We start from the raw sequence: 72,089 nt of genomic DNA on the forward strand, positions 1-72,089 counted from the left end.
GAGAGGGACGGAAGCTATACTGTTACACACACCATTGCATATCATTGCACATCATTGCACTACAAGCCACTGATGCACTGTCTACATTTGAAAAAGTTGAATAAATCCTTGTAATATAGCCTACACCATCACAATAAATCCATTATTTATTTTAAGTCTAAAGACTAGAAAAAAATAAAGACAGTCGCACGCTCTATATATAAACTCATTTATTGGTGTAACGTGTCCGCTGGGATTCAGGAAGCAAGTATCGGATGTGAATAATTGTATAAATAAACTAACATGGAATAAAACAAGAAACACGGGTAGCGAACAGATTGAAACATTTTTTTTTTTAATTCTTTTTATTTCACCTTTATTTAACCAGGTAGGCTAGTTGAGAACACCTTTATTTAACCAGGTAGGCTAGTTGAGAACAAGTTCTCATTTGCAACTGCGACCTGGCCAAGATAAAGCATAGCAGTGTGAACAGACAACACAGAGTTACACATGGAGTAAACAATAAAAAAAGTCAATAGCACAGTAGAAAAAAAGAGTCTATATACATTGTGTGCAAAAGGCATGAGGAGGTAGGCAAATAATTACAATATTGCAGATTAGCACTGGAGTGATAAATGATCAGATGGTCATGTACAGGTAGAGATATTGATGTGCAAAAGAGCAGAAAAGTAAATAAATAAAAACAGTATGAGGTAGGTAAAATTGGGTGGACTATTTACCGATAAGACTATGTACAGCTGCAGCGATCGGTTAGCTGCTCAGATAAGCAGATGTTTGAAGTTGGTGAGGGAGATAAAAGTCTCCAACTTCAGCGATTTCTGCAATTCGTTCCAGTCACAGGCAGCAGAAAACTGGAACGAAAGGCGGCCAAATGAGGTGTTGGCTTTAGGGATGATCAGTGAGATACACCTGCTGGAGCGCGTGCTACGGGTGGGTGTTGCCATCGTGACCAGTGAACTGAGATAAGGCGGAGCTTTACCTAGCATGGACTTGTAGATGACCTGGAACCAGTGGGTCTGGCGACGAATATGTAGCGAGGGCCAGCCGACTAGAGCATACAAGTCGCAGTGGTGGGTGGTATAATAAGGTGCTTTAGTGACAAAACGGATGGCACTGTGATAAACTGCATATAAACATATAGACAGAAACAATAACGCCTGGGGAAGGTAATCAGGTAGGAAGAACCAAAGGGAGTGACCGGGCAGGAAGAACCAAAGGGAGTGACTAGTGATAGGGAAGGTAATCAGACAGGTGATTGAGTCCAGGTGAGTCTGATGAGGAGCTGTAACGATGGTGACAGGTGTGCATAATAATGAGCAGCCTGACGACCTTGAGCACCGTGTCAGTACCCCCTCCCTGATGCGCAGCTCCAACCGCAGGACGCTGACCAGAGGGACGGTCCCGAGGACCAGGAATGGGCTGGTCGCTTCAGCTGAGGTGCGGGACCCTGACGAGCCGGTCGAGGGGCGGGAGCCTGACGACCCGGCCGAGGCGCGGGAGCCTCACGAGTAGTCTATTTCAGAAGAACAGATGCTCTAAGTTGTCCTTATTTTATGCCCTAATCTGGCTATGCCATATGGCTGTGAGCAACACTAGTTCATTTAGCAGACAAGATTTGCTTACAATTCCGTGGCATTCTTTTATAGTATGAAGAATACAATTGAACAAAGCTGAATAAAATATAAAACGATTTGAGTGAGTGTGCACGTGGCTGTTCTGTGTTGGTTAACAAAGAAACAGGTCCTCCTATGTGCTTCATTTAGAGTTATTAATGTAACTTTAGTTGTGATACAAATGTTGGGCTTATATTTAGATGTTTTATACATTCTAAGGCTGCATGATGTGACTCTAATGATGATTTGAAAAAAGACGCTCTGTTTTGTTTTTTTTGCGCTGGCTGCACACACTTCATCAGTCTCTCATTCATAATTTGACAAGCACTTGATAATGCCTCAAATTTCCTAGCAACTTCCCCCTAAAACAATCCATGTCACACACACACAGACTGGGACACACACACACGCTAGCACACATATTCTACAGAAACGTACATTGTATTGCTGTATGGTGGTATTGTACATATTCTATGTTATATGATATTCTCTTTGATTTTCTGTGATGTAAATAACTTAATGTGTTTTTGTTCTTGCTGGGCCCCAGGAAGAGTAGCCGCTTCCTTGGCAGGAACTAATGGGGATCCATAATAAACCCCAGGAAGAGTAGCTGCTGCCTTGGCAGGAACTAATGGGGATCCATAATAAACCCCAGGAAGAGTAGCTGCTGCCTTGGCAGGAACTAATGGGGATCCATAATAAACCCCAGGAAGAGTAGCTGCTGCCTTGGCAGGAACTATTGGGGATCCATAATAAACCCCAGGAAGAGTAGCTGCTGCCTTGGCAGGAACTAATGGGGATCCATAATACACCCAGGAAGAGAGCTGCTGCCTTCAGGAACTAATGGGGATCCATAATAAACCCCAGGAAGAGCCTTGACAGCTAATGGGGATCCATGCCTTGGCAGGAACTAATGGGGACTAATAAACCCCAGGAAGAGTAGCTGCTGCCTTGACAGGGATCCATAATAAACCCCAGGAAGAGTAGCTGCTGCCTTGGCAGGAACTAATGGGGATCCATAATAAACCCCAGGAAGAGTAGCTGCTGCCTTGGCAGGAACTAATGGGGATCCATAATAAACCCCAGGAAGAGTAGCTGCTGCCTTGACAGGAACTAATGGGGATCCATAATAAACCCCAGGAAGAGTAGCTGCTGCCTTGACAGGAACTAATGGGGATCCATAATAAACCCCAGGAAGAGTAGCTGCTGCCTTGGCAGGAACTAATGGGGATCCATAATAAACCCCAGGAAGAGTAGCTGCTGCCTTGGCAGGAACTAATGGGGATCCATAATAAACCCCAGGAAGAGTAGCTGCTGCCTTGGCAGGAACTAATGGGGATCCATAATAAACCCCCCCAGGAAGAGTGGGGATCCATAATAAACCCAGGAAGCTGCCTTGGCAGGAACTAATGGGGATCCATAATAAACCCCAGGAAGAGTAGCTGCTGCCTTGGCAGGAACTATTGGGGATCCATAATAAACCCCAGGAAGAGTAGCTGCTGCCTTGGCAGGAACTAATGGGGATCCATAATAAATACAGATACAAATTCTGGCCAAGTCAGACTATGTGTGCAGCGAATGATCAAAGATTATCGATGTTCTGTATTGTCTGAAACAGGAACCCGACTCTGGGAGCGAAGGCTGAGTTTTCTACGGGGAAGAAAGTGATGTTTCTGGATGATAAGACCAAGCTGGAGCTGTTCCTACTGCTCAATGGGACCAGAAAAGACGGAGTGTGAGTGTACTTTTAATTCATGTATTTGTCAATTAAGCAATTCAAATAATTTTCATTTAAAAAACGAATCTGAAATATTAGTGACTGTATTCCCTTCCCGGATGTTAGTAACAGCCTGTTGTATTCCTCTGTTGCCAGGGTGATAAAACATGGCTTCCAACGGTATCTCCGAGCCCCTACTGACTCTGAGGCCAAACCCATAGAACAGCTGTCTACAGGTAAAGCTGCATTTAAACATCTCAATACACTTTACACAAATATACAATAAAATACATTAAAAAACAAGACATTAGTTTAACACTTATCTGTATATCTGACTTTCATGATGGTTATGTTGTAATGTTGTTCGTTGTCAATCATCTTGTCTTTATTGTGTAAATTGCTTGTTGTCAGTAGTGTTATGGCGTAGGGCATGAATCAATCCGAAGTTCTGCGCTATAGTGCAATTGAAATTTAAAGGCAATGTTCCCGCGTTTGTGGAGACTGCATTCACGGTAAACGCTCAATTGGAAATGACCTTTCAATTTAAAATCGCGCTATAGAATCGAGCCGTGTTTGTTGTCAATCATGTTATTTTGAAGCCAAAAGGCACCTTTTCCACATTGTGTGGACTAAAGTTTTTCTTATTCTACTCGTTGTCTTATAGACGTGTTTATGAACATTAAAAACACAATGGTATTATATTCCATTCTATTCCTCCAGAGGAAGTATCCATCACTTTGGCATTGGAGCGTTTACATAACGACTCAGAGGGGGTCCAGGAGTGGTGGATCGTGAACCAGACTAGTCCGGGAAAGATCAACGTTCGTAGTCCCAAGAATCTGTACAACGCTGGGCTGGAGCTCTATGTCTTCAGCGATCAGGTCAGCCCTCCTAGTCTGGGCTTTCTGGCTGGATACGGGTGAGTAGAACACACATAGCATAGCATCACATGAAATCACACACAACACATGTGTGAAATCTCGCCATTGTTTTCTCATCAGCCCAACATTTTTGTTTTAACACTTTTGAAAAAGAAAGTGTCCTCCCTATCGACTAGCTGTCAGTGTCAGTGTCCTCCCTATCGGCTAGCTGTCAGTGTCAGTGTCCTCCCTATCGGCTAGCTGTCAGTGTCAGTGTCCTCCCTATCGGCTAGCTGTCAGTGTCCTCCCTATCAGCTAGCTGTCAGTGTCAGTGTCCTCCCTATCGGCTAGCTGTCAGTGTCAGTGTCCTCCCTATCGGCTAGCTGTCAGTGTCCTCCCTATCAGCTAGCTGTCAGTGTCAGTGTCCTCCCTATCGGCTAGCTGTCAGTGTCAGTGTCCTCCCTATCGGCTAGCTGTCAGTGTCAGTGTCGGCTAGCCTCCCATCGGCCTGTCAGTGTCATCGGCTAGCTGTCAGTGTCAGTGTCCTCCCTAGCTGTCAGTGTCAGTGTCCTCCCTATCAGCTAGCTGTCAGTGCAGTGTCAGCTGTCAGTGTCAGTGTCCTCCCTATCAGCTAGCTGTCCTCCCTATCGGCAGCTGTCAGTGTCCTCCTATCAGCTAGTGTCAGTGTCCTCCCTAGCTATGCTGTCAGTGTCAGTGTCCTCCCTATCAGCTAGCTGTCAGCTAGATGTCAGCTGTCAGTGTCCTCCCTATCAGCTAGCTGTCAGTGTCAGTGTCCTCCCTATCAGCTAGCTGTCAGTGTCAGTGTCCTCCCTATCAGCTAGCTGTCAGTGTCAGTGTCCTCCCTATCAGCTAGCTGTCAGTGTCCTCCCTATCGGCTAGCTGTCAGTGTCAGTGTCCTCCCTATCGGCTAGCTGTCAGCTAGCTGTCAGTGTCAGTGTCCTCCCCTAGCTGTCAGTGTAGCTGTCAGTGTCCTCCCTATCAGCTAGCTATCAGTGTCAGCTGTCAGTGTGTCCTCCTATCGAGCTAGCTGTCAGTGTCAGCTAGCTGTCAGTGTCAGTGTCCTCCCTATCGGCTAGCTGTCAGTGTAGCTGTCAGTGTCAGTGTCCTCCCTGTCATCAGTATCCTCCCTATCAGCTAGCTGTCAGTGTCTCAGCAGTGTCCTCCCTATCAGCTAGCTGTCAGTGTCAGTGTCCTCCCTATCAGTGTCCTCCCTATCAGTAGCTGTCAGTGTCCTCCCTATCAGCTAGCTGTCAGTGTCAGTGTCAGTGTCCTCCCTATCAGCTATCTAGCTGTCAGCTCAGCTAGCTGTCAGTGTCAGTGTCAGCTAGCTGTCAGTGTCAGTGTCCTCCTATTAGCTAGCTGATGTCAGTGTGTCAGTGTCCTCCCTATCAGCTGGCTGTCAGTGTCAGTGTCCTCCCCTCCCAAGGGTTAGAAGACTTGTTTCCATGGTGATCCTCTATTGGTTGCGGGGCAAAAACAAGTGACATAGTGACACTTTAAGTTCAATTATATACACTTCATATACAAAAGCATGTGGACACCCCTTCAAATTAGTTGATTGGACAATTTCAGTCACACTCATTGCTAACATGCAATCTCCATAGACAAACATTGGCAGTAGAATGACCTTACTGAAGAGCTCAGCGACTTGAAACGTGGCACCATCATAGGATGCCACCTTTCCAACAAGTCAATTCGTCAAATATCTGTCCTGCTAGAGCTGTCCCCCGGTCAACTGTAAGTGCTGTTATTGTGAAGTGGAAACGTCTAGGAGCAACAACGGCTCAGCCTGTGAAGTGGTAGACCACACAAGCTCACAGAACGGGACTGCAGAGTGCTGAAACGGGTAAAAATAGTCTATCCTCGGTTTCAACACTCACTGCAGAGTTATGAAATGCCTCTGGAAGCAACGTCAGCACAATAACTGTTCGTCGGGAGCTTCATGAAATGGGTTTCAATGGCCAAGCAGCCAGACACAAGCCTAAGATCGCCATGCGCAATGCCAATCATCGGCTGGAGTGGTGTAAAGCTCGCCGCCATTGGACTCTGGAGCAGTTGGAAACGCGTTCTCTGGAGTGATGAATCACGCTTCACCCTCTGGCAGTCCGATGGACAAATCTGGGTTTGGCGGATGCTAGGAGAACTCCACCTGCACAAATGCAAAGTACATACTGTAAAGTTTGGTGGAAGAGGAATAATGATCTTGGGCTGTTTTTCATGGTTCAGGCTAGGGCCCTTTGTTCCAGTGAAGGGAAATCTTAAAGCTATATAAAGACTTCACTAATGATCTTGGGCTGTTTTTCATGGTTCAGGCTAGGGCCCTTCGTTCCAGTGAAGGGAAATCTTAAAGCTATATAAAGCCCGACTTCACTAATGCTCTTGTGGCTGATGTTCCCGCAGCAAAGTTTCAACATCTATAGCAAAGCCTTCCTAGAAGAGTGGAGGTTGTTATAGCAACAAAGGAGGGACCAACTTCATATTAATGCTCATGATTTTGGAATTAGACGTTTGATGAGCAGGTGTCCACATACTTTTGGCCATGTAGTGTGTATATATACGGTGCCTTCAAACATCAAAGTGGAAATATGTTTTTCTATATTTTTTTTAGAAATTAATAAAAAATGAAAAGCTGAAATGTCTTGAATCCATATTCAACCCCTTTTCCTAAATAATTTCAGGAGTAAAAATGTGTTTAACAAGTCACATAATAAGTCGATTTTTTTAATGATTACCTCATCTCTGTAACCCACACATACAATATCTGTAAGGTCCCTCAGTGATCAGTGAATTTCAAACAGATTCATCCACAAAGGTTTTCCACAAAGAAGGGCACCTATTGGTAGATGGGTGGGGGGAAAAGCAGACATTGAATATCCCTTTGAGCATGGTGAAGTTATTAATATCACTTTGGATGGCGTAGCAATACACCCAGTCACTTCAAAGATACAGGCCTCCTTCCTAACTCAGTTGCCGGAGAGGAAGGAAACCGCTCAGGGATTTCACCATGAGGCCAATGGTGACTTTAAAACAGTTACTGAGTTGAATGGCTGTGATTGGATAAAACAACATGGATCAACAACACTGTAGTTACTCCACAATACTAATCTAAATGACAGTGAAAAGAAGGAAGTCTGCACAGAATAAAACTATTCCAAAACATGCTTCCTGTTTGCAACAAGGCACTAAAATAAAACTAACTTTAAGTCATGAATACAAAGCATTATGTTTGTGTCAAATCCAACACAACACATCATTGAGTACTACTTCATATTTTCAAACATGGTGGTGGCTGCATCATGTTATGTGTATGCTTGTCCTCGGCAAGGACTAGGGAGTTGTTTTTTAGGATAAAAAGAAACGGAATAGAGCTAAGCAAAGTCCTAGAGGGAAACCTGGTTCAGTCTGTTTTCCACCAGACACTGGGAGACAAATGCACCTTTCAGCAGGACAATAACCTAAAACACCAAGGCCAAATCTACACTGGTGTTGCTTACCAAGATGCCATTGACTTTTCCTTAGTGGCCTAGTTCCAGTTTGGACTTAAATTGGCTTGAAAATCTACTGCAATACTTGAAAATGGCTCACTAGCAATCAACAACCGACTTGACAGAGCTTGAATAATTTTTTCAGTAATAATGTGCAAATATTGTACAATCCAGGTCTTCAAATCACTTAGAGACATACCCAGAAAGACTCACAACTTTTGTAAATTAGATATTTGTGTATTTAATTTTCAAAACATAAAAAAAAAAAATCTAAAACAAGTTTTCACTTTGCCATTATTGGGTATTTCTTGTAGTTGGGTGAGGGAAAAAATGAATTTAATGTTAAATTTAGACTGTAAACAACCAAATGTGGAATAAGTCAAGGAGTATGCATACTTTCTGAAGGCACAATTACAGTATCTCCTTATCTCTTCCTCTCCTCCAGGATCATGGGTCTGTACGCCTCCGTGGTGCTCGTCATCGGTAAGTTCGTCCGTGAGTTCTTCAGCGGTATCTCCCACACCATCATGTTCGAGGAGCTGCCCAACGTAGACCGCATCCTGAAGCTCTGCACCGACATCTTCCTGGTCCGAGAGACGGGAGAGCTGGACCTGGAGGAAGACATGTACGCTAAACTCATCTTCCTCTATCGCTCGCCTGAGACTATGATCAAATGGACCAGGGAAAAGACTCAGTGAGCTTGGCTGTAAAAGGCTAGAAGTTTCAATCCCCTTTCAATGTGGATAGAAGTTTAAAAGTATTAACCTCCCACTGGTCTCTGGGATGTTGAAGTTATGGATGGACTCGATCAGTCCAGACAGACCGTTTTTGCTGACACTTTAGTCAGTTCTTAACTGTTAGTCATTTTTATGGAAGTAGACCTCTGAGGAGGAAGGAAGGGCCAAAGCTTGCCGGTCCCTGTTGCAACAAAAAAATAAACACTGGGTTCTTCGATTTCATTTCAGCAAGCCATGACACCGACCATCTCAGATTTTTCTGAAATAGTCTGTAGTTTGATAAAGATGATATAAACATCCCTGCAACATTATTTTGTTGAAAGACAATTTGAAATCTGAGAAATTAAGCTAATTGATTGCACACAAATCATCAATTTCAATTTAAATACCAAGCATCCAATTTGGACCAAACCACTTATTTGGATTTGTTGGGGGGGGGGGGGGTTACAGGCACAACATGCATGTCAATTTACACATCTGGTTTATACCACATGTACCCACAGCCAAACATCACCCCAACTCCCCATCCCATTCCCCCCCAGCCAAACATCACCCCCAACTCCCCATCCCATTCCCCCCCAGCCCAACATCACCCACAACTCCCCATCCCATTCCCCCCAGCCAAACATCACTTCCCCCCATTCCCCCCAGCCCAACATCACCCACAACTTCCCAACCCATTCCCCCCAGCCCAACATTTCCCCAACTCCCCATCCCATTCCCCCCAGTCCAACATCACCCACAACTTCCCATCCCATTCCCCCCAGCCCATCATCACCCCAACTCCCCATCCCATTCCCCCCAGCCCAACATCACCCACAACTCCCCATCCCATTCCCCCCCAGCCCAACATCACCCACAACTCCCCATCCCATTCCCCCCCAGCCCAACATCACCCACAACTCCCCATCCCATTCCCCCCCAGCCCAACATCACCCACAACTCCCCATCCCATTCCCCCCCAGCCCAACATCACCCACAACTCCCGATCCCATTCCCCCCCAGCCCAACATCAAGGGTACAGATTCCACATGTGGACCGTTGGGGTGATGTAAAATACCACCGTCCAGATCGCAAGGCATTATTGTGAAATATTGGACTATGGGTATTCCATTTTGATTCCCAGTTACATTGTTTTTCAATTTTGCGCCAAATATAGACTGTGTTCGCAATAATAGGATCACTGCTATAGTTTACATTGTTTGAGGGATATATCAATGACGACCACCTCTTCCAGGGCAATAGGATACACCATATTTCTCTCTATACTCAACCAGATGGCAGAAGAATCATGTCTAAACCAATTTAGGGTGGGACGAAAAGCTAGTGTGTGGAAATACCATTCAAAGTTTGGTACAGATGGTCCACTTCCTGTTATTACTGAGGGATCGGAATGTAGTATTTTAATCACATTAAATGAAATTGGAGCCAAGTCCCATATGTTACAAAACCAACCAAAGATACGACCATTCTAGTCTATCAAAAGATATGACCATTCTAGTCTATCAAAAGATACGACCATTCTAGTCTATCAAAAGATATGACCATTCTAGTCTATCAAAAGATATAACCATTCTAGTCTATCAAAAGATATGACCATTCTAGTCTATCAAAAGATATGACCATTCTAGTCTATCAAAAGATTTGACCATTCTAGTCTATCAAAAGATATGACCATTCTAGTCTATCAAAAGATATGACTATTTTAGTCTATCAAAAGATATGACCATTCTGGTCTATCAAAAGATATGATAATTCAAGTCTATCAAAAGATATGACCATTCTTGTCTGTCAAAATATATGACCATTCTAGTCTATCAAAAGATATGACCATTCTTGTCTGTCAAAATATATGACCATTCTAGTCTATCAAAAGATATGACTATTCTAGTCTATCAAAGATATGGCCATTCTAGACTATCAAAAGCGTTTTCTGTGTTGACGGCTAGAACTGCCCAAGGAGCTTTGGTTTCTGATGAAGCATGCTAGATATGTAATAGATGGTGTTTTTTTTAACAAACCCGCTTTGGTCCGTATGTACACCAATTTGGGTAAGTTTCGAGACAGGATGACAGAATAAATATATATATATATATATAATCTGTGTTTATCAAAGATAGGGGGGCGACTGGGTGGTTTCCTTAACTTAAAAAATAAATAAAATTAAAATTAAATTAGTGGTGTATTTGCATCCCTTCTAAATAAACATTTGTGAACGGTTTTGTTCATCATTTCAATTAACAGTGGACCTAATTGGTTCCAACATGTTAAATAGACCTCAGGAAGAATATCATCCGAACCAGATGATGTGTCTTTATCCATGGCATCCATGGTATCCAATGCCCTTTTGAGTTCATGGAGAGAGATTTGGGCTTCCAGCGAGGGGGAGGAGTTTGTATACCTTTTAAAAACACCTTGATCTAGATCGGTGTGGGTTTACAATCAGAAGTGTCCAATTCTTTATAGAAACGGGAAGTAGCTTTGGTTGATTCATTTGAGTTCTGATAGTAATTCAGATTCAGTGGTTTGCATTGTCCGATAATTGATCATTGTTGTGTAGTTTATTAGCCAGTAGACAACTGGGTCCGTTACCATGGAAGTAATGGTGGAGTCTAACTCCATGGATGGAACATTCTGCGGTCTGTCTTATCAATACATTTAGTTCTGTTTGGACTTTGAAGAGAATAATCGCTACATGGTCTGAAAAAAAAGGTGTTTGTTTAGAACAGCCTGCCTGTCCTTGACAACCTGTTTTTACATTTCTGATATCTTCTTTTAATTGTGATTTATTCAGCCCAGATGCAAATGCAGTTGCATTGTTGTTAAATAAAACCTTTGATGGCGTCCCATAAAATCAGAGGATCATCGACTGAATTTTTTTTTTTTTTTTTTTTTTTTCTTAATCATTGCAGAGAAGAAGTTTGGTCCAAATTGGATGTTGGGAACTATATTTATAGAATTTCGTAAGACTCCTATACACTTCAATTGCCAATTTGGGATGCATTCAATTAGCTTAATTCCTCAGAGTTCAAAAAGTATTTCAACGAATATAATGTTTCAGGAATGCTAAACTTCTCTTTTTCTAACTACAGAAACGATTTCTGAAAAATCTGAGATGTTGGGTGTGGAAATCTTCTTTCTTGTGCTTTTTCTTTGTTTGTTTTTTGAGGTGGAAGAATTAAACTGCCTTAGGACACAAAAACACCATTGGACAATAAAGTGACTGAGGCGTCAAGAAACAAGGAGAGTTGGGACAACGAAACAGGGTCTTCTCTGATCACACACGGGAGGGTGATGATTTAGAGCTAAAGAGCTCTGACCTCTGCTCTAACCCTACTGGAAGACCAATGTCCTGTGAGACTACAGCGACTTCATCCCTGTCCCTGTCTCGTTCCTAGTTGTCTTTGCTGACAGCAGTGTGGATTATACAGGTCAGTGTTTTAATGAAAAAAGGGCTTTCCACCAATGGATGATGACCATGAGGAGGAACTTACATAGGATTGGTCTGTTCAGATTTCCAACTTCTTCCCCCATTGGAGCTCCTGGATTGTGGGGTTGTGCAATGCAATATTATAGAGCTCTTCTTCAAGGCCTACTTTTAGACTGACATTTTGAACTACGTTGTCATGGTTACGTACGAGGCAGCTTCTCACCAAGACTATAGTCGATTGCGCCATCTGAGGCTATAAGGCAGACAGCTACTTAAATGCATTATTCGACAATCTATTACATGCCTTATTTTGTTTGTTTGTATGAGCAACTAAACCTGTGTAGGATTAGAAAATTGCAGTAACTTTCCCACAAATTCCACAGGTTTTTCAGAAATTCCAGTTGGAGAATTCCCAGAATCAGGAAGGAATAAGCAGAAATTCCAGTTGGAGAATTCCCAGAATCAGGAAGGAATAAGCAGAAATTCCAGTTGGAGAATCTTCCAACCAGGATTTCAGGAAAACCTGGGAATTTTGGGGAAAGTTAACCAGAATTTTGGAATCCTAAACCTGTGTTAATTATTGGATATGATCTCTCTCAGGAAAAGAGTTGTTGTTTCATCATGAAGGGGTTCACGCTTATTCATTCTGATGTCTAGAACAGAAACATTCATTTGATGTAATGGGTCGAATGAATGAATTTTTAAGATCATAAACATAATTAAATATAATTTTAAAAAGCATGAAATGAGACTAGAGGTCACGGGAGACGGGTGATGATTTCATTGTTGTTATTAACTTGAAATGGATCTATTTCCTGGTACGCTTATTGACCAAGAGACAACAACTCTAGACTGTACATAACTGAGAAGATTAACCTTGTGGCCTCCTGTCTGTGTATACAGAGGCAGATATCGCAATGGCTTTAAATAAATGGAGGTCAGAGGTTGACATTTTTGGGACAATTTTGGGATACAGGCTATGTTTAGGATAGAGGTTATGTTTAGGATAGAGGTTATGTTTAGGATACAGGTTATGTTTAGGATAGAGGTTATGTTTAGGATATGTTTAGGATACAGGTTATGTTTAGGTTATGTTTAGGATACAGGTTATGTTTAGGATAGAGGTTATGTCCACAATGATTATAACATGTTATTATGCTGGTCTATTCGACTCGAAGGACCAATTTATCTGCGAGGAAACTTAGTCAATATTTTCCAGTTGGAGCAGAGCCAAGGGGAGGGGGGCAGGTTTTTGACGTTTTGAGTCAGGGTATCATCGAGCTACTGGACTAGCGCATTCTCATGGACACTGGTGATGCACAATAATAATGTCATTATTATTTTTCAACTTCTTCCACGGTTTGTAGAACTCCCACCTCATAAACAGAATGACTTCCGTATGACTTCATTATGACTTCCACTCAACCAAGTATCACTTCAGTTTCATCAACACAAGAGGACGAGCGGCACTGTAAAAGAAGGGAGTCGGAGAAAATAGCCCATCCATAGAAAACATAAACATTGTTTGTTTGTTTGGACCTTTGGTCTGAGCGATGCATTAGAGGACATTGTAGCATGAAAGAAAAAGAGAAGAGAAAAAAATGTCTATTATTGTCATGAGGAATTTTCATTACCTAGTAGTTTTAGAGGAGGTCGGGAGGGGGTGAACAGTGAACTGTCCTCTTGGCTGTATGTTTTAAAAGAGTTTTAAAGGAGTTGTATGTTTTTAAGGTTTAAAGTGGTATAGTTTTAATGATCCATTATGGAAACATGATATTAGTTGATTGGTTAATCGGTTATGGTCCTGTGGTCCACAAATAAAACACAAGAAGAAAGGTTAACTTTGAGCTTTCAAAAAGCTTCCGTTTCTGTTTTTTTGCCCATTTTATTTGGAGAAGATCCGACCCAATATTATGTCGTCTAACTTCAGATAGAGAAATCATGAATGATTATCAATTGTTAGTTTATACTTTATGGTTATGACTATGTAATAAGCCATTATAGATCCTTTATAAATTAATATAGATGCTTTGTAATGCTTGTAAATGTTTATAAATGCTTGAGTTAGCAGCAACAACAACAACAACAACAACAAAAAACGTTTTCACCACCAGTATATCGAGATGGGGACATTTTCCATTCATCACGACTCAGTCACGAGGTGAGAGATTAATCCCTTTTAATGTTCCATTCAACACGACTCAGTCACAAGGTGAGAGATTAATCCCTTTTAATGTTCCATTCAACACGACTCAGTCACAAGGTGAGAGATTAATCCCTTTTAATGTTCCATTCAACACGACTCAGTCACAAGGTGAGAGATTAATCCCTTTTAATGTTCCATTCAACATGACTCTGTCACAAGGTGAGAGATTAATCCCTTTTAATGTTCCATTCAACACGACTCAGTCACAAGGTGAGAGATTAATCCCTTTTAATGTTCCATTCAACATGACTCTGTCACAAGGTGAGAGATTAATCCCTTTTAATGTTCCATTCAACACGACTCAGTCACGAGGTGAGAGATTAATCCCTTTTAATGTTCCATTCAACACGACTCAGTCACAAGGTGAGAGATCAACACGACTCAGTCACGAGGTGAGAGATTAATCCCTTTTAATGTTCCATTCAACACGACTCAGTCACGAGGTGAGAGATTAATCCCTTTTAATGTTCCATTCAACACGACTCAGTCACGAGGTGAGAGATTAATCCCTTTTAATGTTCCATTCAACACGACTCAGTCACAAGGTGAGAGATCAACACGACTCAGTCACGAGGTGAGAGATTAATCCCCATTTTTGCACCAGTCCAGTCCAGTTTTGATGTGGCTAATGGAACAGATACAGAGAACTCTTATTGGGAGAACTATCAGAGAAGCAGCCTTGGTTGTGCATTAAAACCAGAGAGATTAAGACCGGTGAGAGAGGCTAAAGTACATCCCATAACAGAAGAAGAGGACGATCTAACGCGCTCATTAAATATACAGAAAGCATTTAAGGAGCTTCCTCGTCCATTATAAGACCCTTCCTTTCCAAGTAACATTTCTGGATGTTAGAATTGTTTCAATTCCTCTCAGGTTCCACCCCTAATTGCACCCTATTCCCCTAAATAGTGCACTACTCTTGAACAGGGTAGAAGTAGTCAAAAGTAGTACACTTATATAGGGAACAGGTTCCCATAGGTCTCTGGTCAAAAGTAGTGGACTATACAGGGAATAGGGTCCCATAGGATTCATGTCTAAAGTAGTGCACTATATAGGGAATAGGGTCCCATGGGATTCTGGTCTAAAGTAGTGCACTATGAAGGGAACAAGGACACATCCTGTCTCGTTAAAACATGGTCTCTCAATCATTTAGTATCTTTAGGTCCAAATAACCACAGTGTTATATGTACAGAGACACTAACAACAACATGACACTGACTGTAAACACAGACTGTAACCACAGACTATGATTATGGTTTATTACTGCGTGAGCGATAAAGTAAATGGGTAGTCATTTATCCTAAAGGAATCTGCATGAACTACATACAACCACAACAAATACACAACAGCCTGCAGCCTCTCTTATAACATCCAGGATCTCTGCCTAGCTGTCTATTGTAGCTCTTATAACATCCAGGATCTCTGCCTAGCTGTCTATTGTAGCTCTTATAACATCCAGGATCTCTGCCAAGCTGTCTATTGTAGCTCTTATAACATCCAGGATCTCTGCCTATCTTTCTATTGTAGCTCTTATAACATCCAGGATCTCTGTCAAGCTTTCTATTGTAGCTCTTATAACATCCAGGATTTCTGCCAAGCTGTCTATTGTAGCTCTTATAACATCCAGGATCTCTGCCTAGCTTTCTATTGTAGCTCTTATAACATCCAGGATCTCTGCCTAGCTGTCTATTGTAACTCTTATAACATCCAGGATCTCTGCCTAGCTGACTATTGTAGTTCTTATAACATCCAGGATCTCTGCCTAGCTGACTATTGTAGCTCTTATAACATCCAGGATCTCTGCCTAGCTATCTATTGTAGTTCTTATAACATCCAGGATCTCTGCCTAGCTGACTATTGTAGCTCTTATAACATCCAGGATCTCTGCCGAGCTGTCTATTGTAGTTCTTATAACATCCAGGATCTCTGCCTAGCTGTCTATTGTAGCTCTTATAACATCCAGGATCTCTGCCAAGCTTTCTATTGTAGCTCTTATAACATCCAGGATCTCTGCCAAGCTTTCTATTGTAGCTCTTATAACATCCAGGATCTCTGCCTAGCTGACTATTGTAGCTCTTATAACATCCAGGATCTCTGCCTAGGTGTCTATTGTAGCTCTTATAACATCCAGGATTTAATTTATTAATTTATTTTACCTTTATTTTACTAGGCAAGTCAGTTAAGAACAAATTCTTATTTACAATGACGGCCTAGGAACAGTGGGTTAACTGCCTGTTCAGGGGCAGAACGACAGATTTGTACCTTGTCAGCTCAGGGGTTTGAACTTGCAACCTTACGGTTTCTAGTCCAACACTAACAACTAGGTTACCCTGCCGCCCCATCTCTGCCGAGCTGACTATTGTAGTTCTTATAACATCCAGGATCTCTGCCTAGCTGTCTATTGTAGCTCTTATAAAATCCAGGATCTCTGCCTAGCTGTCTATTGTAGCTCCTATAACATCCAGGATCTCTGCCTAGCTGTCTATTGTAGCTCTTATAACATCCAGGATCTCTGCCAAGCTGTCTATTGTAGCTCTTATAACATCCAGGATCTCTGCCAAGCTGTCTATTGTAGCTCTTATAACATCCAGGATCTCTGCCTAGCTGTCTATTGTAGCTCTTATAACATCCAGGATCTCTGCCTAGGTGTCTATTGTAGCTCTTATAACATCCAGGATTTAATTTATTAATTTATTTTACCTTTATTTTACTAGGCAAGTCAGTTAAGAACAAATTCTTATTTACAATGACGGCCCAGGAACAGTGGGTTAACTGCCTGTTCAGGGGCAGAACGATATATTTGTACCTTGTCAGCTCAGGGGTTTGAACTTGCAATCTTACGGTTTCTAGTCCAACACTAACAACTAGGCTACCCTGCCGCCCCATCTCTGCCGAGCTGACTATTGTAGCTCTTATAACATCCAGGATCTCTGCCTAGCTGTCTATTGTAGCTCTTATAGCATCCAGGATCTCTGCCTAGCTGACTATTGTAGCTCCTATAACATCCAGGATATCTGCCTAGCTGTCTATTGTAGCTCTTATAACATCCAGGATCTCTGCCTAGCTGTCTATTGTAGCCCTTATAACATCCAGGATCTCTGCCTAGCTGACTATTGTAGCTCTTATAACATCCATGATCTCTGCCTAGCTGTCTATTGTAGCTCTTATAACATCCAGTATCTCTGCCTAGCTGTCTATTGTAGCTCTTATAACATCCAGGATCTCTGCCTAGCTGTCTATTGTAGCTCTTATAACATCCAGGATCTCTGCCTAGCTGTCTATTGTAGCTCTTATAACATCCAGGATCTCTGCCTAGCTGTCTATTGTAGCTCTTATAACATCCAGGATCTCTGACTAGCTGACTATTGTAGCTCTTATAACATCCAGGATCTCTGCCTAGCTGACTATTGTAGCTCTTATAACATCCAGGATCTCTGCCTAGGTGTCTATTGTAGCTCTTATAACATCCAGGATTTAATTTATTAATTTATTTTACCTTTATTTTACTAGGCAAGTCAGTTAAGAACAAATTCTTATTTACAATGACGGCCCAGGAACAGTGGGTTAACTGCCTGTTCAGGGGCAGAACGATATATTTGTACCTTGTCAGCTCAGGGGTTTGAACTTGCAATCTTACGGTTTCTAGTCCAACACTAACAACTAGGCTACCCTGCCGCCCCATCTCTGCCGAGCTGACTATTGTAGCTCTTATAACATCCAGGATCTCTGCCTAGCTGTCTATTGTAGCTCTTATAGCATCCAGGATCTCTGCCTAGCTGACTATTGTAGCTCCTATAACATCCAGGATATCTGCCTAGCTGTCTATTGTAGCTCTTATAACATCCAGGATCTCTGCCTAGCTGTCTATTGTAGCCCTTATAACATCCAGGATCTCTGCCTAGCTGACTATTGTAGCTCTTATAACATCCATGATCTCTGCCTAGCTGTCTATTGTAGCTCTTATAACATCCAGTATCTCTGCCTAGCTGTCTATTGTAGCTCTTATAACATCCAGGATCTCTGCCTAGCTGTCTATTGTAGCTCTTATAACATCCAGGATCTCTGCCTAGCTGTCTATTGTAGCTCTTATAACATCCAGGATCTCTGCCTAGCTGTCTATTTTGTTTGTTAAATAAATGCAGTTGCAGCTTGTTTTCTAGACTCTTACCTCTAGCTAGATAATAACACCATCCATTTAGAGAACATTGTAATGGAATCAAACAATGGAATCAGAATCACACAATGGAATCAGAATCACACAATGGAATCACACAATGGAATCAGAATCACACAATGGAATCACACAATGGAATCTGAATCACACAATGGTATCAGACAATGGCATCACACAATGGAAACAGAATTGCACACTGGAATCAGAGTCACACAATGGAATCAGAATCACACACTGGAATCAGAATCACACAATGGAATCAGAATCACACACCAAAATAATCACTTGAAATGACAATATTTTCACGGTCTATTTGAATGTTTATTGTTGCTGACCCACTTAAAGAGCGTTGTGAATACAACAAGGAATGACTGTGATCCAGTAACATCCCCTCTGTTTGTACAGTAAAGATATGGGTCGAGTTCTTGCCCCGACGACATCGCAGACTCATGCCAGATCTTACGTCAGTATTTAACTTATCGGCTAACCACATATGGTATAGCAATCTGAGGGCCAACTGCACAATCAAATCGTATCTGTCACATGCCTGGTAAACAACAGGTGTAGACTAACAGTGAAATGCTGACTGAAGGGTCCTTGGTAAACAACAGGTGTGGACTAACAGTGAACTGCTTGGTAAACAACAGGTGTAGACTAACAGTGAAATGCTTGGTAAACAACAGGTGTAGACTAACAGTGAAATGCTTGGTAAACAACAGGTGTGGACTAACAGTGAAATGCTTGGTAAACAACAGGTGTAGACTAACAGTGAAATGCTTGGTAAACAACAGGTGTGGACTAACAGTGAAATGCTTGGTAAACAACAGGTGTAGACTAACAGTGAAATGCTTGGTAAACAACAGGTGTAGACTAACAGTGAAATGCTTGGTAAACAACAGGTGTAGACTAACAGTGAAATGCTGACTGAAGGGTCCTTGGTAAACAACAGGTGTGGACTAACAGTGAAATGCTTGGTAAACAACAGGTGTGGACTAACAGTGAAATGCTTGCTAAACAACAGGTGTGGACTAACAGTGAAATGCTTGGTAAACAACAGGTGTAGACTAACAGTGAAATGCTTGGTAAACAACAGGTGTAGACTAACAGTGAAATGCTTGGTAAACAACAGGTGTGGACTAACAGTGAAATGCTTGGTAAACAACAGGTGTAGACTAACAGTGAAATGCTTGGTAAACAACAGGTGTAGACTAACAGTGAAATGCTGACTGAAGGGTCCTTGGTAAACAACAGGTGTGGACTAACAGTGAAATGCTTGGTAAACAACAGGTGTAGACTAACAGTGTAATGCTGACTGAAGGGTCCTTGGTAAACAACAGGTGTGGACTAACAGTGTAATGCTGACTGAAGGGTCCTTGGTAAACAACAGGTGTGGACTAACAGTGAAATGCTTGGTAAACAACAGGTGTAGACTAACAGTGTAATGCTTGGTAAACAACAGGTGTGGACTAACAGTGAAATGCTTGGTAAACAACAGGTGTAGACTAACAGTGTAATGCTGACTGAAGGGTCCTTGGTAAACAACAGGTGTGGACTAACAGTGAAATGCTTGGTAAACACCAGGTGTAGACTAACAGTGAAATGCTTGGTAAACAACAGGTGTAGACTAACAGTGAAATGCTGACTGAAGGGTCCTTGGTAAACAACAGGTGTAGACTAACAGTGAAATGCTTGGTAAACAACAGGTGTGGACTAACAGTGAAATGCTTGGTAAACAACAGGTGTAGACTAACAGTGAACTGCTTGGTAAACAACAGGTGTGGACTAACAGTGAAATGCTTGGTAAACAACAGGTGTAGACTAACAGTGAAATGCTGACTGAAGGGTCCTTGGTAAACAACAGGTGTGGACTAACAGTGAAATGCTTGGTAAACAACAGGTGTGGACTAACAGTGAAATGCTTGGTAAACAACAGGTGTAGACTAACAGTGAAATGCTTGGTAAACAACAGGTGTAGACTAACAGTGAAATGCTTGGGAAACAACAGGTGTGGACTAACAGTGAAATGCTTGGTAAACAACAGGTGTAGACTAACAGTGAAATGCTTGGTAAACAACAGGTGTAGACTAACAGTGAAATGCTTGGTAAACAACAGGTGTGGACTAACAGTGTAATGCTTGGTAAACAACAGGTGTGGACTAACAGTGTAATGCTGACTGAAGGGTCCTTGGTAAACAACAGGTGTAGACTAACAGTGAAATGCTTGGTAAACAACAGGTGTGGACTAACAGTGTAATGCTGACTGAAGGGTCCTTGGTAAACAACAGGTGTAGACTAACAGTGAAATGCTTGGTAAACAACAGGTGTGGACTAACAGTGTAATGCTGACTGAAGGGTCCTTGGTAAACAACAGGTGTGGACTAACAGTGAAATGCTTGGTAAACAACAGGTGTAGACTAACAGTGAAATGCTTGGTAAACAACAGGTGTGGACTAACAGTGAAATGCTTGGTAAACAACAGGTGTAGACTAACAGTGTAATGCTGACTGAAGGGTCCTTGGTAAACAACAGGTGTAGACTAACAGTGAAATGCTTGGTAAACAACAGGTGTGGACTAACAGTGAAATGCTTGGTAAACAACAGGTGTGGACTAACAGTGAAATGCTTGGTAAACAACAGGTGTAGACTAACAGTGTAATGCTGACTGAACGGTCCTTGGTAAACAACAGGTGTGGACTAACAGTGAAATGCCTGGTAAACAACAGGTGTAGACTAACAGTGAAATGCTTGGTAAACAACAGGTGTGGACTAACAGTGAAATGCTGACTGAAGGGTCCTTGGTAAACAACAGGTGTAGACTAACAGTGTAATGCTTGGTAAACAACCGGTGTAGACTAACAGTGAAATGATTGGTAAACAACAGGTGTGGACTAACAGTGTAATGCTTGGTAAACAACAGGTGTAGACTAACAGTGAAATGCTGACTGAAGGGTCCTTGGTAAACAACAGGTGTAGACTAACTTGGTTATATACACAGGGTACCAGTACCGAGTCAATGTGCAGGGGTACGAGGTAATAACTTGGTTATATACACAGGGTACCAGTACCGAGTCAATGTGCAGGGGTAGGTAATAACTTGGTTATATACACAGGGTACCAGTACCAAGTCAATGTGCAGGGGTATGAGGTAATAACTTGGTTATATACACAGGGTACCAGTACTGAGTCAATGTGCAGGGGTACGAGTTAATAACTTGGTTATATACACAGGGTACCAGTACTGAGTCAATGTGCAGGGGTACGAGGTAATAACTTGGTTATATACACAGGGTACCAGTACCGAGTCAATGTGCAGTGGTGAGCTAATAACTTGGTTATATACACAGGGTACCAGTACCAAGTCAATGTGCAGGGGTACGAGGTAATAACTTGGTTATATACACAGGGTACAAGGTAATAACTTGTTATATACACAGGGGTCCTAGGTAATAACCTGGCTATATAGACAGGGGTACGAGGTAATAACTTGGTTATATACACAGGGGTACGAGGTAATAACGTGGTTATATACACAGGGGTCCTAGGTAATAACCTGGCTATATAGACAGGGGTACGAGTTAATAACTTGGTTATACACACAGGGGTGCGAGGTAATAACTTGGTTATATACACAGGGCTACTAGGTAATAACCTGGCTATATAGACAGGGGTACGAGGTAAAAACTTGGTTATACACACAGGGGTACGAGGTAATAACTTGGTTATATACACAGGGTACAAGTACTGAGTCAATGTGCAGGGGTATGAGGTAATACCTTGGTTATATACGCAGGGGTATGAGGTAATAATTTGGTTATATACACAGGGGTACGAGGTAATAACTTGGTTTTATACACAGGGTACAAGTACTGAGTCAATGTGCAGGGGTACGAGGTAATACCTTGGTTATATACACAGGGGTACGAGGTAATAACTTGGTTATATACACCGGGTACAAGTACTGAGTCAATGTGCAGGGGTACGATGTAATACCTTGGTTATATACGCAGGGGTACGAGGTAATAACTTGGATATATACACAGGGGTACGAGGTAATAACTTGGTTATACACACAGGGGTACGAGGTAATAACTTGGTTATATACACAGGGGTACGAGGTAATACCTTGGTTATATACGCAGGGGTATGAGGTAATACCTTGGTTATATACACAGGGGTACGAGGTAATACCTTGGTTATATACACAGGGGTACGAGGTAATAACTTGGTTATATACACAGGGGTACGAGGTATTTGAGGTAGATATGTACATACAGGGCCTTTGGAAAGTATTCAGACCCTTTTACTTTTCCACATTTTGTTACATTAGAGCCTTATTCTAAAATTGATTAAATATTATATTTTTTTCAGCAATCTACACACAATACCCCATAATGACAAAGTGAAAACAGTTTTTTTTAAATGTTTTGCATATTTATAAAAAAAATAAAAAATAAACCTTATTTACATAGGTATACAGACCCTTTTCTATGATACTTGAAATTGAGCTCAGGTGCATCCTGTTTCCATTGACCATCCTTGAGATGTTTCTACAACTTGATTGGAGTCTAACTGTGGTAAATTAAAACGATCGGACATGATTTGGAAAGGCACAAACCTGTCTAGTTAAGGTCCCACAGTTGACAGTGCATTTCAGAGCAAATACCAATCCATGAGGTCAAAGGAATTGTCTGTAGAGTTTGCCAAAAGGCACCTAAAGACTCTCGGATCATGAGATACAAGATTCTCTGGTCTGATGAAACCAAGATTGAACTATTTGCCTGAATGCCAAGTGTCACGTCTGGGGAAACCTGGCACCATCCCTACGGTGACGACATGGTGGTGGCAGCATCATGCTGTGGGGATGTTTTTCAGCTATCCGGGTAGGGACTGGGAGACTAGTCAGGATTAAGGGAAAGATGAACGGAGCAAAGTACAGAGAGATCCTTGATGAAAACCTGCTCCAGAGCGCTCAGGACCTCAGACTAGGGCGAAGGTTCACCTTCCAACAAGACAACAACCCTAAGCACACAGCCAACACAACGCAGTCAAGACAACGCAGGAGTGGCTTGGGACAAGTCTCTGAATGTCCTTGAGTGGCCCAGCCAGAGCCCGGACTTGAACCCAACCCGAACATCTCTGGAGAGACCTGAAAATAGCTGTGCAGCAACGCTCCCCATCCAACCTGACAGAGCTTGAGAGGATCTGCAGAGAAGAATGGGAGAAACTCCCCAAATACAAGTGTGCCAATCTTTTAGCTTCATACCCAAGAAGACTCGATGTTGTAATTGCTGCCAAATAGTGCTTCAACAAAGTACTGAGTAAAGGGTCTGAATGCTTATGTAAATGTTTTTTTATATATAATATTTTTTTATACAAATTAGCAAACATAAAATCCTGTATGTATGTATGTATACAAAGAAATAACAGTTTAATCTATTTTAGAATTAGGCTGCAATGTAACAAAATTCAAGCTCATTAGAGTTACCAGCCTCAGATTGCAGCCCAAATAAACGCTCCACAGAGTTATGTAACAGACACATCTCAACATCAACTGTTCAGAGGAAACTGCGTGAATCAGGCCTTCGTTACTAAAGGACACCAATAATAAGAAGAGACTTGCTCGGGCCAAGAAACACGAGCAATGGACATTAGACTGGTGGAAATCTGTCCTTTGATCTGATGAGTCCAAATTTGAGATTTTTGGTTCCAACCGCCGTGTCTTTGTAAGATGCAGAGTTGGTGAATGGATGATCTCTGCATGTGTGGTTCCCACCGTGAAGCATGGAGGAGGAGGTGTGATGGTGTCGGGGTGCTTTGCTGGTGACACTGTCTGTGATTTATTTAGAATTCAAGGCACACTTAACCAGCATATATATATATATATATATATATATATATATATATATATATATATATATATATATATATATATATAGCTTTGGTTTATGGTAAGTGCTTATGGTGAGCAGGAAAAGCCAGACCCCAGTGAGTACTCTCACCATTTTGGACCAATATAATGAATTACATTGTAGAAATGCACTAGATAATGAATATAGTTGCTTGAAACCACATATTAAATTATATTATAGCACTGCATGCAATGGTAGTTTTATTCCCATTTCAAGGTGTATGTTCCTGTTGTAGATATACTGCCTAGTAGCCTCGATAGCTTGTAGAATGTGTAACTCAATACATTCAATCTTGACCTTTCGTTTTCAAGTATATCTCCACAAACAACAATGGGTAGACAGACACCAGTGGATAGTTGAAGTACCCCAAAAGGCCACTAGATGTCATACTGACATAAAAAAACAACATTTTTTTTATTTTATTTTATTTTATTTCACCTTTATTTATTTAACCAGGTAGGCAAGTTGAGAACAAGTTCTCATTTACAACAGCGACCTGGCCAAGATTAAGCAAAGCAGTGTGACACAAACAACAGACACAGAGTTCCACATGAAGTAAACAGCGTGCAAACAGTCAATAACACCATGAAGAAAGCAAAAAAGTCTATATACAGTGTGTGCAAATGGCGTGAGGAGGTAAGGCAATAAATAGGCCATAGCAGTGAAGTAATTACAATCTGTCAGTTTAAGCTAGAGATTTAGAGGTGACAGGGAGGTGTTTTTTTGCATCCGCCTATGTAGGCCTTAACAGCATCTGAGGTCAAAGGTAACAGAACTAGGGTGGTGTTTGTCGGACCAGGAGACATCCCATCTGAGGTCAAAGGTGACAGAACTAGAGGTGTTTGTCAGACCAGGAGACATCCCATCTGAGGTCAAAGGTGACAGAGCTATAGAAGAATGGAGTTTGTAACCCATACTGAGGTGAAAACGAATGGAAGTATGGAGGTAACCGACATACAAACGAATGGAAAAATGGAGGTAACCCATACAAACGAATGGAAGAATGGAGGTGACCCATACAAACAAATGGAAGAATGGAGGTAGTTTTGAGGCAACAAAAATAGCACCCACCAAAATCATAATGTGAAACACCCTAGGAAACACCGTAGGAGAGCTTTTAAACCCAGTCTCTACTTTCAGAGGTGCACACTTTAATCTTTACAATATCCTGTGGCAGCAGCAAGAAGATTTTGCTACTGAAGTTGCAAATGCAAAGAAAATTAAATAAAGATATGGCTTAGTTTCATAACCAAGGTCAAATGAGCGAGATTTACTCCATTGAAATGAGGACTGTGATTGGTGTTTTACTCCGAGCAAAAAACAACTTGGAAATTGACTTTATGGTCACTTTACCCACCAGTCAACTTTCAGTAGAGGTGGTAACATATCATTGCCATCTAGTGGCGAAAAAAGGGTACAACACAGGGACATTCTATTACATACACTACAATTCGATATCATTTTTTTTTTTTGGGGGGGGGGGGTCACTTTACTTTTACAGGTATTTCAAGCATGATCCACTAGGTTTGCTGCAGGTAGAAAATCTTAGGAAATCTTTTTTAATGAATGAATCAATGTCTGTTTAGGTGGTGGGGGTGGGGGTCGCCTAAACCAATCTCACAAAGCCTATTATTTGGCTGGAAATCCTATTGGTAGACCAATGATTCTACACCCCCCCTCACTTTTCTCAAGCTGATCCTCTCCAGTGGACTCGGAAATTGTAGCTAAACATGGATAAATGAGGAGCAGTTAGAGAGGGTAGCCTCGACTGGGACTCGAACCCGGACTGCCAACACCCTAACTGTATGATAAACGTTTGGAACACACATTGGCATGCTAATTTCTAGATTCTGCATTTTAGCATTTTTATCTTTCTGTCTCACACAGTATGTTTTCTTTGTGTTCACAACCTTGGTGCACACCCCTAAACCCCGTGGAGATTATTAGGGGGCGTGTACTTTCACGCTGTGGTAACAGTAATGCACATGCTTCTTATTATGGACGCTTGCAATTTTCCGAATCCTATGGAATGCGACGGAAGCGGAAATGTTTGCTGGCGCTTGTGGTGACGGTGCGGAACAATGCTATCCGGGATCCATGGGACGTCAGCGTTTTCCAAACTCAGTCTTCGGGACCCTAAAGGGGATGCACCTTTTGGTTTTTGCCCTACCACTACACAGCTGATTGAAATAATCAACTAATCATCAAGCTTTGATCATCTGAATCAGATGTATAATGATAGGGCTAAAAACAAAACTAATACCGAGTTTGTGGAAACGTTGCCGTAACCTATTTTGGCTAACCTATCTTGGGCTCCCGAGTGACGCTTCATCTCAGTGCTAGAGGCGTCACTACAGACCATGGTTCGATTCCAGGCTGTATCACAACCGGCTGTGATTGGGAGTCCCACAGTGCGGCGCACAATTGGCCCAGCGTCGTCCGGGTTTGACCGGTGTAGGCCGTCATTGTAAACAAAAATATGTTCTTAACTGACTTGCCTCGTTAAATAAAGGTTCAATTTAAAGAAAAAATCAATGTGGGGTAAGGACATCCCAAGGATCCCAGATAGCTAAGACCCTGCGGTGACGTAATGAAAAAGCTACCAGAGGTGCGTTCAGTTTGCTTGAACGTTTGCTACGTTGCAGAACGGTTTGTACTGAACGACACGTTTCCCCAAAACGGTATTGTACGTTCTTGAACAGACTTAAGCCAACTAACTAAGGAAGGGTTACGTTTGATACCGTTTGGTGGTGTGGCGACTGGCCATACTGACAGGGTTCCCCTACCCATAACCCTTCCCCGTTAATCAACCGGTCCGTCGGTCGGTCAGTACATCGGCATTTCAGTTCAATTAAAAGTTTCAGAACGTAAAAACGTACTGAACGCAGCCCTTGATTCTCTTGACAAGCAGCTAAACAATTTGGAAACTTTCCCGAACTAACTCAAAGACAAAAGGAAAAATTACTAAAAGTAGGGCCTACATCGTTATTTTCTCTTTTATAAACGTATCTAGGTGTTCAAATGTGGAATTATTGATGGATTCACGGTATGAAATCCAACGGAGGGCCGGTGGTGGATCAGCGAATGCTTCCCCGGCTCTGGGGGCACAGTCTCGCCGCAGGAAGATGCCGCCCAGACCCGCCGATTATAAACTTCAGATCATTATCATTGGCTCCCGTGGAGTAGGCAAAACCAGTCTAATGGAGAGGTTTACCGACGACACCTTCTGTGAAGCATGTAAATCAACCGTTGGTAAGGAATGGCCAGATATCGTTAGCCTCCTTTGCTAGCCAAAACCCTCGGCTAGTTAGCAAGCAATGTTTACACTAACTACATGACTTGACAAAACCGACCTAGCTCATCGTTTACCTGTATAAACATTTATCTGTCGGCCTGTAGTCACCAGCATAGATTATTATTTTTTACGACAAGTTTTTGTAAAGAAGTTGGTAACTACAAGGGGACAACACTGCCATGTTTTTAAAACCTTGAGGTTGTTGTTGACATGCATGTGTCAACCCGACAGACAGCACTGAGACCTAGTAGTGTTACTGAAGCCCTGTCCATCAGCGACACTAGACGTTACTGAGGGCCCTAGTAACGGTACCCGATGCCTTGTCAGAAGTGTTGTTGTTGCTAAGCTACCTTGTACCAGAGGAACACAAAGGTGGCTTTCAGTATTCTGTCATAAATAAATATAAACTGTCTACTACATTTAACTTACTTTAGAACCAACACATCCAGCGTAATTATCAATTGACGTTTCAAATATCCTGGGACTTAGTGTGAGGCGAAGACAATGTATCCGTTCTAGACAGATCCGTTCTAGACAGACAATGTATCTGTAGTTCTAGATCTATATTGTCTGTCTTTGTGACACTTTCAGGGTCTGTTTCTGAACCTCTCGTTCTGTGGCCCAACACTGGTCCCTGGGATGTTCCAGACTGGTCCCTCATGTTTTTAACTGACACTGATTTAGTCACTACTCTTAGCCTAGTTTCTGGAGGCCTAAACGGTCCTAGTTTCTGGAGGCCTAAACGGTCCTAGTTTCTGGAGGCCTACACGGTCCTAGTTTCTGGAGGCCTACACGGTCCTAGTTTCTGGAGGCCTAAACGGAGTTTCTGGAGGCCTACACGGTCCTAGTTTCTGCCTAAACGGTCCTAGTTTCTGGAGGCCTAAACGGTCCTAGTTTCTGGATGCCTACACGGTCTTCGAAAGATTGGAGATCATATATTGCGGTCACTTGTCGGTCCTCACGGTTTGTGCTCAAGCCTGATCCAGTTAAATCCTCCACACAGGGAGGATTTAGAACGGATACATTGTCTGTCTAGAACGGATACATTGTCTGTCTAGAACGGATACATTGTCTATCTAGAACGGATACATTGTCTGTCTAGAACGGATACATTGTCTGTCTAGAACGGATACATTGTCTGTCTAGAACGGATACATTGTCTGTCTAGAACGGATACATTGTCTGTCTAGAACGGATACATTGTCTGTCTAGAACGGATACATTGTCTGTCTAGAACGGATACATTGTCTGTCTAGAACGGATACATTGTCTGTCTAGAACGGATACATTGTCTGTCTAGAACGGATACATTGTCTGTCTAGAACGGATACATTGTCTGGATACATTGTCTGTCTAGACATTGTCTGTCTAGATACATTGTCTGTCTAGAACGGATACATTGTCTGTCTAGAACGGATACATTGTCTGTCTAGAACGGATACATTGTCTGTCTAGAACGGATACATTGTCTGTCTAGAAGAGTGACTTCCACTCTTACAAAGTCATTGTAGTATGACCATACCATCTGTGTGCCAAGTCACCAATTATTTAATTCTCCTCACGCAAAGCACCGAAGGAATCTGGCTTGCCTTGCTGACAGGCAAGAGGAACTCATTTAACTGTTGATAAACAGTCTCCTGGAGGTAGATCAAGCAGACCACTACAGGAACTTGGATACACATGCAGATTGATGTTTATTATCATGAGTCATGTCCTGGATGCAAAACTGAACAGTTTTCCCCATAGATAGACCAGCTACAAAGTCAAAATTGTAAAAATTCATAAAAACAAAAAATTGCTTAGGCATTAGGGTTAGCAGTGTGGTTAAGGTAAGGCATTACAGTGTGTTAGCAGTGTGGTTAAGCGTTAGGGTTAGCAGTGTGGCTAGGCATTAGCAGTGTGGTTAGCAGTGTGGTTAAGGTTCGGGTTAGCTGTCTGGTAAGGTTAGATTTATAATAAGATGTAATGACTTTGTGGCTGTGCTAGCTAGTGACAGAAGGGTTAGGGTCTTTGTGGCTGTGCTAGCTAGTGACAGAGGGTTAGGGTCTTTGTGGCTGTGCTAGCTAGTGACAGAAGGGTTAGGGTCTTTGTGGCTGTGCTAGCTAGTGACAGAAGGGTTATGGTCTTTGTGGCTGTGCTAGCTCGTGACAGAAGGGTTAGGGTCTTTGTGGCTGTGCTAGCTAGTGACAGAAGGGTTATGGTCTTTGTGGCTGTGCTAGCTAGTGACAGAAGGGTTATGGTCTTTGTGGCTGTGCTAGCTAGTGACAGAAGGGTTAGGGTCTTTGTGGCTGTGCTAGCTAGTGACAGAAGGGCTAGGGTCTTTGTGGCTGTGCTAGCTAGTGACAGAAGGGTTAGGTCTTTGTGGCTGTGCTAGCTAGTGACAGAAGACACCAACAGTTATGATGATTATTCTATTTTCATGACTGTCTACACCCATAACTGTGACACACACACACAGCCATGGAACTTACCCAGGACAGAAGGGCTGCCACTGTCCCCATAGTTCCCAAAATAGTCCCTTTCACACTCTGACACTCTCCTCTCTGGCAGCTGCCACTTCTGGCCTCCATCTTGTTGTGCGTTGTCATCCTGGGTACACAGCTCTGTCTCTGTCTCTCTCTCTCTCTGTCTCTCTCTCTCTCTGTGTGTCTCTCTCTCTCTGTCTCTCTCTCTCTGTCTCTCTCTCTCTGTCTCTCTCTCTCTCTGTCTCTCTCTCTCTGTCTCTCTCTCTCTGTCTCTCTCCTCTGTCCCTCATAGTTCTCTCTCTGTCTAGTCTCTCTGTCTCTCTCTCTCTGTCTCTCTCTCTCTGTCTGGCAGCTGTCTCTCACTCTCTCTCTCTCTCTCTCTCATCTCTGTCTCTCTCTCTCTGTCTCTCTCTGTCTCTCTCTCTCTGTCTCTCTCTCTCTGTGTCTCTCTCGGTCTCTGTCTCTCTCTCTGTGTGTCTCTCTCGGTCTCTGTCTCTCTCTCTCTGTGTCTCTCTCGGTCTCTGTCTCTCTCTCTGTGTCTCTCTCGGTCTCTCTCTCTCTGTCTCTCTCTCTCTGTCTTTCTCTGTCTTTCTCTGTGTCTCTCTCTGTGTCTCTGTGTCTCTCTCTGTCTCTCTCTCTCTCTCTCTGTCTCTCTCTCTCTCTGTCTCTCTCGGTCTCTGTCTCTCTCTCTCTGTCTCTCTCTCTCGGTCTCTCTCTCTCTGTCTCTCTCTCTCTCTCTCTGTCTTTCTCTGTCTTTCTCTGTGTCTCTCTCTGTGTCTCTCTCTATCTCTGTGAAGCGGCAGCTTTTTTGGATGGTCATATTGGACCCTGCGAGGGTCTCCGTCTGTGTGCTTGTTCATGGTTGTTTTGATGACAGGAAGTGAGGAGGAAAACTGCTGTGGACTTTTGCATAAATATTGAAATACGTGTCTGAAATGTGTCATCATCCCAGTCTGTCATAAACAAAATATTTGATGTAGAATATCTTTACATTTCTAGCACAGAAGTTTGTGATTTAAAATGACAACTTTTTCCTTGTTGTAGTATTTCCTCCATGAATTCTTCTATTCCAAAGTGCTTTGGAAGAACCTGCTACTTGAACTAGCCTGTTTGTCAAGTTGTCACGTTTTCCATGCTCTTTCCCCTGTTTCTGATTGGCTGGCTGGCTGATAGGCAGGCTGGCTGGCTGGCTGATAGGCAGGCTGGCTGGCTGGCTGATAGGCAGGCTGGCTGGCTGAAAGGCTGGCTGGCTGGCTGGCTGGATGATAGGCTGGCTGGCTGGCTGATAGGCAGGCTGGCTAGCAGGCTGGCTGGCTGATAGGCAGGCTGGCTAGGCTGGCTGGCTGGCAGGTAGGCAGGCTGGCTGGCAGGCTGGCTGGCTGATAGGCAGGCTGGCTGGCTGGCTGATAGGCAGGCTGGCTGGCTGGCTGGCTGGCTGATAGGCAGGCTGGCTGGCTGGCTGATAGGCTGGCTGAATGACAGGGGAAAGCGCATGGAAAAACATGACAAAAGACACATTTGGCCCTGTTTTCTTCCTGTAGGAGTAGATTTTAAGATCAAGACGGTGGAGCTGAGAGGGAAGAAGATCAGGTTGCAGATCTGGTGAGTCAACAGGAAACAGGAAGTCATCATAGGCCTCTGTCTGTTCCACTATCTCACGCAGAAATGTGTTTACACCCCTGTTAGTGAGCATTTTCTCCTTTGCCAAGATAATCCATCCACCTGACAGGTGTGGCATATCAAAAATCTGATTAAACAGCATGATTATTTCACAGGTGCACCTGGTGCTGGGGACAATAAAAGGCCACTCTAAAATGTGCAGTTTTGTTAAACAACACAATGCCACAGATGTCTCACGTTTTGAGGGAGCGTGCAATTGCCCCGGCTGCCTGCAGGAATGTCAACCAGAGCTGTTGCCAGAGAAATGTTATGTTAATTACTTTACCATAAGCTGCCTCCAACGTCATTTTAGGGACTTTGGCAGTACATCCGACGGGCCTCACAACCGCAGACCACGTGTATGGCGTGGCGTGTGCGAGCGGTTTGCTGATGTCAACGTTGTGAACAGACTGCCCCGTGGTGGTGGGGGGTAGGCATAAGCAAAGTCAATGAATACAGTTGCATTTTTATTGATGGCACTTTGAATTTACAGATATACCGTGACGAGATATTTGTTTTTAAGAGGTATTTGTGATCAACAGATGGGTGCCTATTCCCGGTCATGTGAAATCCATAGATTAGGGTCTAATTTATTTATTTCAATTGACTGATTTCCTCATATGAACGGTCACTCAGTAAAATATTTTTTACTTGACCTTTTACTAGGCAAGTTATTTAAGAACAAATTCTTATAATTTGAACAAACTCTTATTTTCAGTGACGGCCTAGGAACAGTGGGTTAAACTGCCTTGTTCAGGGGTAGAACAACAGATTTTTTACCTTGTCAGCTCGGGGATTTGATCTTGCAACCTTTCGGTTACTGGCCCAATGCTCTAACCACTAGGCTACGCTGCCGCCCCTCCCCTCTAACCACTAGGCTACCTGCCGCCCCTCCCCTCTAACCACTAGGCTACCTGCCGCCCCTCCCCTCTAACCACTAGGCTACGCGCCGCCCCTCCACTCTAACCACTAGGCTACGCTGCCGCCCCTCCACTTTAACCACTAGGCTACACTGCCGCCCCTCCCCTCTAACCACTAGGCTACGCTGCCGCCCCTCCCCTCTAACCACTAGGCTACCTGCCGCCCTCCCCTCTAACCACTAGGCTACCTGCCGCCCCTCCCCTCTAACCACTAGGCTACGCTGCCGCCCTCCCCTCTAACCATTCCTCTAACCACTAGGCTACGCTGCCGCCCCTCCCCTCTAACCACCCCTCCACTCTAACCACTAGGCTACGCTGCCGCCCCTCCCCTCTAACCACTAGGCTACGCTGCCGCCCCTCCCCCTCTAACCACTAGGCTACGCTGCCGCCCCTCCCCTCTAACCACTAGGCTACGCTGCCCTCCCCTCTAACCACGCTACGCTGCCGCCCTCCCCTCTAACCACTAGGCTACGCTGCCGCTCCTCCCCTCTAACCACTAGGCTACGCTGCCGCTCCTCCCCTCTAACCACTAGGCTACGCTGCCGCCCCCTCCCCTCTAACCACTAGGCTACCCTGCCGCCCCTCCACTCTAACCACTAGGCTACGCTGCCGCCCCTCCCCTCTAACCACTAGGCTACGCTGCCGCCCCTCCCTCTAACCACTAGGCTACGCTGCTGCCCCCTCCCCTCTAACCACTAGGCTACGCTGCTGCTCCTCCCCTCTAACCACTAGGCTACGCTGCCGCCCCTCCCCTCTAACCACTAGGCTACGCTGCCGCCCCTCCCCTCTAACCACTAGGCTACGCTAGCCGTTATGATCTGGCCCCCTGACCATCCACTCAAGAAGACATTGTCCCGTGGCTGAATGTAGTTTGATGACCCCTGACATACAACATTAAGTGACGCTTCAGTCGACAGTAATCGACCGTTCTGTCTTGTTCACTTCCGCTGCACAGAGTAGCTGACCTTTTCATGCTACGGCTACATGACACCACAGATACTGTAGCTACACATGCTGATGTTGCCATGTAGGATGAGTGTGTGACTGCTACCTGGGCTGAAATGTGTGCATAGCCTTCACTGATAACACAATTTGTTCTGTTTTACCGACCTCGTCCCTCATCCACTCCCAATCTCTCGTGTCCCTACCTCCACCCATCCCCGTCGATTCAGGATGCCTGTCTACGTACTCGTGCTGACTGCCTCCTCTCACCACCTGGTCTTGGCTGAGGCTCCATCACTGTGTCAGTCAACCCTAACCTCTCTCTCTTTTTGTCAGTCTGCCTTAACTTGTCTTTCTTGACCGGTCTGTCAGCCCTAATCTCTCTCTTGGCCTGTCTGTCAGCCCTAACCTCTCTCTTGGCCTGTCAGTCAGCCCTAACCGCTCTCTTGTCCTGTCTGTCAGCCCTAACCGCTCTCTTGTCCTGTCTGTCAGCCCTAACCGCTCTCTTGGCCTGTCTGTCAGCCCTAACCGCTCTCTTGGCCTGTCAGTCAGCCCTAACCTCTCTCTTGGCCTGTCAGTCAGCCCTAACCTCTCTCTTGGCCTGTCAGTCAGCCCTAACCTCTCTCTTGGCCTGTCAGTCTGCCCTAACCTCTCTCTTGGCCTGTCAGTCAGCCCTAACCTCTCTCTTGGCCTGTCAGTCAGCCCTAACCTCTCTCTTGGCCTGTCAGTCAGCCCTAACCCCTCTCTTGGCCTGTCAGTCAGCCCTAACCTCTCTCTTGGCCTGTCAGTCAGCCCTAACCTCTCTCTTGGCCTGTCAGTCAGCCCTAACCTCTCTCTTGGCCTGTCAGTCTGCCCTAACCCTCTCTTGGCCTGTCAGTCAGCCCTAACCTCTCTCTTGGCCTGTCTGTCAGCCCTAATCCACGCTCTCTTGGCCTGTCAGTCAGCCCTAACCTCTCTCTTGGCCTGTCAGTCTGCCCTAACCTCTCTCTTGGCCTGTCAGTCTGCCCTAACCTCTCTCTTGGCCTGTCAGTCAGCCCTAACCTCTCTCTTGGCCTGTCAGTCTGCCCTAACCTCTCTCTTGGCCTGTCAGTCAGCCCTAACCTCTCTCTTGGCCTGTCTGTCAGCCCTAACCGTACTGACTCTCTTGGCCTGTCAGTCAGCCCTAACTCTCTCTTGGCCTGTCAGTCAGCCCTAACTCTCTCTTGGCCTGTCAGTCTGCCCTAACCTCTCTCTTGGCCTGTCAGTCAGCCCTAACCTCTCTCTTGGCCTGTCTGTCAGCCCTAACCGCTCTCTTGGCCTGTCAGTCAGCCCTAACCTCTCTCTTGGCCTGTCAGTCAGCCCTAACCTCTCTCTTGGCCTGTCAGTCAGCCCTAACCTCTCTCTTGGCCTGTCAGTCAGCCCTAACCTCTCTCTTGGCCTGTCAGTCAGCCCTAACCTCTCTCTTGGCCTGTCAGTCAGCCCTAACCTCTCTCTTGGCCTGTCAGTCAGCCCTAACTCTCTCTTGGCCTGTCAGTCAGCCCTAACCTCTCTCTTGGCCTGTCAGTCAGCCCTAACCTCTCTCTTGGCCTGTCAGTCAGCCCTAACCTCTCTCTTGGCCTGTCAGTCTGCCCTAACCTCTCTCTTGGCCTGTCAGTCTGCCCTAACCTCTCTCTTGGCCTGTCAGTCTGCCCTAACCTCTCTCTTGGCCTGTCAGTCTGCCCTAACCTCTCTCTTGGCCTGTCAGTCTGCCCTAACCTCTCTCTTGGCCTGTCAGTCAGCCCTAACCTCTCTCTTACATTTACATTACATTTAAGTCATTTAGCAGACGCTCTTATCCAGAGCGACTTACAAATTGGTGAATTCACCTTCTGACATCCAGTGGAACAGCCACTTTACAATAGTGCATCTAAATCATTTAAGGGGGTGAGAAGGATTACTTTATCCTATCCTAGGTATTCCTTGAAGAGGTGGGGTTTCAGGTGTCTGCCCTAACCTCTCTCTTGGCCTGTCAGTCAGCCCTAACCTCTCTCTTGGCCTGTCTGTCAGTCCCCTAACCTCTCTCTTGGCCTGTCTGTCAGCCCCTGATGTGTGTGTCCTGCTCTCTTGGCCTGTCAGTCAGCCCTAACCGATCCAGTCTCTTGGCCTGTCAGTCAGCCCTATGTGTGTCCGCTCTCTTGGCCTGTCAGTCAGCCCTAACCACTTCATGGGAGGCAACATCTAACCCTGCTTTGTCACTTCTACTTCTCTACTGCTGCTCATACACTGACTGACTGGCTGGTGGACTGACTGGCTGGTGGACTGACTGGCTGGTGGACTGACTGACTGGCTGGTGTACTGACTGATGTGTGTCCTGTCTCTTCTGGCTGGTGTACTGACTGACTGGCTGGTGTACTGACTGACTGGCTGGTGTACTGACTGACTGACTGGCTGGCGGACTGACTGACTGGCTGGCGGACTGACTGACTAGCTGGTGTACTGACTGACTGGCTGGTGTACTGACTGACTGACTGGCTGGCGGACTGACTGACTGGCTGGTGGACTGACTGACTAGCTGGTGGACTGACTGACTGGCTGGCTGGCTGGCTGGCTGGCGGACTGACTGACTAGCTGGCGGACTGACTGACTAGCTGGTGGACTGACTGACTGGCTGGCTGACTGGCTGGCGGACTGACTGACTGGCGGACTGACTGACTAGCTGGTGGACTGACTGACTGGCTGGCTGGCTGGCTGGCTGGCTGGCGGACTGACTGGCGGGCTGGCTGGCGGGCTGGCTGACTGGCTGACTGACTGGCGGACTGGCTGGCTGGCTAGCTGGCGGGCTGGCTGGCTGGCTGGCGGGCGGACTGACTGGCTGGCGGGTCTCTGATGTGTGTCTGGCTGGCTGGCTGGCTGGCTGGCTGGCTGGCTGGCGGACTGACTGACTGACTGGCGGGCGGATTGACTGACGGTCTGTTTACCTCTGCACCATAGTTGGCTAGATTTGTATATGGAAATTAATTCACATGAAGTTCAGCAATTTCTTTGTTTGTTATTAGCTTTAACTAGGGCCCAGTTTTCACTGACCAACACATGTTATTAGCTTTAACTAGGGCTCAGTTTTCCCTGACCAACACATGTTATTAGCTTTAACTAGGGCCCAGTTTTCCCTGACGAACACATGTTATTAGCTTTAACTAGGCCCAGTTTTCCTGACGAACACATGTTATTAGCTTTAACTAGGGCCCAGTTTTCCCTGACCAACACATGTTATTAGCTTTAACTAGGGCCTTATTTTCCCAGGTCATGTCAGGTGACTTGGTCTGGAAAACCTCATGGCCCTAACTCATAGCTCCGGTCTGATATGTGATGTGTGTCCTGTCTCTAACTCATGGATCCAGTCTGATGTGTGTCCTGTCTCTAACTCATAGATCCAGTCTGATGTGTGTCCTGTCTCTAACTCATAGATCCAGTCTGATGTGTGTCCTGTCTCTAACTCATAGATCCAGTCTGATGTCTGTCCTGTCTCTAACTCATAGATCCAGTCTGATGTGTGTCCTGTCTCTAACTCATGGATCCAGTCTGATGTGTGTCCTGTCTCTAACTCATAGATCCAGTCTGATGTGTGTCCTGTCTCTAACTCATAGATCCAGTCTGATGTGTCCTGTCTCTAACTCATGGATCCAGTCTGATATGTGATGTGTGTCCTGTCTCTAACTCATGGATCCAGTCTGATGTGTGTCCTGTCTCTAACTCATAGATCCAGTCTGATGTGTGTCCTGTCTCTAACTCATAGATCCAGTCTGATGTGTGTCCTGTCTCTAACTCATAGATCCAGTCTGATGTGTGTCCTGTCTCTAACTCATGGATCCAGTCTGATGTGTGTCCTGTCTCTAACTCATAGATCCAGTCTGATGTGTGTCCTGTCTCTAACTCATGGATCCAGTCTGATGTGTGTCCTGTCTCTAACTCATAGATCCAGTCTGATGTGTGTCCTGTCTCTAACTCATAGATCCAGTCTGATGTGTGTCCTGTCTCTAACTCATAGATCCAGTCTGATGTGTGTCCTGTCTCTAACTCATGGATCCAGTCTGATGTGTGTCCTGTCTCTAACTCATAGATCCAGTCTGATGTGTGTCCTGTCTCTAACTCATAGATCCAGTCTGATGTGTGTCCTGTCTCTAACTCATGGATCCAGTCTGATGTGTGTCCTGTCTCTAACTCATGGATCCAGTCTGATGTGTGTCCTGTCTCTAACTCATAGATCCAGTCTGATGTGTGTCCTGTCTCTAACTCATGGATCCAGTCTGATGTGTGTCCTGTCTCTAACTCATAGATCCAGTCTGATGTGTGTCCTGTCTCTAACTCATGGATCCAGTCTGATGTGTGTCCTGTCTCTAACTCATGGATCCAGTCTGATGTGTGTCCTGTCTCTAACTCATGGATCCAGTCTGATGTGTGTCCTGTCTCTAACTCATAGATCCAGTCTGATGTGTGTCCTGTCTCTAACTCATAGATCCAGTCTGATGTGTGTCCTGTCTCTAACTCATAGATCCAGTCTGATGTGTGTCCTGTCTCTAACTCATAGATCCAGTCTGATGTGATGTGTCCTGTAACTCCAGGGATACAGCTGGTCAGGAGAGGTTCAACAGTATAACCTCCGCCTACTACCGTGGGGCCAAAGGGATAGTACTGGTCTATGACATCACCAAGCAGGAAACAGTCTGATGTGTGTCCTTCCCAAGTGGATGAAGATGATCGACAAGGTAAAAGTGATATTATCAATACATTACCTTTTTTTCTCCATTGTATCCAAACTTTTATATTGCTGTTTTTTTCTCCCCTGCTCAGGTCAAATTTGTTATATCCTGTTTTTAAAACTCAGGGCCTTATACATCATCGTGGATTATCATTGATAACAGAAATCATCCAGTCTATGTAGTACTAGGCACAAAGGACCAGCCCGGAACACCACTGGGATGGGCCACATACCTCTCCTCTCTGTTACTACAGTAATATACACTACCTGTTCAAAAGTTTGGGGTCACTTCTGAAAATGGCCTTGTTTTTGAAAAGAAAAGCTAAAAAAAAAAAATGGTTTGTTATAATAATATCAAATTGATCAGAAATACAGTGTCGACATTGTTAATGTTGTAAATGACTATTGCAGCTGGAAACGGCAGATTAAATAGAAAAAAAAAAATGGATAGAGACCCATTATCAGCAAACATCACTCCTGTGTTCCAATGGCACGTTGTGTTAGCTAATCCAAGTTTATCATTTTAAAAGGCAAATTGATCATTAGAAAACCCTTTGGAAATTAGGTTAGCACAGCTGAAAACTGTTCTGATTAAAGAAGCAATAAAACTGGCCTTCTTTAGACTAGTTGAGTATCTGGAGCATCAGCATTTGTGGGTTCGATTACAGGCTCAAAATGGCCACAAACAAATAACTTTCTTCTGAAACTCGTCAGTCCATTCTTGTTCTGAGAAATTAAGGCTATTCCATGCGAGAAATTGCCAAGAAACTGAAGATCTCGTACAACGTTGTGTACTACACCCTTCACAGAACAGCTCAAACTGGCTCTAACCAGAATAGAAAGAAGAGTGGGAGGCCCCGGTGCACAACTGAGCAAGAGGACAAGTACATTAGAGTGTCTAGTTTGAGAAACAGACGCCTCACAAGTCCTCAACCGGCAGCTTCATTAAATAGTACCCGCAAAACCCCAGTCTCAACGTCAACAGTGAAGAGGCGACTCCGGGATGCTCTTTCTATTCTGATTGGAGCTTCTGTGAAGGGAGTAGTGCACATTACATACATCTCATCTCTCCTCTCTGTCATTGGCCAGTATGCTTCAGAAGAGGCAGAGCTGCTGCTGGTGGGGAACAAGCTGGACTGTGAGATGGTTTGCATCATCACTAAACAGACTGATCGGACAGGGTGAGTCGAATACTGATCTACAATCAGTTGACGGGAAAAACCTTCTCAGAGAGGAAATTTCCCCAAGTCAGGGTTTTCTTTACTTCTAATCTTCACTGATGGATTTAACAGATTGTGTAGCGCATCACAGTACTGTACTGTACATCACAGTACTAATATACATCACAGTACTAATATACATCACAGTACTGAAAACTGTACATCACAGTACTAATATACATCACAGTACTAATATACATCACAGTACTGTACTGTACATCACAGTACTAATATACATCACAGTACTAATATACATCACAGTACTGAAATACATCACAGTACTGATATACATCACAGTACTAATATACACCACAGTACTAATATACATCACAGTACTGTACTGTACATCACAGTACTAATATACATCACAGTACTAATATACATCACAGTACTAATATACATCACAGTACTAATATACATCACAGTACTGATATACATCACAGTACTGATATACATCACAGTACTAATGTTCTAACTCATACATCACAGTACTAATATACATCACAGTACTAATATACATCACAGTACTAATATACACCACAGTACTAATATACATCACAGTACTAATATACATCACAGTACTAATGTGCATCACAGTACTAATGTGCATCACAGTACTAATGTGCATCACAGTACTAATATGCATCACAGTACTAATGTGCATCACAGTACTAATATGCATCACAGTACTAATATACATCACAGTACTGTACATCACAGTACTAATATACATCACAGTACTAATATACACCACAGTACTAATATACATCACAGTACTGATATACATCACAGTACTAATATACACCACAGTACTAATGTACATCACAGTACTAATATACATCACAGTACTAATATACATCACAGTACTAATGTACATCACAGTACTGATATACATCACAGTACTAATATACATCACAGTACTAATGTACATCACAGTACTAATATACATCACAGTACTAATATACATCACAGTACTATATACATCCTGTGATGTACATCACAGTACTAATGTGCATCACAGTACTAATGTGCATCACAGTACTAATATACATCACAGTACTAATGTACATCACAGTACTAATGTGCATCACAGTACTAACCCACATCACAGGTACTAATATACATCACAGTACTGTACATCACAGTACTAATATACATCACAGTACTAATATACACCACAGTACTAATATACATCACAGTACTAATATGCATCACAGTACTAATGTACATCACAGTACTGATATACATCACAGTACTAATATACATCACAGTACTAATATACATCACAGTACTGATATACATCACAGTACTAATATACACCACAGTACTAATGTACATCACAGTACTAATATACATCACAGTACTAATATACATCACAGTACTAATATACACCACAGTACTAATATACACCACAGTACTAATATACACCACAGTACTAATGTACATCACAGTACTAATATACATCACAGTACTAATATACATCACAGTACTGTACAGCTGTACATCACAGTACTAATATACATCACAGTACTAATATACATCACAGTACTAATATACATCACAGTACTGATATACATCACAGTACTGATATACATCACAGTACTAATATACATCACAGTACTAATATACATCACAGTACTAATATACATCACAGTACTGTACATCACAGTACTAATATACATCACAGTACTAATATACATCACAGTACTGTACATCGCAGTACTAATATACATCACAGTACTGATATACATCACAGTACTGATATACATCACAGTACTGATATACATCACAGTACTGATATACATCACAGTACTAATATACATCACAGTACTAATATACATCACAGTACTGATATACATCACAGTACTAATATACACCACAGTACTGATATACATCACAGTACTAATATACATCACAGTACTAATGTACACCACAGTACTGATATACATCACAGTACTGATATACATCACAGTACTGTACATCACAGTACTAATATGCATCACAGTACTAATGTACATCACAGTACTGTATGTACATCACAGTACTAATATACATCACAGTACTAATATACATCACAGTACTAATATACATCACAGTACTAATATACATCACAGTACTAATATACATCACAGTACTAATATACATCACAGTACTAATATACACCACAGTACTAATATACATCACAGTACTAATATACATCACAGTACTAATGTACATCACAGTACTAATGTACATCACAGTACTAATGTACATCACAGTACTAATATACATCACAGTACTAATATACATCACAGTACTAATATACATCACAGTACTGTACATCACAGTACTAATATACATCACAGTACTAATATACATCACAGTACTGTACATCACAGTACTAATATACATCACAGTACTGATATACATCACAGTACTGATGTACATCACAGTACTAATATACCCCACAGTACTAATATACATCACAGTACTAATATACATCACAGTACTAATGTACATCACAGTACTAATGTACATCACAGTACTAATATACATCACAGTACTAATATACATCACAGTACTAATGTACATCACAGTACTAATACATCACAGTACTAATATACATCACAGTACTAATATACATCACAGTACTAATATACATCACAGTACTAATATACATCACAGTACTGTACATCACAGTACTAATATACATCACAGTACTAATATACACCACAGTACTAATATACATCACAGTACTAATATACACCACAGTACTAATATACACCACAGTACTAATGTACATCACAGTACTAATATACATCACAGTACTAATATACATCACAGTACTAATATACACCACAGTACTAATATACATCACAGTACTAATATACATCACAGTACTAATATACATCACAGTACTAATATACATCACAGTACTAATATACATCACAGTACTGTACATCACAGTACTAATATACATCACAGTACTAATATACATCACAGTACTAATATACATCACAGTACTAATATACACCACAGTACTAATGTACACCACAGTACTAATGTACATCACAGTACTAATATACATCACAGTACTAATGTACATCACAGTACTAATATACATCACAGTACTAATATACATCACAGTACTAATATACATCACAGTACTAATATACATCACAGTACTAATATACATCACAGTACTAATATACATCACAGTACTAATGTACATCACAGTACTAATGTACATCACAGTACTAATGTGCATCACAGTACTAATATACATCACAGTACTAATATACACCACAGTACTAATATACATCACAGTACTAATATACATCACAGTACTAATATACATCACAGTACTAATATACATCACAGTACTGATATACATCACAGTACTGATATACATCACAGTACTAATATACATCACAGTACTAATATACATCACAGTACTAATATACATCACAGTACTAATGTACATCACAGTACTAATGTACATCACAGTACTAATGTGCATCACAGTACTAATATACATCACAGTACTAATATACATCACAGTACTGATATACATCACAGTACTAATATACATCACAGTACTGATATACATCACAGTACTAATATACATCACAGTACTAATATACACCACAGTACTAATATACATCACAGTACTGATATACATCACAGTACTGTACATCACAGTACTAATATGTACATCACAGTACTGTACTGTACATCACAGTACTAATATACATCACAGTACTAATATACATCACAGTACTAATATACATCACAGTACTAATATACATCACAGTACTAATATACATCACAGTACTAATATACATCACAGTACTAATATACATCACAGTACTAATATACATCACAGTACTAATATACATCACAGTACTAATATACATCACAGTACTAATATACATCACAGTACTAATGTACATCACAGTACTAATGTACATCACAGTACACAGTACTAATATACATCACAGTACTAATATACATCACAGTAATGTACATCACAGTACTGTACATCAATATACATCACAGTACTAATATACATCATGTACTAATGTACATCACACAGTACTAATGTACATCACTGTACTAATGTACATCACAGTACTGTACATCACAGTACTAATGTACATCACAGTACTAATATACATCACTGTACTGTACATCACAGTACTAATGTACATCACTGTACATCACAGTACTAATGTACATCACTGTACTAATATACATCACAGTACTAATATACATCACTGTACTAATATACATCACTGTACTGTACATCACTGTACATCACAGTACTAATATACATCACAGTACTAATACTGTACATCACAGTACTGTACTGTACATCACAGTACTGTACTGTACATCACAGTACTAATGTACATCACAGTACTAATGTACATCACAGTACTAATGTACATCACAGTACTATATACATCACTGTACTGTATATACATCACTGTACTAATGTACATCACAGTACTAATATACATCACAGTACTCACAGTACTGTACATCACAGTACTGTACTGTACATCACAGTACTAATATACATCACTGTACTGTACATCACTGTACTGTAATGTACATCACTGTACTGTACATCACAGTACTGTACATCACTGTACTGTACATCACAGTACTGTACTACATATACATCACAGTACTGTAATATACATCACAGTACTGTACTGTACATCACAGTACTGTACTGTACATCACTGTACTGTACTGTACATCACTGTACTGTACTGTACATCACTGTACTGTACTATACATCACAGTACTGTACTGTACATCACAGTACTGTACTGTACATCACAGTATATATGTACATCACAGTACTAATATACATCACAGTACTAATGTACACCACAGTACTAATGTACACCACAGTACTGTACATCACAGTACTAATGTACATCACAGTACTGATGTACATCACAGTACTGATGTACATCACAGTACATGATGTACACCACAGTACTGATGTACACCACAGTACTGATGTACATCACAGTACTAATGTACATCACAGTACTAATGTACATCACAGTACTGATGTACATCACAGTACTGATGTACATCACAGTACTGATGTACATCACAGTACTGATGTACATCACAGTACTGATATACATCACAGTACTAATATACACCACAGTACTGATATACACCACAGTACTGATATACACCACAGTACTAATGTACATCACAGTACTGATATACATCACAGTACTGATATACATCACAGTACTGATATACATCACAGTACTGATATACATCACAGTACTGATGTACATCACAGTACTGATGTGCACCACAGTACACCACAGTGCACCACAGTACTAATATGCACCACAGTACTAATATACACCACAGTACTAATATACACCACAGTACTAATATGCATCACAGTACTAATATACATCACAGTACTAATATGCATCACAGTACTAATATGCATCACAGTACTAATATACACCACAGTACTAATATACACCACAGTACTAATATACACCACAGTACTAATATACACCACAGTACTAATATACACCACAGTACTAATATACATCACAGTACTAATATACATCACAGTACTAATATACACCACAGTACTAATATACACCACAGTACTAATATACACCACAGTACTAATATACACCACAGTACTAATATACATCACACAGTACTGTACATCACAGTACTAATATACATCACAGTACTGATATACATCACAATACTGATATACATCACAGTACTAATATACATCACAGTACTAATATACATCACAGTACTAATATACATCACAGTACTGATATACATCACAGTACTAATATACATCACAGTACTAATATACACCACAATACTAATATACACCACAGTACTGTACATCACAGTACTAATATACATCACAGTACTAATATACACCACAGTACTAATATACACATCACAGTACTAATATACATCACAGTACTGATATACATCACAGTACTGATATACATCACAATACTGATATACACCACAATACTAATATACATCACAGTACTGTACATCACAGTACTAATATACATCACAGTACTAATATACACCACAGTACTAATATACATCACAGTACTAATATACATCACAGTACTGATATACATCACAGTACTGATATACATCACAATACTGATATACACCACAATACTAATATACACCACAGTACTGTACATCACAGTACTGATATACATCACAGTACTGATATACATCACAGTACTGATATACATCACAGTACTGATATACATCACAGTACTAATATACACCACAGTACTGATATACATCACAGTACTGATATACATCACAGTACTAATATACATCACAGTACTAATATACATCACAGTACTGATATACATCACAGTACTGATATACATCACAGTACTAATATACATCACAGTACTAATAGACATCACAGTACTGTACATCACAGTACTAATATACATCACAGTACTAATATACATCACAGTACTGTACATCACAGTACTGATATACATCACAGTACTAATATACATCACAGTACTGATATACATCACAGTACTAATATACATCACAGTACTAATATACACCACAGTACTGTACATGATCTCAAACACCGGGAAAATAATATGAATTGACTCATAATTCTATGATTTTATAATTGATTGATTTTAATTGTTTGATTTTGACTTGGTGTCATCATGTCTCGGGTTCCCAGTTTACCTCCAGGATATCTGGGATGCGTTTCTGCGAGGCTAGTGCCAAGGATAACTTTAACGTGGAGGAGTGCTTTCTGAAACTAGTGGACGACATTCTAGCAAAGGTGAGTAGGAATCCTCCCTCTGCTATTTAACTATACGGCGCTTATTTTGTTGACCTGCGACCTACACTGTGTGGACAAAACATTAGGAACACCTTCCCCTTGTGCCCTCAGAACAGCCTGACTTCGTTGGGACATGGGACTCTACATGGTGTTGAAAGCGTTTCCACAGGGATGCTGGCCCATGTTGACTCCAATGCTTCCCACAATCTCACAGGGGTGGCAGGGTAGCCTAGAGGTTAGAGCGTTGGACTAGGAAGGTTGCAAGTTCAAATCCCCGAGCTGACAAGGTACAAAACTGTCGTTCTGCCCCTGAACAGACAGTTAACCCACTGTTCCTAGGCCGTCATTGAAAATAAGAGTTTGTTCTTAACTGACTTGCCTAGTAAAATAAATTTTAAAGTTGTCAAGTTGACTGGATGTCCTTCGGTGTGAAAAAACTTGTTGTAGTTCTTGACACAAACCGGTGGGCCTGGCACCTACTACCCCTTTCAGCGACACTTCAATATTTTGTCTTGCCCATTCATGACACACGTACACAATCCATGTCTCAAGGCTTACAAATCCTTCTTTAACCCGTCTCTTCCTCTTCATCTACACTGATTGAAGTGGATTTAACAAGTGACATCAATAAGGGATTATAACTTTCACCTGGATTCACCAGGTCAGTCTGTCATGGAAAAAGCAGGTGTTCCTAATGATTTGTCCACTCAGTGTATTTAAAAAAAAAAAAAAAAAAAAAACCTGGTTGTCTGCTTTCCACCAGGCACTTGGAGATGAATTCACCTTTCAGCAGGACAATATCCTAAAACACAAGGATTAAATTGTATTTTTCCCTCATCAATCTACACACCATACCCCATAATGATAAAAGCAAAGACAGGTTTTTAAAAATGTTTTGTTAATTTATTAAACTGAAATATCTCATTTACATAATGTTCCTTGACACAATCTTGTCTCTGAGCTCTACAGACAATTCCTTCGACCTCATGGCTTGGTTTTTGCTCTGACATGCACTGTCAACTGTGTGACCTTATATAGACAGGTGTGTGCCTTTCCAAATCATGTCCAATCAATTGAATTTACCACCAGGTGGACTCCAATCAAGTTGTAGAAACATCTCAAGGATGATCAATGGAAACAGGATGCATCTGAGCTCAATTTCTAGTCTCATAGCAACGGGTCTGAATACCTATGTCTGAATACCTATAAATAAATGAGCAGAAATGTCTAAAAACCGGTTTAAGCTTTGTCATTATGGGGTAGTGTGATTGTGATGTCATTAGGGGGTATTGTGATGTCATTAGGGGGTATTGTGATGTCATTAGGGGGTATTGTGATTAGGGGGTATTGTGATGTCATTAGGGGTATTGTGATGTCATTAGGGGGTATTGTGATGTCATTAGGGGGTATTGTGATGTCATTAGGGGGTATTGTGATGTCATTAGGGGGTATTGTGATGAAGGGGGTATTGTGATGTCATTAGGGGTATTGTGATGTCATTAGGGGTATTGTGATGTCATTAGGGGGTATTGTGGTGTCATTAGGGGTATTGTGATGTCATTAGGGGGTATTGTGATGTCATTAGGGGGTATTGTGATGTCATTATGGGGTATTGTGATGTCATTAGGGGGTATTGTGATGTCATTAGGGGGTATTGTGATGTCATTAGGGGGTATTGTGAAGTCATTAGTGGGTATTGTGATGTCATTAGGGGGTATTGTGATGTCATTAGGGGGTATTGTGATGTCAGGGGGTATTGTGTCAAGGGGGTATTGTGATGTCATTAGGGGTATTGTGGTGTCATTAGGGGTATTGTGATGTCATTAGGGGCTATTGTGATGTCATTAGGGGTATTGTGATGTCATTAGGGGGTATTGTGATGTCATTAGGGGTATTGTGATGTCATTAGGGGCTATTGTGATGTCATTAGGGGTATTGTGATGTCATTAGGGGCTATTGTGATGTCATTAGGGGCTATTGTGATGTCATTAGGGGTATTGTGATGTCATTAGGGGGTATTGTGGTGTCATTAGGGGGTATTGTGATGTCATTAGGGGGTATTGTGATGTCATTAGGGGGTATTGTGATGTCATTAGGGGGTATTGTGGTGTCATTAGGGGGTATTGTGGTGTCATTAGGGGGTATTGTGGTGTCATTAGGGGGTATTGTGGTGTCATTAGGGGGTATTGTGGTGTCATTAGGGGGTATTGTGGTGTCATTAGGGGGTATTGTGATGTCATTAGGGGGTATTGTGATGTCATTAGGGGTATTGTGGTGTCATTAGGGGTATTGTGGTGTCATTAGGGGTATTGTGGTGTCATTAGGGGGTATTGTGATGTCATTAGGGGTATTGTGATGTCATTAGGGGTATTGTGATGTCATTAGGGGGTATTGTGGTGTCATTAGGGGTATTGTGGTGTCATTAGGGGTATTGTGGTGTCATTAGGGGTATTGGGGTATTGTGGTGTCATTAGGGGTATTGTGATGTCATTAGGGGGTATTGTGATGTCATTAGGGGGTATTGTGATGTCATTAGGGGGTATTGTGTGTAGATTGCTGAGAATATGTATTAATTTAAACCATTTTTAAAATAAGGCTGTAACGTGGAAAAAGTCAACTGGTCTGAATACTTTTAGAATGTTCCGTTAACACTAGAGTTGCTTACCAAGACGACGTGTAATGTTCACACGTGGCCTAGTTACCGTTTTGACTTAAATCAGCTTGAAAATATATGGCAAGACTTGAAAATGGCTGACTAGCAATGAGCAACAACCAACTTGACCGAGCTTGAAGAATTATTTTAAAGAATAAAAAGCAAATATCTTACAATTCAGGTAGACTTTACCCAACAACACTCACAGCTGTAATCGCTGCCAAAGGTGATTCTAACATGTATTGACTCAAAGGGGTTGAATACTTATCTAATCAAGATATATTTGTTCTTTATTTTAATTAATATCTTGAAAAAAAATATTCCACTTTGACCTTAAAGAGCATTATTTATGGATCAAAAAGATGATAATTTAAATCCAGTTTAATCTCGCTTTGTAACATAAGAAAAGCTGTTATAAAAGTCAAGGGGTGTGAATACTTATTTATATCTGGGATTCCATGTTAGTGCCCCCCCGGTATTTAGTGTGCATGTAAAAATGACCTATTTTCTGTGTTTCATATAGTTTCCTATAATATTGTTTTAATGTGTTCCTATAGCTTCCCTCCCTTCCCTCCCCATTTCCTATAACTGTACCCGTTGTAATAGTGTACAATATGTACAGGGACTTCAAGATGTATTCACACCCCTTGACTCATTACACATTTTATTGTGACAGTCTGAATTCAAAATGGATTAAATTCATTTTTTTTTCTTTTGTCTCACCCATCTATACACAAAGTGAAAACACACAGTGAACTTGTTTTTAGATAATTTTATTGAAAATGAAATACAGAAATATCTCATTTCCATAAGTATTCACACCCTTTTGCTATGACACTTCAAATTGAATATATCCTTTGATCCTCCTTGAGATGTTACGACAACAAGATTGGCCAATTCAACTGTTCGGACATGATTTTGAAAGAAGCCAACCCGTCTATATAAAGTCCCACAGTTGACAGTGCATGTTAGAGCAAAAACTATACCACGAAGTCCAAGGAACTGTCTGTAGATCTCTGAGATAAGAGTTGTGATGAGGCATGTGTCTGGGGAAGGGTATAAAACAATTTCTAGCGTTGAAAGTTGTTCCAAGAGCACAGTGGTCTCCATGAAAAAAAACAGCAACATGGATCTACCCAGACTGCATAGAGCTGTCCAACCAAACTGAGCATCCGGGCGAGCAGCACCTTGATCAGGGAGGCGAGCAGCACCTTGATCAGGGAGGCGAGCAGCACCTTGATCAGGGAGGCGAGCAAGAGCCCAATGACCACTCTGACAGAACTACAGAGTTCCTTGGCTGACATGGGAGGACCTGCCAGAAGGACAACAGTCTCTACAGCACTTCACCAATCTGGTCTTTATGGGAGAGTGGCGAGACGGAAGCCTCTCCTGAGTACAAGGCACAAGACAGCACACCTGGAGTTTTCACAAAGGCATGTAAAATATTCTGTTGTCTGTGGAGATAAACATTTTACTCTTTGGCCCGAATGCAAAGCGCTATGGCTGGAGAAACCAGGCACAGCTCATCACCCGTCTAACACTATTCCTACTGTGAAGCATGGTGGTGGCAGCATCATGCTATGGGGATGCTTTCCAGCATCAGCAACTGATAGAGGGAACAATGAATGGAGATACATCCTTGGTGAGAACCTGCTTCAGAGAGCAAAATGACTTTAGATTAGGGAAAAGATTTACATTCCAACAGGACAATGACACCAAGTACACACCCAAAGCAATGTTGCAATGGCTTCAGAACAAGAATGTGAAAGTCCTTGAGTGGTCAAGCCTTGAAGCCCAGAATTGAATCCTATTGAAAATTTGTGGAAAGACTTGAAGATTGTTGTTCACCGCCGCTCCCCATCTAATTTCTGAGAAGTTGAGAGGATCTGCAAGGAAGAATGGGAGAAAATCCCCAAACCCAGATGTGCAAAGCTGAGTCTGACAAACCCAATGTGCTTCTACAAAGTATTCAGTGGGGTGTGAATACTTAAAAAAATATATATATACATCTTTATTTAATTTTAAATAAATTTGGTAACATTTCTAAAAACATGTATTGACTTTGTCATAATGGGGTATTGTGTGTAGATGGGTGAGATTTTCTTTTTTTAGTTATTCCATTTTTAATTCGGGCTGTGACACAACAAAATGTGGAATAAGTCCAGGAGTATGAACACTTTCTGAAAGCTCTACATATGTACTATTTTAATAGTCGTTATAGCCCTGAATGCTGATTGGCTGACAGCTGTAGTATATCAGACCATATACCATGGGTATGACAAAACATTTATTTTTACTGCTCTAATTACGTTGGTTACCAGTTTATAATAGCAATGAGGATATGGTCAATATACTACGGCTAAGGGCTGTATCCAGGGACTCTGCGTTGCGTCGTGCTTAAGAACAGCCCTTAGCTGTGGTATATTGGCAATTTACTCTCCCCTCCCCGGGCCTTATTGCTTGATTATACCGTTCTAATACTGGTAAGTAATTTGGTATATTCCACACCACCTGAAGCACTAATCATGACTTGCCTGTTAACTTCCTATTCTGTCTTCTGGTCACCAGATGCCTCTAGAGATTCCCAACAGGAAGCTCTCCAACAGCATCCTGTCTCTGCAGCCTGAACCAGAAGTGCCTCCCGAGCTCAACCCGCCACGCATGCACTGTTGCTGAGATGACTCAACTCTCCAGCACATCCCCTCGACTACACCCCCCTCGACTACACCCCCCTCGACTACACCCCCCTCGACTACACCCCCCTCGACTACACCCCCCTCGACTACACGCCCCTCGACTACACGCCCCTCGACTACACGCCCCTCGACTACACCCCCGACTACACCCCCCTCGACTACACCCCCTCGACTACACCCCCTCGACTACACCCCCTCGACTACACCCCCTCGACTACACCCCCTCCACTACACACCCCCTCCACTACACACCCCCTCCACCACACCCCCCTCCACTGCATCTCTCCATTCTGGCCACCAGAGGGCAGCACAACCAAGCAGAAAACCGATATCAGGAGGAGGAGAGTAAAGGCTGCATTCCAAATGGAAATAGCTTCCATATATATATATAGTGCACTACTTTGTACCAGCGGCCTTTTATAAGGAATAGAGTGCCACTTGGGATGCATCCGAAGAGTCAGTTGTTGCTGCAAGGAGCTTTGTACCCTCTGCTCTGACACCCCTTCTCTGATCGATGCTGTCACACCCCTTCTCTGACCCCCGCTCTAACCCCTTCTCTGATCGATGCTGTCACACCCCTTCTCTGACCCCCGCTCTAACCCCTTCTCTGATCGATGCTGTCACGCCCCTTCTCTGACCCCTTCTCTGATCGATGCTGTCACGCCCCTCTCTGACCCCTTCTCTGATCGATGCTGTCACGCCCCTTCTCTGACCCCTTCTCTGACCCCTTCTCTGATCGATGCTGTCACGCCCCTCTCTGACCCCTTCTCTGGCCCCTTCTCTGATCGATGCTGTCACACCCCCGCTCTGACCCCCTCTCTGATCGATGCTGTCACACCCCCGCTCTGACCCCTTCTCTGATCGATGCTGTCACACCCCTTCTCTGACCCCTTCTCTGATCGATGCTGTCACACCCCTTCTCTGACCCCTTCTCTGATCGATGCTGTCACACCCCCGCTCTGACCCCTTCTCTGATCGATGCTGTCACACCCCTTCTCTGACCCCTTCTCTGATCGATGCTGTCACACCCCTTCTCTGGCCCCTTCTCTGATCGATGCTGTCACTCCCCTTCTCTGACCGATTCGGCGTCCTCTCATTTCTACTTCTATCCCGTAGCTGTATGATATGACACACTAACACCCCCCCCCACCCCACGTCCCTTTGTCTACGCACACCTGTCCACGCACACCTGTCCACGCACACCTGTCCACGCACACCTGTCCACACACACCTGTACATACGCACCTGCCCAGACTACCTCATCCACGGGCCTGCTTGGCTAGCTGTGCCTCGCAGCCAAGTGCCTTCTAGGTAGAGATTCCTCTGGTTATATATACACACACACACACACACGCACACACAGACACACACACATGGGGACAACTCGAGAAAGAAGAGGAACACACACACACCTGACTTCACTGAGGGAGTGGAGCTCCTGCACTAAGTATATCTTACCTCTGAAGTCAGTGTTCTCTACTGTACAGGAATGAACATGGGATTCTTGTCATATTGCACACTGCAACATTAGATAGAACATCTTCTTGTATATAGTTTCACATAGACCGTTTTAAACCTGATTGATCACGTAGTAACTTGAATTAGATACAGTGTTGGGTCCAGAGTCAGATGAAAACATGTTGAGAAAAGCTGTCTTTCAGGGTTGAAGTCATCTAGATATACTTAGAAAATGACCCGGTCTTGGATTGGACTCATTTTAAATCGACAGGATCCTGGTGAAGAATTTCAACGTGTGTAATTTACACAACCAATAATGACACAGCCTTAACAGTAGTTGATTTTTGTGTCGCGTTCATTTCTGTCTGTCTTGCCTTACAGTATTATAAGAGTGTCTTAGAATGGTTTCCTGGTCTGTTTGTTCATTGTAATGTTTTGCACTATAATCCATGACAGCTAGTTAAACTCCTATGCTAAAATGTGTGTGTGTGGGGGGGGGGGGGGCGGCAGCGGCAAGTGTAAAAATAAAGTATTAAATTAGTTAGCAACACTAATAATGATGAATAAAAACAAACCTTGTTTCAATGTTGAACCCTATCAGTACTATTCATTAGTGCACACCGTAGCAAAACGTTTTTGCAACGGAGACAAGTTTTTCTGATTGGACAATTCAGGTAGTCCCCTGTCTGTTTTCTTCTGTTTTGGTGCCGAGTGACAATGTTTTTGAGTGGACAGAAGTGCAGTGGCTGATGGGTAGTGTAGTTTTTGAGGCATCTACATACAGTCACTATGAAGACAGGAGGCTACGTACAGTCACTATGAAGACAGGAGGCTACGTACAGTCACTATGAAGACAGGAGGCTACGTACAGTCACTATGAAGACAGGAGGCTACGTACAGTCACTATGAAGACAGGAGGCTACGTACAGTCACTATGAAGACAGGAGGCTACGTACAGTCACTATGAAGACAGGAGGAGGCTACGTACAGTCACTATGAAGACAGGAGGAGGCTACGTACAGTCACTATGAAGACAGGAGGCTACGTACAGTCACTATGAAGACAGGAGGAGGCTACGTACAGTCACTATGAAGACAGGAGGAGGCTACGTACAGTCACTATGAAGACAGGAGGCTACGTACAGTCACTATGAAGACAGGAGGAGGAGGCTACATACAGTCACTATGAAGACAGGAGGCTACGTACAGTCACTATGAAGACAGGAGGCTACGTACAGTCACTATGAAGACAGGAGGCTACGTACAGTCACTATGAAGACAGGAGGAGGCTACGTACAGTCACTATGAAGACAGGAGGAGGCTACGTACAGTCACTATGAAGACAGGAGGCTACGTACAGTCCCTATGAAGACAGGAGGCTACGTACAGTCACTATGAAGACAGGAGGCTACGTACAGTCACTATGAAGACAGGAGGCTACGTACAGTCACTATGAAGACAGGAGGCTACGTACAGTCACTATGAAGACAGGAGGCTACGTACAGTTACTATGAAGACAGGAGGCTACGTACAGTCACTATGAAGACAGGAGGCTACGTACAGTCACTATGAAGACAGGAGGCTACGTACAGTCCCTATGAAGACAGGAGGCTACGTACAGTCACTATGAAGACAGGAGGCTACGTACAGTCACTATGAAGACAGGAGGCTACGTACAGTCACTATGAAGACAGGAGGCTACGTACAGTCACTATGAAGACAGGAGGAGGTAGCTACGTACAGTCACTATGAAGACAGGAGGCTACGTACAGTCACTATGAAGACAGGAGGCTACGTACAGTCACTATGAAGACAGGAGGCTACGTACAGTCACTATGAAGACAGGAGGCTACGTACAGTCACTATGAAGACAGGAGGCTACGTACAGTCACTATGAAGACAGGAGGCTACGTACAGTCACTATGAAGACAGGAGGCTACGTACAGTCACTATGAAGACAGGAGGCTACGTACAGTCACTATGAAGACAGGAGGCTACGTACAGTCACTATGAAGACAGGAGGCTACGTACAGTCACTATGAAGACAGGAGGCTACGTACAGTCACTATGAAGACAGGAGGCTACGTACAGTCACACTAGCTTCCGCCGGTCAACTGTAAGTGCTGTTATTGTGAAGTGTAAACTTCTAGGATCAACAACGGCTCAGCCGAGAAGTGGTAGACCACACAAGCTCACAGAACGGGACCGCCGAGTGCTGAAGGACATTGTGCATAAAAATTGTTTGTCCTCAGTTGCAACACTCACTATCGAGTTCCAAACTGCCACTCGAAGCAATGTCAGCGTAATAACTGTTCGTCGGGAGCTTCATGAAGTGAGTTTCCATGGCCGAGCAACCGCACACAAGCCTAAGATCACCATGCGCAATGTCAAGCGTCGGATGGAGTGGTGTAAAGCTCACCGCGATTGAACTCTAGAACAGTGGGAACTGGTTCTCTGGAGTGATGAATCACACTTCACCATCTGGCAGTCCAACGGAAGAATCTGAGTTTGACAGATGCCAGAAGAACGCTACCTGCCCCAATACAAAGTGCCAACTGTAAAGTTTGGTGGAGGAGGAATAAAGAGGTCTGGGACTGTTTTTCATGGTTCGGACTCAGCCCGTTAGTCCCTCGTGTTTTCACTTCCCCTGAGTTGAAATACCACTTAAAGGTGATGTTAGAATTTCTGCGTTGAATTTAGAATGACGATTTTTTTAAATTCCATTGTTGTTGGAAAGGTTTGGTGGTGTCAAATTGCACAAACCATATTGGGATGACCCCGGAATTGACCTTGACTTGACTCATGAATTGATATATAATGAACTATTAACCTCAATGCCTAGGTCTACATCTGCTGTCGGTCTACATTGATCAAACCCCAACCAGACACTATTGTCTGAAAAGAGACATATCTATGTGAAGTTAATGATGTTTCAGACCAGTTAGAGTCCATCCTGCCCAGATTAGCTAGTTGTCATAGTAATGTTTGAAAGATAAACCTAAGATCTGAAGCCTACCAACCAACTGAAAATTAAATAAATGTTCGGATTGTTTTGTGTCGAGAAGAGTGTCGCTCACATTGGTCTTTGCTTAAATTAGGATTCCAACATGTTTTATCAATATGCGCGTAATGGTTTAGGTCAATATGCAATGCGAAAAAATATATTTTGAAGTAAGCTAACAGACTTTACGTAAGAAGACACAGAATCCTAAACCCCTAGAGAATAGTAGTTGCTTGATCTAAAAAAAACAAAAACCCACCTTTGTCTGCCAGTTGCATTATTTATCATCGATTGGCTAATTTATGCACCTAAAGATTTTGTCCAGTGATATGCCTGACCCTGATACCTGTTCAGTAAACTATTATTACTAACCCCAATGGTCACTGCTGATTGGCTAGTCAGTACAACTCAGTCAAATACACTAATGCACTGATTCAAGAACACGTAACTCACCTGTCCTAATCCTTGAGGAATAGACACGAATTGACCTTTTTAGTGATTAGTGTCTAGGTCCCTACTTCATACATAACTGTCATTTAACCAGCGCTGTTATCTTTTTCTGCTTGATTATTGGGGTCCCTTCTAGGACCTTGATTATAGCAGCCCCTTCTAGGACCTTGATTATAGTAGCCCCTTCTAGGACATTGATTATTGGGGTCCCTTCTAGGACCTTGATTATTGGAGCCCCTTCTAGGACCTTGATTATAGCAGCCCCTTCTAGGACCTTGATTATAGCAGCCCCTTCTAGGATCTTGATTATTGGGGTCCCTTCTAGGACCTTGATTATTGGGGTCCCTTCTAGGACCTTGATTATTGGGGTCCCTTCTAGGACCTTGATTATAGCAGCCCCTTCTAGGACCTTGATTATAGCAGCCCCTTCTAGGACCTTGATTATTGGGGTCCCTTCTAGGACCTTGATTATTGGGGTCCCTTCTAGGACCTTGATTATTGGGGTCCCTTCTAGGACCTTGATTATTGGGGTCCCTTCTAGGACCTTGATTATTGGGGTCCCTTCTAGGACCTTGATTATAGCAGCCCCTTCTAGGACCTTGATTATTGGGGTCCCTTCTAGGACCTTGATTATTGGGATCCCTTCTAGGACCTTGATTATTGGGGTCCCTTCTAGGACCTTGATTATTGGGGTCCCTTCTAGAACCAGATTCAAGTTTTTAGAGTTCATGCAAGCAAGGCGTTTGTGGTTTTCACTTGGAAGCGTTTCAGTGATTTGGGGTGCATGTGATATTGGTTACATGCAGGGTGGACTTGGGTGGGGAAAATGAGCTGAATTCCTCGTACTATGACAACTTAGCAAAATGTGGTAACTTAGCAATTTTTATTTTTCCTTCAATTCCACTTCTGGTTACATGTTTTAGATTGATTATTGATCTGTGCTTCCCATTCTAACAATCAATTAAAAGATTATAAAATTGATTCAAGATTGATCGATTGAGATCAGATATTAAACAAATGTACACTAACACAGTTAACAATTTAACATGGCATTAACCATGATGTCTCAAGTTTTGAGGGAGCGTGCAATTGGCATGCTGACTGCAGGAATGTCCACCAGAGCTGTTGCCAGATAATAGAATTTTAATTTCTCTACCATAAGCCACCTCCAACCGGCCTCACAACTGCAGAACATGTGTCACCAGGCCATGCCAGGACCTCCACATCCTCTTGACCTGACTGTAGATCAGCGTCGGAGCCGACTTCAGTGGGCAAACGTTCGATGGCCGCTGGATAAGTGTGATCTTCATGGATGAATCCCAGATTCAAATTTACCGGGAAGACGGCGTCGTGTGGGCAAGCGGTTTGCTGATGTCAACGTTGTGAACAGAGTGCCCCTTTTGGATTATGGTATGGGAAGGCATAAGCTACGGACATCAAACACAATTACATTTTATTGATGGCACTTTGAATGCACTGAGATACCGTGACGAGATCCTGAGGCCCATTGTCGTGTCATTCATCCTCCTCCATCACCTCATGTTTCAGGGTGATAATGTACAGCCCCATGTCACAAGGATCTGGACACAATTCCTGGAAGCTGAAAATGTCCTAGTTCTTCCATGGCCTGTATACTCACCAGACATGTCACCCATTGAGCATGTTTGGGATGCTCTGGATTGACGTGTACGACAGCGTGTTCCAGGTCCCGCCAATATCCAACAACTTCGTACAGCCATTGAAGAGGAGTGGGACAACATTTCACAGGCCACAATCAACAGCCTGATCAATTCTATGTGAAGGAGATGTGTCACACTGCATGAGGCAAATGGTGGTCACACCAGATACTGACTGGTTTTCTGATCCACAAACTTATTAAACACACATTCTTCTGTTTAATACATGTTGGTTAGAGTGTAGGGGCGGCAGGTAGCCTAGTGGTTAGAGTGTAGGGGTGGCAGGTAGCCTAGTGGTTAGAGTGTAGGGGAGGCAGGTAGCCTAGTGGTTAGAGTGTAGGGGTGGCAGGTAGCCTCATGGTTAGAGTGCGGGAGGGGGGGGTAGACTAGTGGTTAGAGTGTAGGGGAGGCAGGTAGCCTAGTGGTTAGAGTGTAGGGGTGGCAGGTAGACTAGTGGTTAGAGTGCGGGGGGGGGGGGGGGCCGGTAGACTAGTGGTTAGAGTGTAGGGGCGGCAGGTAGCCTAGTGGTTAGAGCGTTGGACTAGTAACCGAAAGGTTGCAAGATCGAATTCTTGAGCTGACAAGGTAAAAATCTGTCGTTTTGCCCATGAACAAGGCAGTCATTGAAAATAAGAATTTGTTCTTAATTGACTTGCCTATGTTAAATAAAATTATCTTGTACTGTGTGATAATGACTGTTGTTCTATTCTACATCCCAAATGGCACCCTATTCCCTAAGGCTACTATGGACTCGTGCACAATGGACCCGGTCAAAAGTAATGCACTATATAGGGAATAGGGTGCCAATGTGAGACTACTCTGTGTCGGCTGAGTATATTTATACGCAAACTATTGTATGATGATGGGGCTCTGTTTTTTACTTGTTGAATTACTGCTTACATTTTCAACTTTGTAAAATACAGAAAAAAATATACATAGTTGTGGAGAAAATATACTGAACACAAATATATAACAAAACAGGCAACAATTTCAAAGAATTTACTGAATTACAGTTCATATAAGGAAACTGTAAACTGTAAATAAAGATAACATTTCGAAATAAAAAATTTAAAAATCTCAATTTAAATAAATAAATTAGGCCCTGATCTATGGATTTACATGACTGGGTGCAGTGATGAGTTGGCCTGAGAGGGCATGGACCCACCCACTTGGGAGCAAGGCACTCCCACCCCCAGACGATCCCGCGGGAGAAGAAGCCGGATGTGGAGGTCCTAGGCTGGCGTGGTCTGCGGTTGGACGTACTGCCAAATTCTTTAAAACAAAGTTGGCCTCTTATGGTAGAGAAATTAACATTCAATTCTCTGGCAACAGCTCTGCCAATTGCACACTCCCTCAAAACGTGCCCACAGCACAAGGTTCACCTGTGTAATGATCATGCTGTTTAATCAGCTTCTTGATATGCCACACCTGTCAGGTGGATGGAATATCTTGGCAAATGAGAAATGCTCACTAACAGGGATGTAAACACATTTTTACACAACATTTCAGAGAAATAAGCTTTTTGTGCATATGGAACATTTCTGGGCTCTTTTATTTCAGGTCATGAAACATGGAACCAACACTTGTTGCGTTTATATTGTTGTTCAGTGTATGTTGTTACATTACCATCTACTCAGGGGTGTATTGGGGTTTTGTGAGAAACAAAGCGCATGCGCCTACATTCGGAACCACGGTAGGCTTCAACCAGGTTCGAGACCGCAAGGTCATGGTTAGAAGGGATACAGCTTTTGTCAAATTCAAATTAACCGCAAAAGTATATATATTTCTTTGCATTTTTAGCTATCCCCAAAACCATTTTCATACCCTTAACCTAATTATCATAACCTGCTACGTTAATTATTCTAACCTGCTATGAAAACTCAAATCCGACAAAAGATGTATCCCATCTAGTCCTTACATACCGCAGCGATTGCAGATTTTCCTTGTCAGATATACGGAAGGAGTGGGAAAGGGCAAGAGACCGCGAGCAGCCGACACACGGACAGACCGGAGCCCAGAGAGCGAGGGGAGGACGAGTCGTATCAGGGAATAACAATACAACTGGATGCATTTATATCCAAACCTTACAATTAGCAACACTGCAGATTCCATCTGTCTCGCATCGGTTTATTTAGGCTACAATCTCGTTTATTTCAGCGATTCCTTCAAGGAGACCGAGCGGAAGACACCGGGCTGCCGGTACCTTAGAGGGGAGTACAATGACAACCTGGTGAATGTAGCCGATGATATTTACCTAATCAGACCGAATGGAATAAAACCGCGAATAGCCTAAAGGACCGGGGTGCGCATCCCGGGAGTGATGAGAACAACGGGGAGACAGGGCTGTGTTTCTGCTGCTGTCGGCTGTCAAATGTATTATTTATGTGTGTCGTGGACTGATCATTTGTTGATCCATCAACCCCCTCCCCTCCTCTGCATATTCTCCACCGGTATCGTCGGAGTGTTGTAATATGGATCGTTCCAGTGGCTCTGGGACCAGCGAACCCACCAAACCGCCAAACCACCAGTTGGAGAAGAAACGGTTAAACCGAGCACCATCTCCGGCCAGGCCGTTCCTGAAGGATGTCCGCTCCTCGCCCAAACCAGCGGCTATCGTACCAAAATCCCCCAAACTGACCAAGCAGCAGCACTCCTCTTCCCCAGTGGCCTTATCATCCAATCAAAGCCGCATATCCAGGCGCACCCCAACCGGAGCGAAGGATAACAAACCAGCCACCGTGAAAAGTCACAGCACCAAGTCTTCGACAGTCACGAAGAAGACTGTTAAGGTCATTCAACATGCGGCGCTTGAACCTAAACCGACCACTGCAAGCGCCAGCAAACCGACCCCGGACAGCAGCACCAGCAGTCCACACCTCGCCCTCAAAGCCAAGAAGAGTAAAATAGCCACGCTGACCGCGTCTCACCACGGCCCGCTCAGCCTTGGCTCCCCAATCCGCGTCCCAACCGGCGCTACCCCCCTCGGCAGCAGGGTCAGTCAGACCGACAGTAGCTCCGATCTCTCTGACTGTCCCTCCGAACCCCTATCCGACGAACAGCGCCTGGCCGCGGCCGCAAGCAGCGATGGGGAGTCGGGGGGCTCCGGGTTCAGCGACAGGGATCAGGTGGATCATCCTGTGCACGCGGCAGCATCAGCGTCAGACGCGGCCAGAGCGGCAGGGGCTACTGCCGGTAGTGGTGTTGGTTCGTTGCGCACCGCGGTGGGTAGCCCCGCGGCTGCTGGGAAAGGCGGCATGTCTCAGGCTCCAGGACCAGGTGCTCACGGAGGAGAGGGGAGTAAACAGGAGAAAGCATCGACCACCGCACAATTGATAAAACTGGAATGCAGCAAAGAGATAATCGAGGAGGATTTATTGCGGGAAATAGAAGATCTCCGATCTGAAAACGAGTACCTCAAGGTAAAAAGAGGCCGCGGGAAATTATGTATGTTTCTTGTTTGTAATCCAGACTGTGGTTTCTGCATCACCCATCGCTGTTCTGTAGGCTGCCCGCATAGTAATAGCCTCATTGATGATAGTGTTGTCTTTGCAGCCAGTGATTCACTGTATCACTGTTTGTAAAGCTTCAGTGACCCCCCCCCCCCAACCCCTCACTGTTGGTTTACCCTGACATGTACCTGCTATTTCTCTTCATATAGTTGACTAGTTGGTCAGGTTCTCTCTGGACTGTTGTGTATCATCAAGTTGTTTCTGTTAGGACTATTACAATGAACCCCAATGACATCAGGAAAGTATAACAATCATTTTGTCTGACCGACATCAGTTTCATATTGCATAGCAGTAGATTTCAGAAAATCTGTCCTCCAAATACACTATTTGATCAAAAGTATATGGACACCTGCTTGTTGAATATCTCATTCCAAAATTCATGGGTATTAATATGGAGTTGGTCCCCTCCACTCTTCTGGGAAGGCTTTCCACTAGATGTTGGAACATTGCTGCTATAACAGCCTCCACTCTTCTGGGAAGGCTTTCCACTAGATGTTGGAACATTGCTGCTATAACAGCCTCCATTCTTCTGGGAAGGCTTTCCACTAGATGTTGGAACATTGCTGCTATAACAGCCTCCACTCTTCTGGGAAGGCTTTCCACTAGATGTTGGAACATTGCTGCTATAACAGCCTCCACTCTCCTGGGAAGGCTTTCCACTAGATGTTGGAACATTGCTGCGGGGACCTGCTTCCATTCAGCCACAAGAGCATTAGTGAGGTAGGGCACCGATGTTGGGCGATTAGGACTGGCTCACAGTCGGCGTTTCAATTCATCCCAAATGTGTTCTGTGGGGTTGAGGTCAGGGCTCTGTGCAGGTTCTTCCATACCGATCTCGACAAACCATTTCTGCATGGACCTCGCTTTGTACACAAGGTCACTGTCAAGCTAAAACAGGAAAGGGCCTTCCCCAAACTGTTGCCACAAAGTTGGAAGCACAGAATCGTCTAGAATGTCATTGTATGCTGTAGTGTTAAGATTTCCCTTCACTGGATCTAAGGGGCCTGAACCATGAAAAACAGCCCCAGACCATTATTCCTCCTCCACTACACTTTACAGTCGGCACTGTTCATTGGGGCAGGTAGCATCTCCTAGCATCCGTATAACACAAATTAGTCTGTCTAACTGCAGGATGGTGAAGCGCGATTCATCTCTCCAGAGAACGTGTTTCTACTGCTCCAGAGGCCAATGGCGGCGAGCTTTACACCACTCCAGCCGACGCTTGGCATTGTGCGTGGTGATGTGAGGCTTGGCATGGTGATGTGAGGCTTGGCATTGCGCATGGTGATGTGAGGCTTGGCATTGCGTATGGTGACGTGAGGCTTGGCATGGTGATGTGAGGCTTGGCATTGTGCGTGGTGATGTGAGGCTTGGCATGGTGATGTGAGGCTTGGCATTGTGCGTGGTGATGTGAGGCTTGGCATGGTGATGTGAGGCTTGGCATTGTGCGTGGTGATGTGAGGCTTGGCATTGTGCATGGTGATGTGAGGCTTGGCATGGTGATGTGAGGCTTGGCATTGTGCGTGGTGATGTGAGGCTTGGCATTGTGCATGGTGATGTGAGGCTTGGCATTGTGCGTGGTGATGTGAGGCTTGGCATTGTGCGTGGTGATTGAGGCTTGGCATTGCGCGTGGTGATGTGAGGCTTGGCATTGTGCATGGTGATGTGAGGCTTGGCATTGTGCGTGGTGATGTGAGGCTTGGCATTGTGCATGGTGATGTGAGGCTTGGCATGGTGATGTGAGGCTTGGCATTGCGCATGGTGATGTGAGGCTTGGCATTGCGCATGGTGATGTGAGGCTTGGCATTGCGCATGGTGATGTGAGGCTTGGCATTGTGCATGGTGATGTGAGGCTTGGCATGGTGATGTGAGGCTTGGCATTGCGCATGGTGATGTGAGGCTTGGCATTGCGCATGGTGATGTGAGGCTTGGCATTGCGCATGGTGATGTGAGGCTTGGCATGGTGATGTGAGGCTTGGCATTGTGCATGGTGATGTGAGGCTTGGCATTGTGCATGGTGATGTGAGGCTTGGCATTGTGCATGGTGATGTGAGGCTTGGCATTGTGCATGGTGATGTGAGGCTTGGCATTGGCATGATGTGAGGCTTGGCATGGTGATGTGAGGCTTGGCATTGTGCGTGGTGATGTGAGGCTTGGCATTGTGCGTGGCGATGTGAGGCTTGGCATTGCGCATGGTGACGTGAGGCTTGGCATTGCGCATGGTGACGTGAGGCTTGTAAGCAGCTGCCCGGCCATGGAAACCCATTTCATGAAGCTCCTGACTAAAAGTTTTTGTGCTGACAGAAACGGTTAAGACCTCCGTAGTGATTGTTGCAACTGAGGACAGACGATTTTTATGCGCTTCAGCACTCAGTGGCCCCGTTCTGTGAGCTTGTGTGGTCTACCACTTCACGGCTGAGCCGTTGTTGCTCCTAAACGTTTTGCACTTCACAATAACAGCACTTACCGGCCAGCACAAGCAGGGCAGAAATTTGGAAATGGAAATGTGGCATCCTGGCATCCTATGACGATGCCACACAGTCACCGAGCTCTTCAGTAAGACCATTACACTGCCAATGTTTGTCTATGGAGATTGCGTAGCGGTGTGCTTGATTTTATACACCTGTCGGCAACGGGTGTGGCTGAAATCGCTAAATCCACTAATTTGAAGGGGTCTCCACATACTTTTGTTTATGTAGTGTATGATGACATTCACTAGTACACACGTATACTGTATGCCTACACTAAATCCAATTTCAAATGTTCAAACAATCATTTTTGCTTTAGGCTATCTAGGTTATGCTGTATATTCTCTCTCCTCTCCTCTCTTCATAATGGGCCAGTCCCAGAGGAACTGACAGCTGTCAAATGTCCAACCTGGACTCAGGGGTAGACGTAACATCCGAAACACTCCGATTAGTATCATACAGGGCCTTCGGAAAGTATTCAGACCCTTGACTTTTTTTTTACATTACAGCCTTATTCTAAAATTGATTAAATCTTTTTTTTTTACTCATTAATCTACACACAATACCCCATATTTACAAAGCAAAAATAGGTTTTTAGGAATGTTTGCTTATTTGCCTAAAAAAATTATATATAAAAAAACATTTACATAAGTATTCAAACCCTTTACTCAGTACTTTGTTGAAGCAGCTTTGGCAGCAATTTCAACATCGAGTCTTTGTGGGAATGTAACTACAAGCTTGGCACACATGTATTTGGGGAGTTTCTCCCATTCTTCTCTGCAGATCCTCTCAAGCTCTGTCAGGTTGGATGGGGAGCGTTGCTGCACAGCTATTTTCAAGTCTCTCCAGAGATGTTCGATCGGGTTCATGTCCGGGTTCTGGCTGGGCCACTCAAGGACATTCAGAGACCGAAGCCACTCCTGCGTTGTCTTGGCTGTGTGCTTAGGGTCGTTGTCCTGTCAGGCTAAAGAGTTCCATCTTGGTTTCATAACTCCAAGCGGGCTGTCATGTGCCTTTTACTGAGGAGTGGCTTCTGTCTGGCCACTCTACCATAAAGGCCTAATTGGTGGAGTGCTGCAGAGATGGTTGTCCTTCTGGAAGGTTCTCCCATCTCCACAGAGGAACTCTGACAGAGCTCTGTCAGAGTGACCATCTGGTTCTTGGACACCTCCCCGACCAAGGCCCTTCTCCCCTGATAAGTCAGTTTGGGAGAGTCTTTGTGGTTCCACATTTCTTCCATTTAAGAATGATGGAGGCCACTGATTTCTTGGGGACCTTCAATGCTCCAGAAATGTGTTGTTACCCTTCCCAAGATCTGTGCCTCGACACAATCCTGTCTCAGAGCTCTACGGACAGTTCCTTCGGCCTCCTGGCTTGGTTTTGCTCTGACATGCACTGTCAACTGTGGGACCTTTTCTTTTTAGATTTTAAATACATTAGCAAACATTTCTAAAAACCTGTTTTCCACTTTGTCACTATGCGGTATTGTGTGTAGATTGCAGAGCATTTTTTAAATAGATTTAATCAATTTTAGAAGAAGGCTGTAACGTAAGAAAATGTGGAGTCCAGGCCTCCGAATACTTCCCAAAGGCAGTGTATGTTACATTTCTATTCATTTTGGGATGTCCATCATCCACTTCGCATGTTAAGAACAATCCCACATTTACACCTGAGGTGCTGACCTGTTGCACCCTCTACAACCACTGTGATTATTATTATTTGACCCTGCTGGTCATCTATGAATGAAGAACGATCTGGCCTTAAATGGCCACGTACTCTTAATCTCCAGCTGGCACAGCCAGAAGAGGACTGGACACCCCTCAGAGCCTGCTTCCTCTCTAGGTTTCTGCCTAGGTTTTTGGTCTTTCTAGGGAGCTTTTCCTAGCCACTGTGCTTCTACATCTGCATTACTTGCTGTTTGGGGTTTGAGGCTGCTGGGTTTCTATATTAAGTACTTTGTCAAATCTGCTAATGTAAAAAGGGCTTCATAAATACATTTGATTTGATGATCTGTTACGAATTTGCAAAACTTATATGTTGTGAAATTCCAATTTATTGGCTAAAGTTAGCGAGGTGGCTAAAGTTAGCGAGGTGGCTAATAAAGTTAGCGAGGTGGCTAAAGTTAGCGAGGTGGCTAAAGTTAGCGAGGTGGCTAAGGTTATCTAGGTGGCTAAAGTTAGCGAGGTGGCTAACGTTAGCTATCATACTAATTTGAGTGTCCCTGATTTTTTGTGTACTATGTTACATCGTCAGGTGTTCAAAGAGTCAGACAGCTGGGGCCACAGTCACACACTTCCTCTCTACTCTCCTCTCCTCCCTCTCTCCTCTCCTCCCTCTTTCCACTCTCCCCACTTCTCTCTGTCTGTCTCTCTGTCTCTTTCTCTCCATCTCCTCTCTTTTTCGCTCTCATTATGTCTGTCTCTCTCAATTTCAATTTAAGGGTATCTCACTCTCCCCTGTCTCCCACTGCATAACACAACCACAACTCCGACAGCTCTCTCTTCTATTCCTGCAACATAATAGTATCATTAAATCACAAAATCATTATACGTTTATTGATTATTTCAGGGGACAGAAAAGGAAGTTATATTAAAGTGCTGTTGGATCATGTCGGTCGATAACGGTTTAGGATCATGTCGGTTAATGATGGTTTATGATCATGTTATCAGTATTGTGATATAACACTTTGACAACTTCTACAATCATCACCCTTTCCACTTCAAGTCGGTGCGTTGACAAGCAGATTCCAGAGCAGTCGCTATCCACCATGCAAAGCAAAACATTAAACAAGATGATCTCAGGAAATGAAGACTTTTACTTGAGAGTCACAGCTAATAACAGTCCTGTTGATGACTCACTGATGTGGTAAACTACTACCCAGAATGGTCTGCTCAGCCTCAGAAGAAAATACTCTGTGTCAGGTAAACATAGTGTCGAACCTGTCCATTGATTTAACTGACTCTCTGAATTTCCATTAGTCAGCTCCTCCATACCACTACAGGTAGTCAGCTCCTCCATACCATTACAGGTAGTCAGCTCCTCCATACCATTACAGGTAGTCAGCTCCTCGATACCACTACAGGTAGTCAGCTCCTCCATACCATTACAGGTAGTCAGCTCCTCCATACCATTACAGGTAGTCAGCTCCTCCATACCATTACAGGTAGTCAGCTTCTCTTCTTTATCCTAGTTCAGGTCACCTGTCCTTTTTTACATGGACCTTGTCTTTTCTCATTTCCAATCATCCCATACTGTAGTTTGTCTCTCTCAATGTATGTGTCCTCAAGCCATTTATACGATACCTGTAAAGGCTACTCTACCTGTATAGGCTACTCTATTCTACCTGTCTAGACTACTCTACTCTACCTGTATAGGCTACTCTACCTGTATAAGCTACTCTACTCTACCTGTATAGGCTACTCTACTCTACCTGTATAGGCTACTCTACTCTACCTGTATAGTCTACTCTACTCTACCTGTATAAGCTACTCTACTCTACCTGTATAGGCTACTCTACTCTACCTGTATAGGCTACTCTACTCTACCTGTCTTGGCTACTCTACTCTACCTGTCTTGGCTACTCTACCTGTACAGGTTACTCTACCTGTATAGGCTACTCTACTCTACCTGTATAGGCTACTCTACTCTACCTGTATAAGCTACTCTACCTGTAAAGGCTACTCTACTCTACCTGTATAGGCTACTCTACTCTACCTGTATAGGCTACTCTACTCTACCTGTATAGGCTACTCTACTCTACCTGTATAGGCTACTCTACTCTACCTGTATATTCTACTCTACCTGTATAGGCTACTCTACTCTACCTGTCTTGGCTACTCTACTCTACCTGTCTTGGCTACTCTACTCTACCTGTCTTGGCTACTCTACTCTACCTGTATAGGCTACTCTACCTGTATAGGCTACTCTACCTGTACAGGTTACTCTACCTGTACAGGTTACTCTACCTGTATAGGCTACTCTACTCTACTTGTATAGGCTACTCTACTCTACCTGTATAAGCTACTCTACCTGTAAAGGCTACTCTACTCTACCTGTACAGGTTACTCTACCTGTATAGGCTACTCTACCTGTACAGGCTACTCTACTTACCTGTATAGGCTACTCTTCTCTACCTGTATAGGCTACTCTACCTGTACAGGCTACTCTACTCTACCTGTACAGGCTACTCTACTTTACCTGTATAGGCTACTCTACTCTACCTGTACAGGCTACTCTACTCTACCTGTACAGGATACTCTACCTGTACAGGCTACTCTACTCTACCTGTACAGGCTACTCTACTTTACCTGTATAGGCTACTCTACTCTACCTGTATAAGCTACTCTACTCTACCTGTATAGGCTACTCTACTCTACCTGTGTATTCTTCTCTACCTGTACAGGCTACTCTACTCTACCTGTACAGGCTACTCTACTCTACCTGTACAGGCTACTCTACTCTACCTGTATATTCTACTCTACCTGTACAGGCTACTCTTCTCTACCTGTATAGGCTAGTATACCTACTACTTCCTACTGTACTCTACTATATCATACTGTACTTTACTCTACTGTACTCTACTATATCATACTGTACTGTACACTACTCTGCCATATCATACTGTACTGTACTCTACTCTACTATATCATAATGTACTGTACTTTACTCTACACTACTCTACTATATCATACTGTACTGTACTCTACACTAAATATATAAAAATATATCCCATTTAGCAGACGCTTTTGTCCAAAGCGACTTACAAGTCGGCTGGGGCCACTACTTTTGCATATGGGTGGCCCCAGTGGGAAACTATATCACTACTCTACTATATCATACTGTACTGTACTCTACACTACTCTACTATATCATACTGTACTGTACTCTACACTACTCTACTATATCATACTGTACTGTACTCTACTATATCATACTGTACTTTACTCTACCCTACTGTACTCTACACTACTCTACTGTACCCTACTCTACTGCACTCTACCCTACTCTACTCTACACTACTCTATTATACCATACTGTACTCTACTATACCATACTGTACTTTACTCTACACTACTCTACTATATCATACTGTACTGTACTCTACTATATCATACTCTACTGTACTCTACACTACTCTACTATATCATACTGTACTTTACTCTACACTACTCTACTATATCATACTGTACTGTACTTTAATATATCATACTGTACTGTACTCTACTATATCATACTCTACTGTACTCTACATTACTCTATCATACTGTACTCTACACTACTCTACTATATCATACTGCACTTTACTCTACTATATCATACTCTACTGTACTCTACTATATCATACTCTACTGTACTCTACATTACGCTACTATATCATACTGTACTCTACACTACTCTATATCATACTGTACTTTACTCTACACTACTCTACTGTACTCTACCCTACTCTACTGTACTCTACCCTACTCTACTCTACACTACTCTACTATATCATACTGTACTGTACTCTACTATATCATACTGTACTTTACTCTACACTACTCTACTATATCATACTGTACTGTGCTCTACTATCATACTGTACTGTACTCTACTATATCATACTGTACTCTACACTACTCTACTTGCTCATACTGTACTCTACTATATCATACTGTACTGTACTCTACACTACTCTACTCGCTCATACTGTACTCTACTATATCATACTGTACTCTACTGTACTCTACTCTACTATATCATACTGTACTGTACTCTACCCTACTCTACTATATCATACTGTACTTTACACTACTCTACTATATCATACTGTACTCTACTATATCATACTGCACTTTACTCTACCCTACTCTACTGTACTCTACTATATCATACTGCACTTTACTCTACCCTACTCTACTGTACTCTACTATATCATGCTGTACTGTACTCTACACTACTCTACTGTACTGTACCCTACTCTACTATATCTTACTGTACTGTACTCTACACTGCTCTATATCATACTGTACTGTACTATATCTTACTCTACTGTACTCTACACGGCCTACCTGGGGAAATGGATTTCATGAACAGAATCAGCAGCGACAGCATTGGCGGTCAAGTCGTTTACTTGAAAGGTTAATGGAAACCACTTGTCAATGATTTAAAACCAAGCCTTTCTGTCTCTGTGTTCAGGGTGACATGAACTCGCACAATTCATTGCCATGCTTATGAGCTGCTTATGAATGAATATAGTCTTGCTGGTTGTAGTGGGAGTGTAGTTGACATACAGTATGCTCTCTGTGTACAAAAATATTCAACTTTTAGTCAACTTTTAGTGGACAGTGTAGGCTGAAGAGAGAACAGCTGTGTCTCACCGTTACTATGCTTCAGCATAGAGTCACAAACATATCCCAGAGGGTATATCTTCACGTTCCCAACCTCTCTCTCTCTCTCTCTCCTCCAGGATGAAGTGGAGGAGCTGCGTGCGGAGATGGAGGAAGTCCGGGACAGTTACCTGGAAGAGGAGGTGTACCAGGTGCAGGAGTTACGCAGGGAGCTGGACCGCTCCAATAAGAACTGTCGGATCCTCCAGTACCGTCTCCGTAAGGTGGAACAGAAGAGCCTCAGAGTGGCCCAGACTGGACATGTAGATGGAGAGCTGCTACGCAACCTGGAACAGGATCTCAAGGTACGTGTTGATGACGAGTGGTCCAACCTGGTCAGGACCACAAGGTCCGTGTTGTTGACGAGTGGCCCAACCTGGTCAGGACCACAAGGTACATGTTGATGACGAGTGGCCCAACCTGGTCAGGACCACAAGGTACGTGTTGATGACGAGTGGTCCAACCTGGTCAGGACCTCAAGGTACGTGTTGATGACGAGTGGTCCAACCTGGTCAGGACCTCAAGGTACATGTTGATGACGAGTGGCCCAACCTGGTCAGGACCACAAGGTACGTGTTGATGACGAGTGGTCCAACCTGGTCAGGACCTCAAGGTACGTGTTGATGACGAGTGGTCCAACCTGGTCAGGATCTCAAGGTACATGTTGATGACGAGTGGTCCAACCTGGTCAGGACCACAAGGTAGACCATTTTATTGGTAAACTACACGCTAATGTAAAAGTGATATATATGTATATTTTTAGTGATCCAATACGTAATATAATCCACTTATCACAATTTGGTTTTAATCCAGAGAGGTTAGAACAAGTATCTAGATCATCTGTGAGGCTGTGGAGGGATCAACATTGTGGTTTTAAAAGAAAGAGAAAGCATGAATCATCAGCAACAATGGCAGCTTTGTTTTTAAGGCCTTGATTTGTAACCCCTTGATATTATTGTTAGATCTGATTTTAACAGCTAACATTTCAATGGCCATAATAAATAGATATGCCGATAGGGGACAACCTTGTTTTACTCTTCTTGACATTTTAATTCTTTCTGAGGTGTAGCCATTATTTACTATTTTACACATATGGTTACAATACATAACTTCTAACTTATTGTACAAGAGATTCTCCAAAATTGAAATATTCCAGGAATTTACATATACATTTCAGTTGTACTTTATCAAAATCCTTTTCAAAGTCAGCTATGAAAACCAGGCCTGGTGTCCCCGATATTTCATAGTATTCTATGGTTTCCAGTACTTGTCTTATATTATTTCCAATGTATCGTCCATGTAAAAAAACTGTCTGATTAGGATGAATAATATCTGACAAAACTTTTTTAATTCTATGCGCCAAGCATTTTGCTTGATTTTTGCATCACAACACTGAAGTGTAAGAGGCCTCAATTTCTTTAAATGGACTGGATCTTTAAATATACCACTTGGGTCCTGTTTCAGTAATAATGATATCAGACCTTCTTGTTGTGTGTCCGATAATCTACCATTTATAGAGTAGTGGTTAAAACATGCTAATAACGGTCCTCTGAGTATATCATTTTTTTGGGTGTACTTCCACTGTTATGCCATCCAG

The 72,089-nt window shown here is 43.2% G+C and overlaps 2 protein-coding genes and 1 pseudogene across 2 annotated transcripts in view; all 3 read left to right on the plus strand.

Annotated features, from left to right (window-relative positions):
• Window positions 1-8,505, plus strand: part of LOC135518608 (piezo-type mechanosensitive ion channel component 2-like) — a 328,980-nt gene extending 320,475 nt beyond the window's left edge. The window contains 4 exon segments of the mRNA XM_064943769.1: window positions 3,232-3,348; window positions 3,487-3,566; window positions 4,051-4,249; window positions 8,142-8,505. Coding sequence (XP_064799841.1) covers window positions 3,232-3,348; window positions 3,487-3,566; window positions 4,051-4,249; window positions 8,142-8,394 — 649 coding nt within the window. The 3' untranslated portion in view covers window positions 8,395-8,505.
• Window positions 8,506-27,030: 18,525 nt separating this feature from the next.
• LOC135508963 (ras-related protein Rab-12-like) lies at window positions 27,031-51,724 on the plus strand (annotated as a pseudogene).
• Window positions 51,725-60,120: 8,396 nt separating this feature from the next.
• The window catches only part of LOC135518618 (microtubule cross-linking factor 1-like), a 190,725-nt gene continuing 178,756 nt past the window's right edge, over window positions 60,121-72,089 (plus strand). The window contains 2 exon segments of the mRNA XM_064943778.1: window positions 60,121-61,566; window positions 70,573-70,797. Of these exon segments, the coding sequence (XP_064799850.1) occupies window positions 60,619-61,566; window positions 70,573-70,797 (1,173 nt within the window). The 5' untranslated portion in view covers window positions 60,121-60,618.

Source organism: Oncorhynchus masou, chromosome 3 (assembly GCF_036934945.1).
Source record: "Oncorhynchus masou masou isolate Uvic2021 chromosome 3, UVic_Omas_1.1, whole genome shotgun sequence".
Classification (NCBI taxonomy): Eukaryota; Metazoa; Chordata; class Actinopteri; order Salmoniformes; family Salmonidae; genus Oncorhynchus; species Oncorhynchus masou.